Genomic DNA, 69,439 nt, shown 5'->3' on the forward strand with positions numbered 1-69,439 from the left:
GCGCTACCAGGGAAGTGCCTCAGACGCCCTCTTGAGGTCAGGGTTGGTATAACAACCACGCATTCCTACCAGCACCAAATCGCCACAACTAGACCTTCAAAATCCTCCCCGAGTCACGTCCACAACACATGGCTTCACTTAGTAGAACAGAAACTTGCCGAACATCGTGCACTCACATATCCATTCCCAAACACAAACACCACATTTGTAAAAGCCTGGGTGAATACACTCCAAACTGCTAATAGGAGTTTCAGAAGGTTAGCAGTCAGGGGATTTTTCAATGCTTTTTTTGGGGGGTGGGGGTGAGGAGGGCATTTCTGGATTGTTCAAATGTTTACAAGGTGCATGGATCATCTTTGCAATAAAAAGAAAGCTAGATCTTCACAAACTGAAGCTCGCTGGAGAAAAATACTATTTGTGGAGGAATGATGTGGGTGGTCTACAGGAGAGTTGCAGACAAGCATGGGAAAAATGAACCTGTTTCTGCACCCGTCGTAATAATCATGCTCATTGTGGTAGACTGAAGAATGGTTCCCAGTGATGTCTGCATCCTAATTCCTGGAACCCAGGGCGTGACTTTGTATAGGAAAAAGGACTTTGCAGATAAATTAAGGATCTTGAAATGGGAGATTATCCTGGATTATCTAGGGGGTCCTTAAATGTAATCGCAAGGGTCCTTAAATGAGGGAGGCAGAGGGAGATTTGAGACACACAGTAGGAGGGAAGGAGATGTGACCGTAGAGGCAGAGATTGGAGTGATGTGGCCACAAGCCAAGGAATGCTGGCGGAGACCAGAACTGGAAGAGGCAGGAACAGATTCTGCTCTGGAGCCTATAGAGGAAGTGTGGCCTTGGCGACATTTTGACTTCGGATTTCTGGCCTCTAGAACTGTGAAAGGATACATTTTTGTTGTTTTAAGCTACTCAGTTTATGGCGATTTGTTACAGCAGCAATAAGAAACTAAATCAGGTAGAATCCTTCCCTGCCCCAGACTCCAGCGTGTTTCCACAAGAACCCAGAATGGGGCTGGAAAGGATGGTGGTGGCTCTGGGTGTGTGTGTGCCAACTTCAAAACTCTAGGGAGGAAGACGGAACAGTCCCCAAGTGCTGGGCCACCTTCACAGACCTGCTTTGCCTCTCTGGGCCTCAATGGAACCTGGTTGGGAGGCTGGGTCTCACAATCCCTGTTTCCCAGGTTTAAGCCAGTTGGACCCCTGAGATTTTCCACTGCTACCTGGGGCCATAGAAGGAAAGGGAGATAACATCTCAAATGGGGCAAACCAAGGCCTGGAGAGGGGCTGAGCCTAGATGGGGTGGGGGGTCTCTTTCCTCTGGCTTCCTCCCTCCTGGGACCTGGAACTTCCTCAGGTTTCGGAGCCCCTGCCTCCTTCCTGTGGCTGGGAGGAGGTGATCAGGTCTCTCTGGGTGTGTGCCCCGCGGAAGGAGCCCTAGACCAATGAGAACTCCAGAGGGGAAAGATGGGTCATTTCCTCTCCGCCTCTCTGCAGACTCACTTGGGGCTTTAAAAACCACAGCCCTCAGGCGGGAGGGAACCTTTGATCAGCGGAGAACCTGGGAGAAACCTGAATATGGTGAGTCTTGGCGGGGGGAGTGGGGGGCAGACACCCTCTACCTGTGCGCTCTCCTTTCTGGGCTCCGTCTGCTCGCCCCACTCACCCCTTCTTGCTACCTCTCCCCCTTTCCTTCCCCCTCCTCCTGGTCCTGGATCTCCAGCCCCCAGCCCCCGCCTTCTCCCCTCTCCCTCATCTCAGACTCTCCCACTCCAGGTCTGGGAGGCAGCTAAAGAGTTAGATTGTCAAGGGATTATAGGGCCCACGATTAGCTTCGACTTTTTCTTTTTCTTTCTGTTAAATAGCTCCAAATCCCTAAAGGGTATTCCGTGAAACTCCCTTCCCTCCCCAGAGCTTCAGATTCATTGTAGCTTCCCCCAGAGGCAACGGTGGGCACCAGTTTGTGGTGGATCCTTCTGGAAACAGTCTACAGGTGCTCCAGGGCAGCGTAGGGAACAAAGTAAGGAGTAGTTTGACACGAGGGTCATACTGAAATGGGGTTCAAACCCTGCCTTTCCTGTGTAATAGCCGACGAGACCCGTCTTTCTGAACCTCCTTCTCTTTACCGCGAAGATGGGGATAGTAACCCTACAGAGAGGAATCTACATCATAGGGTCGTGGAGAGAATTAAATGAGATAATACACAGAAAGCTCTTACAGCAGTGCCTGGCATACAGTTGGCCCTCAATGCTTGTGACGTGTCTATCCTTTCTCCCCCACCCACCCTATAAAGGGAAGTCTCTCTCTTTTTTTTTTTTTTTTTAAAGGGCTTCAAATGCTTGGCTTTTTAAAATTAATTAACTTATTTATTTATTTTTGGCTGTGTTGGGTCTTCATTTCCGTGCGAGGGCTTTCTCTAGTTGTGGCAAGCGGGGGCCACTCTTCACGGCGGTGCGCGGGCCTCTCACCATCTCGGCCTCTCTTGTTGCGGAGCACAGGCTCCAGACACGCAGGCTCAGTAGTTGTGGCTCACGGGCCTAGTTGCTCCACGGCATGTAGGATCTTCCCAGACCAGGGCTCGAACCCGTGTCCCCTGCATTAGCAGGCAGATTCTCAACCACTGCGCCACCAGGGAAGCCCAAGGGAAGTCTCTTTTACACATTATCCTACGTCTTTTTTTTCCTTTCATGAATAACATATTATATTATTGCCCAGCATTTATTGAGCGCCTACTGCATGCCAGGCACTGTGCTAGGCACTTGACATTTATGAATTTTGACTTAAACCATCTGTGAGGAAGGTATCATCCCCATGTATTTCAGGGAAATTGCCTCTTTCCTTTTATCAGCTGTGTGATATGCCAGTGGGAGTTTCCATCTCTTATCAAAGGAGATTTAGGCTGTCCAATACTTTGTCTTTAAAACCAAAATTAGGGAATTCCCTGGTGGTCCAGTGGTTAAAACTCGGTGCTTTCACTGCCGAGGGCTGGTGTTAGATCCCTGGTCAGGGAGCTAAGATCCCACAAACCGCGTGGCAAAACCAAACCAAACCAAAACAAAACCCAAATTACATCTTTGGAGCCACATCTGGGTTTCCAGAACTGCAAATGCTGAATCCAAGGCATGGGCAATTTTTACTTTAACAGATATTGACAAAACTTGTACCAATTTACATTCCTCATCTACAGAGCATGAGAGTATCTACTTCTCTAGACTCCCATCTGCATAGTTATATGGAACTTTTTTATTTTTGCCAACCTGAAAGGCAGTTCATTGCATCCTCAAAGGATCTGAAGGCTTGTCTTTTTCTCGTGGTTTTTAAAATGCAAGTGCTTATGTTTCTTCGTGCTCAGGGATGTTGAGTCACAAAGATTGCAAACTCAACAAGGTAAATCTCAGTCGAGATGCTCACCTCCACCCTTGTATCCCATGTCTCAGAGGATGCTATAATGGTTTCAAGTGGTTCTGTGGGTGGATTGTTTAAAGACGTGTGTCCATGTAGGAACAGGGAGAGGGATATTCCGGAGAAAAAAGCAAACTGTGCCTTCTTCGTATTTACTAGCTCTGACAGCATTCCTAAGTGAGTCTGTTGTTTCCACTGTAATGGAGGGGACAGTTGGCAGGACTTTCCTGCTGTGAGGATGGCGAGACTGAAGCCCAGTGAGGGAGGGAAGGGGCTGGGGCAGAGTTTACCACCCACCAGCTGCTTGACTGTAGCCATGTCATGCCTCCTTTTTTAAAAAAAATATTTATTTATTTTTTATTTATTTAGCTGTGCTGGGTCTTAGTTGTGTCATGCATGCGGGATCTAGTTCCCTGGCCGGGGATCGAACCCAGGCACCCTGCATTGGGAGCGCGGAGTCTTAACCACGGAACCACCAGGGAAGTCCCCTGTCATGCCTCTTAAGTCTTTCCACTTTTCTTCCTCCCCTGGGCATCACCCCCATCCAAGCCACCATCTTCGCTGGCCTGGGTTCCTGCCCCTGCCTCCTCTCTGGTCCTCTTGCCTCTAGTCTTACCTCCTCACAGCAGCCAGAGGGATCTTTCTAAAGAGAAACTCTCATCTAGTCCCTCCTCAGCTCCAAGACCATCCATGGCTCCCCATTACCCCAGGATAAAATACATATCCTTTAACATGGCATCTGTGGCTCCTCCAACCTCGTCTTGGCTACCTGCCAGCCACACTGATGTTCATTCATTTTTCTGGTGTGTGGACACTCCTCCCTGTTACCTTGTGGCCTTTTGCCTTGAATGCATGCCCCTCACTCCCAATACACTTGAGATCTGGTAGCCTCTCAGAGAGGGTTCTGGAGTTGGACTCTCAGAAGTTCTCTCCTACCTCTGCCACTTGCTAACTGCGAGGGCTAGGAAAGGTCTCTTAAGCTCTCTGTAGCCTCAGTTTTCTCATCTGTAAAATGGGTGTTGCAATGGCAACAATGCTCATAGGGTTGTCCTGTGGATTAAATGAGATGATACATGGGACTTCCCTGGCGGTCCAGTGGTTAAGGCTCCACGCTTCCACTGCAAGGTGCGCAGGTTCGATTCCTAGTCGGGGAACTAAGAACCCGCATGCCACATGGCCTAAATAAATAAATAAATAAGCGAGCTGATATGTGAAAAGGACTTAGAACAGAGCTTGGCAATTCTGAGTTCTTTTCTCGTAAGCATCTTCTTCACCCTGTTCTCCTCCTATTCATTCATGACTCCTCACTGCCACCACCCTAGTGCAAGCCACCGTCATCCCTCACCGCAGCTAGACAATCCCAACCTCCTCTTCTTAGCTTCTGATCAGGAGCCATTTCTCCACACAACAGACAAGGGCTCTTGAAATGAGCCTGTGAACTTAGGAACAATAAGAGTACCCTGCCCTTGAGGTTGGTGTGGCATAAATACTGTGCTTAGGGAATTGACGAACTAACACCTGGGAAGCACGGAGAACAGCGCCCGGCACATAGGAATCACTTAGGAGCCCCAGACCTGTGCTGTCCAAGACGGTAGTCACCAGCCACATGTGGCTGGTCATTTAATTAAAATGACAGAAAAGTAAAAGTTCAGTTCCCAGACACATCTGCCACATTTCATGCACTCAACAGCCACAGGTGACTGGTGGCTACCATCTTGGAAGGTGCACATCTGGAATATTTCCATCAGTACGGAAAATTCTGTTGAACGGTGCTGTGGTTTTATTTCACCAAGACCCTTCTCCTGGTCCCACACCAGGCTGGATTCTCTATTGAACACACTCAGTTACCATCCCTGGGGATTAATTTCTCTCTCCCAGTAGACCATAACCTCTCCAAGGGCAGGTGCCAGGTATGTCAGGAACAAATCCCCTAGCCTGTTAATATTTGTGCAAGGAAGAAATATTATTAGAATCTTTCCTAGACTCCTAGAATGGTAGAACCATGAATTCTTTTGTATAGTCTATATAACATCCATTTTGGGGGGAAAGGACGGTGCATTCACTGGTATGGCTCTACATTTAAGAAGAACAAAAGCATATACGGTAAAATCTTCCTTCCAATGCTTGCCTCCAACCCACTACTTCCCCTCCCCAGGGGGAACCACTGTTACAGATTTCCTCTGTCTGCTTCTGGAACTAGTCTGTACATACACAAGCAAACACACACACACACACACACATACACACACGGAGAGATAGAACATAGAGAGAGAGGGGAAGGAGCAGGGGGGAAGGAAGGGAGAGAGAGAGAAAAACTGAGAGAGTGAGAGAGAGAGAGAGATTCCTCTTTTGTAGGTAGTGTGCTTCACACACTGTTCAGTTCTTACTTTTTCTATTTCACCATAGATCTTGGAGCTCTTTCCACACACATCCTTACGTAACTTCCTTATTCTTTCGGCGGTTGCATAGTACTATTTTGCCTGGATTTGCCGTCATTCATTTAGTCAGTCCCCTCTTGCTGGATGCTTCAGCTATTTCTAGTCTTTGTAATTATGCTGCAATGGCAAACCTTTGCAAGCCTTTTTTATCCGGAGCATCCTAGAAATCACAAAGGGTTAGAGTTAGCATCTTTTTTCTGCACTCGTGAAGTCAGTGAGAGGAAGGGGCCTCGTGAGTTCATTCCAGAAAAGGAACTTTGTCAGCTGATGAGAGGGGTAACGGTGAGCGTGAGAGCAGGGGGTGGGGAGGCTCCCCTTTATGAGGTCTGGCTTATTCTGCAGCTAAGCATGGCCGAGAGCTTGTGAAACGAGCAGGGACAAAAGTTAGCTTCATGTATCATGTCTGAGGTGGACATTTAAAATATTTAACATCGTGCTAAGGGGCAGAGCCCCCCCTGAGCAGGGTCTGGGGCCTCTTACCATGCCCGGCATTAACCCTTTAGTGATCCGAGCATGGGAACTGGGGGTGGGGGTCCCAAAATAGAAAAATGGGAGGCCAGGGTTCTGGGAGTGGGGATGGTACAGGTGGGTGGCTCAGGGCAGGGGCTCGTTATCAATGGAAACAATTCAACAATTTTAACTTTTTTGAAACATTTTCACACTTATAGAAAAATTACAAGAATAATACAAAGAACTTCCATATACTCTTTATCCAGATTCTCCAAGTTTGCTTTGTCTATCTATCATCTATCTATCATCTATCTATCTATCTATCTATCTATCTATCTATCTATCTATCATCTACTGTCTTTTTTTCCTGAACCAGTTGAGAGTAAGTTGCAGGCATCATGTCCTTTGCCCCCCCAATGTCTCGGTGTCTCCTTCTCAAGAACAAGGACATTCATTTACACGAGCACAGCACAATGATCAATGTCAGGAAATTTACTGTTTGGTGAGATACTATTATCTATATGCAAATGGTGCAATACTAGATCATATTCAAACTTGCTCAATTGTCCAAATAATGCCCTTTCGAGTGAATTTGTTTTTCCTGCTCCAGACTCTGGTCCAGGATGTCACATGACATTGGGTTGTCCTGGCTCTTTCTTCCCCATTCATTTCTTGTCTTTATGACACTGGTATTTTAATTTTAATTGAGTATAATTCACGTAACATACAATTCACCATTTTATTTATTTATTTATATTAATTTTTATTGGAGTATGGTTGCTTTGCAATGTTGTGTTAGCCTCTACTGCACAACGAAATGAATCAGCCATACACACTAATTCACCATTTTAAAGTGTACCATTCAGTGACATTTAGCACATTCAAGATGTTGTCCCATCACTGTCTTTATCTATTTCCAGAACCTTTTAACCACCCTCAAAAGAAACCCCGTACCCATTAAGCACTCCCTCCCTGATTCCCTTTCCCCAGTCCCTGGCAATGACTAGCACGTTCCCCATCTCTATGGATTTGCCCATTCCGGACACCTCATGTAAATGGAAGCATACGATATGTGACCTTTTGTGTCTGACTTCTTTCACTCAGCATAATGTTTACAAGCTTCATCCACGTTGTAGCTTGCATCAATACTTCATCCCTTTTTATGGCTAAATAATATTCCACGGCATGGGCATAGCATACCCTGTTCATCCACACATCAGCTGACACTGACATTTTCCCTCTGAATAATTTAATCACTGCTATGGCTCTACCAGCAAGTACCCTGGACCATCAGCCCGATCGACCCAGTTGACCTTAGGGTAACATAAAGGAACTAGAAATAAAAAACAGTTGTTCAGAGAAAGATCTGAGTTCTTCAGTAATTGTAAGGTCCATAAATAATAAGAGCATTGCCATTTCTCGTCTCCCTATAGTGTACCAGGCATTTTGCCAGGTGCTTAAACATTTTTCATCTTATTTAATCCACGAGCTGGGTGTTTAGTGGGTATCAACCTCAGCCTGCAAATTTAGGTGCCCTAAAAATCCAGCTCTTATTATTATTTTTTATTTATTTATCTTTTTTGCGGTACGCGGGCCTCTCACTGTTGTGGCCTCTCCCGTTGCGGAGCACAGGCTCCGGACGCGCAGGCTCAGCGGCCATGGCTCACAGGCCCAGCCGCTCCGCGGCATGTGGGATCTTCCCGGACCGGGGCACGAACCCGTGTCCCCTGCATCGGCAGGCGGACTCTCAACCACTGCGCCACCAGGGAAACCCTATCCGGTCCATCTTTAAATCTCCCAGGTTGTCTCTAAAGTATCTTCTTTCCCATATGATTATTCCAATTGGATCCAACCAAGGTCTCCATTTTGCCTTTGCTTGATATGCTTCTTAAACCTCTTTTAATCCATGACACTTCCCATTCCTTCCCCTGCCCCCTTCTTTTAATCTTTTGGCCGCGCTGCACGACATGTAGGATCTTAGTTCCCCAACCAGGGATTGAACCTGTGCTCCCTGCATTGGCAGCGCTGAGTCTTAGCCACTGGACCGCCGGGGAAGTCCCTCCCCTTCCGTTTTAAAAACGCCATTTATTTGTGAGAGTAACAAGACCATTTGTCCTGTAGCGTTTCCTGAATTCCGATGGGACTGATTTTGTCCCTGTGGTGTGAGTTATCGTGTTCCTCTTTCCTCTGCTTTTCCTGTAAACTGGTAGTTTTAGATCTAGAATCTTGATTAGATTGACCTTCTTTTTTTTTTTTTTTTTTTGCAAAAATTACTTCATAGGTGGTGCCGTATCCTTTCTACTGCATCACATCAGATAGAGCAAATGTCTACTTGTCTGTCTTCTCAAGGTGCTGAGGCTGAATGGAGGGTTTGCGGTGCCAGCTCAACCTATTTATTATAAAGTTCCTGTCTGTTTTTCACCTGGTGGTTTTATTAGGTGTTGTTGATTGTCATCCAGATCCATGTTTCCTTAAGTCTATCATTCCTTCTGCAAGTATTATTTTTAGATTCTTCTTTAAAGAAGGCCCTCCCACATTGACTCTTTATTTCCCTGAAATATACTCTGTACAGAAATGGCAGGATAAGTGCTTGATTCATTCCCTTTCCAGAATAAAAATATGACCAATGGGTTTATTTGCTTTTATTACCATTATGAACTCGTAGATCTTTATTATTAATGTATTTTATTGCATCACAGTTATTATTTATTATTATTGTTATTATTATATACTCAAATTGTGCCATCTTTTGACTAGTGGGAGCTTTTTCAGGCTGTCTCTTTGATATGTCCCTCTCATGGTTTAACATTTTTTCTTACTTTCTAGTGTGAGATGTTCTGGGCTCATCTTGTATATTTTCTGTCCCAGAACAGGAATCAGCCTTTCTCCAAGGAGCCCTGGTTCCTTTGAATGCCAGGTGGTAATTAAAGACCATAATCTGTGCACTAAGGTACCCTTTGTTCTTGAACTCATATCCTTCTCTATTCCTTTCATCCCTTCTGCCCTGCCTCTAGCAAGCTACATGTCTATTTCTTATTCTTATTTCTTCTTCTTCCTCTTGCTGCCCCTAAATATTTTCTCTCTGCTCTGAGACTGAGGTTTTGGAATAACGATAGCTAAAACTGAAGGACTGCTATAGGAGTTAACCAGGAATGAAATGGAGGCATGAAACAGTAATGGACCTTGCAGAGGGCCACGTAGGCTTCAAGTAGGACAGTCGGGGTTTGGATCCTAGTGTCGTGCTGAGCCACCCTGGTACCCAGGGCCATTGTCAACCTGCAAAACCCCGCCCAGCTGAGAATGAAAACTGTGGGCTGATCTGCAGGTTCCTCTTGCATAATAATGCAGGGCCATAAAACAAACAACTGCAGCAGGTTGCCTTCATTTAAAATTAGAATTTTTTTCCACTGTGGTTTTTTTCTGGGGGTGGGGGGGGTGCGTTCATCTTGATTCTTTAAAATATTTCGTTAAGATATTGTACATCTTCACTTTGCTGTACACCTGAAACTAACACAACATTGTTAAATCACCTATACTCCAATGAAAATTTGAAAAATAAGTAAATGAAAAATAAAATTTAGGGAATAGCTCAGGACTTGGGCTATTAGTTTTGGATTTATGTTCGTATGATTATTAGCTTATCCTCCTGTAAGTATTAAAGTGCAGAATTAACTTTAAAAAAAGATATTATGTATCTTGATGACTGATGCTCCCTGTCTACCCCTGATGCCTGAGTACATGAGGCCCTGTTGAAACACTGCTGACTCTGGGTAGCTGCTCCCAGGCAGAGCGCAGAGCTGCCTCAGTGGGTGGGAGGCAGCAAAAGGGGGTGATACTGCTGGTGGTGGTGTTGGTGGGGGAACTACCTGCTCAGTAATATCATCTCAGTGTGTTGGTGACATTAAAGATGTCTAACAAGCAGTGTGTCACGGGTACTGGCCAGAGTGGATAGTGACCACAGTATTGTAGCAGGCCTAGGCTTTAACCATTCGGTTGCTAGACTCTGGGGAAGTCCAGGGACTTCAGGGGGAGGTGGCAGGATGGCACGGAGACCCATTAACATGGAAGGGTTTTCAGCATTTTAATAAGTGGTATGACACCCCAGCTGGCTCTCAGCCCCCAGCATCCCCATTTCCCCGGGAGAAACCTAAGACTTAAAGAAGTGGAGTGATGGGCTTTGAGTAGCTCTGATGGGCCCCCCTGCCACCTGTCTGCAGACTTATACCATCCCTGCTTCTCTGATTCCACCCAGGACTCCATGACTAATAGCACCCCTGATTACTACGATTATAGCAACTGGACCAGTGACCCCAACATATTGGTGGATGACTCTTCCCAAAGTCGCAGGCTGCATATTCCAGATGTGATCGCCCTGGTAATCTTTGCAGTCGTCTTCCTGGTGGGAGTGCCAGGCAACGCCCTGGTGGTCTGTGTGACGGGGTCCGAGGTTAAGCGAACCATCAATGCCATCTGGTTTTTCAACCTGGCGGTGGCTGACCTCCTCTCCTGTCTGGCGCTGCCTGTCTTGTTTGCATCCATTGTCCTGCACAACCAGTGGCCCTTCGGTGATGCTGCCTGTGGAATTCTGCCTTGTCTTATCCTGCTCAACATGTATGCCAGCATCCTGCTTCTGGCCACCATCAGCGCCGACCGCTTCCTGCTGGTGTTTAATCCCATCTGGTGCCAGAACTATCGAGGGGCCCGCATGGCCTGGGCGGCCTGCGGTGTGGCCTGGGCCTTGGCTCTGCTGCTGACCATACCTTCCTTTTTGTATCGTAAGGTCCATGTGGAACACTTCCCACCCAAGATGACGTGTGTGCTTGACTATGGTAAGGACGGTTTAGGTATAGAGAGGGCCGTGGCCATCATCCGGCTGGTCATGGGCTTCCTGGGGCCGCTGGTCACACTTATAGTCTGTTACACCTTCCTTCTGATCCGGGCTTGGAGCCGCAGTGCCACCCGTTCCACCAAGACTCTCAAGGTGGTGGTGGCAGTGGTGACGAGCTTTTTTGTCTTTTGGCTGCCCTACCAGGTGACAGGGATGATGATGTCTTTTTCCCACAAGACAAACTTCAAATCCGTGTCCAGTTTGGATGCCCTGTGTGTCTCCGTAGCTTACATCAACTGCTGTATTAACCCCATCATCTACGTGGTCGCTGCCCGGGGCTTTCATACCCGGTTCCTCAAGTCCCTCCCCTCCAGGATCCGGGGTGTGTTGGCCGAAGAGTCCGTGGGCAGGGAGAGCAAGTCCAACACGTTCTCCACAGTGGACACCCCGGCCCTGAAGAGCCAGGAGGTGTAAGGGGAGGCCTCTCTGGCCACCATCTTTCTGGCGCTCCACCAAACTTCTGGTCCATTCACTTTGCTTATTGGATCTTGGCGAGGTGGGTGGTGGTTGAGTGAATTCGCCTCCATTCCTTCCATCGTTCCCAGACTTGTCCTTCCTCTTCCAGGCGAACCCTTCTCATCACTCCTCATTTCCAAGATTAGCACATCCTTCTAGGGACCCCCAACCTTTCTTTCCATCCAAGGACTTTGGAAAACAAACAGCAACCAATGTACCTGGAGCCCTTCCATAGAACAACACGTTCGCGTACAGAGAGTGTGAATACACTAGACACGTAGAACCCAGACAAACAGAAACATTCAAACCTTGAAAAAAAGAGTTCTATATTTATTTTATGGAGAGTTGGCAAAAAAAGAAAAATGTAACTGGCATCTCAGAAGTTATTCTTGTTTAGTACAAAGCAAAAGTCCATGGACCTATCTCAGCTTTTAGAATTGAGTTGATTTAAAGAAAAACAGTAAGTTAGTATGTTACTTCACTGGGTTAAAAAAAAAAGTACTAAATAAAAAGATGTTATATAGTTATGGCAAAAAGAAAGCAGTGAGGAAGACACCTAGGGTTGGGAAACATTGGTTGGGCCCCTCCAGGGAATGGGGTCCCAGGGGAATTTGCTGTCTTACATTGTCAACTGCTGTTTTGTTTGCGCTGAAAAAAAATTAAACATTTTATTTTGACCTCATTTAAATTCTCATGCCATTGGGTTGTAGGTAGTAAAACGGAGTGACCCTGGGTACCTTTGACCTGTTTCCTGCAATAGACACATCTTGCAAAATGACATTACGATATCACAACCAAGATGACGTGAATACGGTCGAGGCGCAGGTCGTTTTCATCACTGCCAGGATCCCTCGTGACACCCCTTTCTAGCCACTCTCACTGCCTTCTACCCTCCCCAGCCTTGTCCCGAACCCCTGGCAACCACGAATCCTCTCTCCATCTCTGTGATTTGGTCCTTTCAAGAATGTTATATCAATAGACTCATACATATATAACACACAAAGCATGTAACCTTTGGACTTTCAAAAAAGCTAGTACACACCGGTTGAAAAATGAGAATAAAAAATAATAAATGTTGAAATATTGTGTTGTTTATAACTGACTTGGAAATATTCCTGCTTAGTGTTTTTTGTGTGTGTCTGTGTGTGTGTCCACATTGGCTAGGAATATTGTACAGACCAACAGAGATATGATGTGAGCCACGTAAGTAGTTTAAAACTTTTTACTAGCCACGTTAAAAATTTAAATGAAAAGGGTGAAATGATAGTAATGTATTTAATAATGTAATGCAATTATGTGTTATAGTAACAACAGTGATAGGAATGCTGTATTAATTATATTATAATAATTTATTATATACTATATGATTATATGTTACATGAATATCTATGTAGTATATAATATTATATAATAATTTTGTTTATAATTATATAATATATAAATATGCAATATAACAAAATATATGACATATATCAATACTATATTAATGTATATATGTATGAATATGTTATAGTAACATTAGTGCTATCTATATATTTATATATTACTATATAGAGAGATATCTAATATAAATTGATAAAATAATAATATAATCAATAATATATTTTGCTTAACTCAATACGCTGAAAACATTTTAATTTTGACATGTAATCAGTGTGAAAAATTATTATGGGGTCTTTTACATTCTTTTTTTAATTGAAGTATAGTTAATTTACAATGTTGTGTTAGTTTCAAGGGAACAGCAAAGGGTTACAGTTATACATATATTTTTTTTCAGATTCTTTTCCATTACAGGTTATTACAAGATATTGAGTATAGTTCCCTCCTGTGCTCTACAGCAGGTCCTTGTTGTTTATCTATTTCATTCATAGTAGTGCGTGTAGGTTAATCCCAAACTCCTAATTTATCTATCCCCTCACCCCGCTATCTCCTCTGGTAACCATAAGTTTGCTTTCTACGTCTGTGAGTATTTCTGTTTTGTAAATAAGTTCATTTGTGTCATTTTTTTTTAGATTCCACATATAAGCGATATCATATGGTATATTCGTCTTTCTCTGACTTACTTCACTTAACATGATCATCTCTAGGTCCATCCATGTTGCTGCAAATGGCATCATTTCATTCTTTTTTATGGCTGAGTAATATTCCATTGTATATATGTACCACAACTTCTTCATCCATTCATCTGTCAATGGACATTTAGGTGGCTTCCATGTCTTGGCTATTGTCAATAGTGTTGTTATGAACATTGGGGTGCATGTGTCTTTTCTAATTAGAGTTCTCTGTGGATATATGCCCAGGAGTGGGATTGCCGGGTCATATGGTAACCCTATTTTGAGTTTTTTAAAGGAACCTTCATATTGTTCTCCATAGTGGCTGCTACATTTTACATTTTTTTTTTTTTTTTGGTACTGTCTTCAAAATCCTGGGTGTGTTACAGTCACAGCATATCTCTATTCAGACCGGCACATTACAAGTGCCCAGGGAGCCACACAGAGCTGGTGGTCCCTGAATCCGACGACCACATAGATATCGACTCCCTCCTATTTTCAAGAGCTGGCTGGGTCCAGGGAACGGCCTCCAGCATGGGGCGCTGGGCTGGGATTTTGCCTAATTCCGATGGGAAACATAGCTGAATCCTGCTACTACAGTGTTCTCATGTCTGCCTTGGGGACAACTTTTATTTAAAGATGCTGTCTGAGCATCTAGAGTGACAGGTGCTCTGCAGGACTTCCAGAAGAGGCTGTGTGTGGTTTTTGATAGTAAATGTTGGTACCTGTGCAGACCCTCTAGCAGCAAGATCGTTGGGGGAAGACCTGAGCCCCAGCTACCTTCAGATCTGATGCCCTCTGTAAAGATGCTGGCGATCCCTTCTACCTGGTCAGCCCACATCCTTCCTTCCACCCTCCTCCCAGCTGCTTGGGCCTCCTCCCTGGCTGGTTCCAGGCCGGCTGATTATCCTCTCTCTCAGTGTGATCCTTCCCTGCCTCCTCTGCAGACTTTCTTCCTCTGCCCTGAAATGTTGGCTTTCTAGAGTTCTCTTGAACAGGCTTCCTACTTTTGTGACTTCACCCAATACTTTCACAGTTCTCTCTCTCTCTTCAGGGTGTGGACTCTGTACCTACTTTGCCCAAAATGATCTCAGCATCTTCTCCCAAACCTCCCCCTCCCTTTGCATTCCCCAACCCAGGGGGTGCCCTACCGTCCATATAGTCACCCAAGCCTGCACTTGGGACCCATGCTGGACGCCACCGTCTTCCCACCCCATACCTTTCATGGTCCAAGCCCTCCATCCCCTCCCACTTGGATCCCTGCTCCTTCTCCTGCCTGGTCTCCCAGCTGCTTGGTCTGTTTTTAAAAGACCATCCCTATCGCTATTCTACCTTCCTTCAGGGTGCAGCCTCCTCCAGGAAGTCCTCCCTGACTTCCCACCCCTATGCTCCGTCTCTGTTCCTGGCCATCCTCTGGCTTTCCTGGCTTGGGCAGTGGGCTGCAGGCAGTGGGGTCTTTCCTTCATGCTGATTTGGAAAGAAGATGCTTCCCAGAAGCTGGGTCCCACAGTGGTCTTCTAGAAACTCTTGGAGGCCAACATGTGGGATCCAGGTGTCTTCTTCAAGGCATCCTCAGCCTGGTGTTGATCAGTGCTGCCCAGGAAGGAAGTGGGTTGAAGGGCCAGGCGATTGTGAAATCTGGAGCCTGGGAAATCTGCTAGGTCAACAAGTTCTAAAGAGGAAGTGGTGGGGAAAGGAAGGGAATGATGGGTTTGGCTGAGTTGGCGGTGTTCCTACCTCCGCACCCCGCCCCCCTCAAGTCCCCTGTCACGGCCCGACCTGTTGCTCAGATCTGGCTCCCCAAGGCCTGGTGGGTCAGAGACTCCCGCCCTGCATCTGTGCCATGTGACCTTCCCAAGCACCCCATCTCCAACCTCCAGGGTGGTATTACTCCAAATTCTTGTTGTCTGATAGGAATATAATGCAAACCACATGCATGATTTTACATTTTTCAGCAGACAAGCAAGAGACAAGCAAAGAGAAATAAAAAGAATCAGGTAAAATGAATTTTGGTGCTATATTTTATTGAACCAAATATATTTCAAGCACTGTCATTTCAATATGTGATTGGTATAAAAAGTTATTGAGAGATTTTGCATTCTTTTTTTTTTTCATGCCAAGTCTTCAAAATCTGGTGTGTGTATCACAGCATCTTTCATCTCAGATCCAGCTCATTTTTTCCTTCCGGTTCTTATGCAATATATTCTTTTAACTCTCTAATTATAATTTATTAATTATAATAAATCTTTTTTCTTTACCTCTTTGCACTATTTCTGTTTTCACACAGTTGTTTGGTTGTCTTGTTTATTTTCATCTCTGGTTTCAACTTAACATTTTTCTTCCTGTGTCCGCTTATCTTTTTTTTTTAATTTAATTTATTTTTTTATACATCAGGTTCTCATTAGTTATCCATTTTATACATATTAGTGTATACATGTCAATCCCAATCTCCCAATTCATCCCACCCCCACCCCTGTCACTTTCCCCGCTTGGTGTCCATACGTTTGTTCTCTACGTCTGTGTCTCAATTTCTGCCCTGCAAACCAGTTCATCTGTACCATTTTTCTAGGTTCCACATATACGCGTTAATATACAATATTTGTTTTTCTATTTCTGACTTACTTCACTCTGTATGATAGTCTCTAGATCCATCCACGTATCTACAAATGACCCAATTTCTTTCCTTTTTATGGCTGAGTAGTATTCCATTGTGTATATGTACCACATCTTCTTTATCCATTCGTCTGTCGATGGGCATTTAGGTTGCTTCCATGACCTGGCTATTGTAAATAGTGCTGCAATGAACATTGGGGTGCATGTGTCTTTTTGAATTATGGTTTTCTCTGGGTACATGCCCAGTAGTGGGATTGCTGGGTCATATGGTGATTCTATTTTTAGTTTTTTAAAGAACCTCCATACTGTTCTCCATAGTGGCTGTATCAATTTATATTCCCACCAACAGTGCAAGAGGGTTCCCGTTTCTCCACGCCTGCTCCAGCATTTGTTGTTCGTAGATTTTCAGATGATGCCCATTCTAACTGGTGTGAGGTGATACCTAATTGTAGTTTGATTTGCATTTCTCTAATAATTAGTGATGTTGAGCAGCTTTTCATGTGCTTCTTGGCCATCTGTATGTCTTCTTTGGAGAAATGTCTATTTAGGTCTTCTGCCCATTTTTTGATTGGGTTGTTTGTTTTTTTAATATTGAGCTGCATGAGCGATCCAGCTCATTCTAAATGCTCAGTAGCCTCATGTGGCCAGTGGCTACCACATTGGACAGCTCAGGGCTAGAATATCTTGATTAACGTTCAGATCATCTACAAAATTGTAACATCTAACAGCTGGAGTTTTATTATACTTCTAACACTCGAAGATTCTGGTGTGACATTCTAGAATCCTGTGATTCAAATAGTCTGTGGCTAATGTTGTAGGATCCCTTGGGTCAAATCACCTATGATTCCAACTTTCTGAAAGTCTGTGATGCCAACAATTCAGCCTTCAGAGTCTTTGAACTAGATCAGGCGTTAGCAAACTCCAGCCTGTGGGCCAAATCCAGCCCACTGCTTGTTTTTGTGAATAAAGTTTTATTGGAACACAGCCATGCCATTCAATCTGTGGCCGCTTTCATTCTAGCAGAGAGATGAATGACCTCTTGACCAGTAAAAACTAAAACATTTACTCCCAGTTCTCTCACCGAAAAAGTTTACTCTTGATCTAGATATTCAAAGATTCTAAGATGGATGGTGATTTTACAGATGCTAATTTGCTGTACTTTGTACTTTACACAAGTTACAGGCACTCTTTTTTATGCATCAGATATCACGTAATAGTATGCATTGTTCAAAAGAGACTGGTTTCCCCATCTTGGCCACTCACTCTCTGGGCTTCTAGAATTCCATTAGGCTGCACTCCATGAAATTACCAGGCTTCATCCTGTTTTAGGGTGAGGGGGTATAACAGTTTATTTATTACTTAAAAAAACTTGTAAGATACACATAACATAAAACTCACCATTAGTAGCATTTAGTATATCCACAGTGCTGTGCATCTGTCACCACTATGTAACTAGTTCCAGAATATTTTCATCACCCCAAAATAAAGACCCCATTCCCATTAAGCAGTTACTTTCCATTCACGTCCTCCCTTCCCCTCAGGCCCTGGCCATCATTAATCTGTTTTCTGTTGCCACGATTTGCCAGACTTCAACCTAGTTTGACTCACCAAACTGGCAATATCATATGGGTCAATTTAATAGCCTTCTAAGGATGTCCTCATTGTAATTTTCTCCATTGTTGAGGGGCTGGTACTCAGTATCTCTCAGGGTGTCTGTAAAACGAATCCCGCTCCCCAAAAAGCCCCTCACTTTTTATAACAGCTGTGTCCCTGTCCCCGTTCACAGCATTCCTCAGATCCCCAGGTAAGATCCCCCAGCTCCAGAGACACCAGAAAGCCTTAGCTTCCCAGAATCTGAGAAACATATGCCCGAGACTCAGTGACCGAGGAGTTTAAGATCAAGTGATCTGAGAAACACACCCCTGTAAACTCAAGATCAGAGAAGGTCTGGGACTTCCCTGGCAGTCCAGTGGTTAAGACTTTGCCTTCCAATGCAGGGGGTGCAGGTTCGATCCCCGGACGGGGAGCTAAGATCCCACATGGCTTGCAGCCAAAAAACCAAAACATAAAACAGAAGCAATATTGAAACAAATTCTATAAAGACTTTAAAAATGGTCCAGATCAAAAAGATCAGAGAAAGTTTGAGCTGATAAAAGACAGTGCTTCACTCAACACGGCCCCCCCACCCCCCGCCAATGCCTCCCCACCCAATGCTTCTCCCATGTTAGTTTCTCTTTCTGACCAGGGTGGGTTCCCACAGAGGCCTGGGGCTGGTGGGATGTGGGAATGAGGAGGCCCCCCCTCCCCGAGAACATGGTGGAAGGGGGTGGTCTGGGGCCAGTCTCAGCCAAGACTGGGTCACGCAGAGACACCCCAGCCCACGCTGCGAGTTCTAGTCTCTTGGCACAAAAATAACTTCCTTTACCAACATGAGTTTATTCTCCAAACAACAACAAAAGAAATGGTAAATAGGGCTTCCCTGGTGGCGCAGTGTTTAAGAATCCTCCTGCCAATGCGGGGGATGCGGGTTCGAGCCCTGGTCCGGGAAGATACCACATGCTGCGGAGCAGCTAAGCCTGTGTGCCACAACTACTGAGCCTGCGCTCTAGAGCCCGTGAGCCACAACTCCTGAAGCCCACGTGCCACAACTAGTGAAGCCCGCGTGCCTAGAGCCCGTGCTCTGCAGCAAGAGAAGCCACCACAATGAGAAGCCCACGCACCACAATGAAGAGTAGCTCCCGCTCGCCGCAACTAGAGAAAAGTCCACGCACAGCAACAAAGACCCAACAAAGGCAAAAATAAATAAATAAATAAATAAAGTTAAAAAAATAAAAGAAATGTATAAATGTGCCCCCTCAACCTCTAAAGCATATACACACAGTGGCGCAAACACCGAAAACCGCTGAATAAAGGGTTCCGAAGTTGGAATAAATAGGGCCACTTCCTCTTGCTAAGTCTGTCTTCCTAAAATGTAAGTTTAAAAAAATTGATAGCATATGCTTTTTATTACTGCTAATTTAACAAACATGTACACAGCATCTCCTGTGTGCCAGGCGCTGTTGTGTGTATTTTACTTTATTATTATTATTTTTAAAGGTGATTTTTCTTCTTTTTTTAAAATTTATTTTATTTTATTTATTTTTATTTTTGGCTGCGTTGGATCTTCGTTGCTGCATGCGGGCTTTCTCTAGTTGCAGTGAGTGCGGGCTACTCTTGGTTGCGGTGCGCGGGTTTCTCATTGCGGTGGCTTCTCTTGTTGTGGAGCACGGGCTCCAGGCGAGTGGGCTTCAGTAGTTGTGGCACGCAGGCTCAGTAGTTGTGGCGCATGGGCTTAGTTACTCTGCAGCATGTGGGATCTTCCAGACCAGGGCTCGAACCCGCATCCCCTGCATTGGCAGGCGGGTTCTTAACCACTGCACCACCAGGGAAGCCCTGTTGTGTGTAATTTAAATCTCTTTATCCATTTAATGCCCGTAGCTAAAACGTCCATTTCACAGATGAGGAAGTTGAGGCTCAGAAGGGTTGAGGCCCAGAAACTCATCAGTGGGAAACCTGGAATATGTATCTTATCTCTGTGGCTCTCAAGTCCATGTTCTCAGCCTCCGTGCTATGCTTGGAAGGAGGTTAGGAACCACTATGCTCAAAATCTTCACATTTTATTTATTATTATTATTTTAAAAATTTTTGGCCGCACCGCGCAGCTTGCAGGATCTTAGTTCCCTGAGCCGGGATCGAACCCACGCCCTCAGCAGTGAAAAGCGCAGAGTCCTAACCACTGGACCACCAGAGAATTCCCCAAATCTTCCCATTTTAAAGAGGGAAAACAGAGTCTCCACAGAACCGATAGGACTTGTTTGTGTTTTGTCTGCCTCTGAAGCCTTAGGCCCTATGCTGGGCACGCTTGGCCTTTTGGTGGAGGCTGTGACTCTGAGTTGTTTCTCTCAGAACATGTGAGGTGGGAGGAATATTGATCTGTCTTCAGGGCTCTGCAGAGGGCAGAAAGGAGGGGCTGGGTGCACAGTTGGAGTCTGGGGCGGGGATAGGGGTAGCAGACAGTGGGGACTTGGTAAGGAAGACCTCAGAGGGCCCTGCAGGGACAGTGAGTCTAGGCCAAGACCCCCAGGCCTTGAAGGTCACACCACATTGTAGATCTGGCTTCCAGGAAGCTGGTGACATTGAGATTGTTGTTGTTGACACTGGGTCAACCCTCCACCCACCCGAGCCCGCTCCAGTCTTGCCTGCTGCCCGGTAATTTTGGGATGTGTGAGTCATGGGAAGAATCCAGGACAAACATACCCTGGGAGTACGAAAAGGCCATTCCTGTTTTTTGTTGCTTAAGAGCATTGGCTGGGACCTGTGAGGTGACGGTGCCCAGTGGAGTCCCCTAGGAGCCCTGGCAAACGGGACCAGCTTGCAGGAATCCACTTACTTCCAGACTCGGGGGAGAGACTTCAGACTTCCCAGGTCCTGCTGTGGGCCTGGATCGTGCTCCCAAGTGGTGTTTGGCCAAACTGGGGACCATTCCTCAAGAGATGGTAAGGATGGAGGGAAGGAGGGAGGGAATGATGGCGTATGCGGGGGGCATTTCCCAATCCTGGCCTTTTATTTTTATTTAAAATTTTTTTCATTTATTCATTTTTTAATCCTGGCCTTTTAGACTCATTATTTTAGAATCTGGGAATCAAAACTAGAATTTCAGGAGTGGAATCTTGTTGCCATCACACTGGAATCCACATCAGAATCCCAGACTCTCGGAATTTACTTGGGCAGTACAACAGGAAAAGCCTTTGTCAAATGGTCCCGTCCATGGCCACACTCAGGTGTGTAGGAAAACAGCCCTTCCCAAACCTGCAGCTTCTGGGGAATCCACCAAACACGCCCTTTGACTCAGCGATTCCCCTTCTTAAGAAAGATCCTTTAACTTCATTTTCACATAGAACACACACACAGAAAAGTATGCACATGAGACTTGAGCAGTTCTGTGCATCTCCACAAGCTGAGGACACCCAGGGAACCAGCATCCCGGTTAAAAATAGCCTGAGCCCAGCCCCAGAGTTCCCTCCGCCTGCCCTCACTCCCCATCCCCATCGAATTCTTTTGCCCATTTTTGAACTTGAGGAGAAAGGGATCATTCAGTAAATTCTCCTGTGCGTTTGCCTTTCTGTCCTCAACATCATATTTGTGAAGTCCATCCGCATTCTCGCATGTGATTTGTTCATTCTCACTGTTATAGAATATTCCGCGATATGTTTATTCATTCTCCCGTGAGTGAATATTTGGATGGTGTCCCATCTTGGGCCACTGGGAACATTCTGGTACATGTTTTTTGGTGAGCATATGCATGCTTCTCTGGGAAGGGGAAAGTTTTCATATATTTGGCTTTAGTAGATGCTCCCCACGGTTTCCCAGGGCAGAAGTTCCAGCCAGACTGGCTGATACACAAACACACGTGTGCTAAGAGCATGCACAAGGGCCCTTGTGATCGCAAGGAACTGAAAGAAATCTAAGTGACCCCTTTGCTTCTCTGTGCCTCAGTTTCCCTCTTCATTCTTTTTTTTTTTTTTTTTTTTTTTTTTGCGGTACGCGGGCCTCTCACTGTTGTGGCCTCTCCCGTTGCGGAGCACAGGCTCCGGACGCGCAGGCTCAGCAGCCATGGCTCACGGGCCCAGCCGCTCCGCGGCATGTGGGATCTTCCCGGACCGGGGCACGAACCCGTGTCCCCTGCATCGGCAGGCGGACTCTCAACCACTGCGCCACCAGGGAAGCCCCTAATGACAATATCTTTATTGTTAATTTTCTGGCTGTAAAACGAATGCATTGTTTAAAAATATTAGAAGTTTAGTTACGAACTTTTCTCACAAAATAGTATTTCGTGAATGTATTTTCATGGTAATACATACATCATTACATACTGCGTTAAAAATAAAATGATGGTATTTTTTAGCTTCTTCCATTAAAGGCAAAGCTAACTCGTTTTTTCTTCCTTTCTTCCTTCCTTCCTCCCTCCCTCCTCCCTTTCCTTCTTTTTTCTGTTGAAGTGTAGTTAACTTGCAATGTCGTTTTAGTTTCAAGTGTACAGCAAAGTGAGTCAGTTATACATACATATATATATATTCTTTTCAGATTCTCCCTCTTCATTCTTTTACTCAACAAATAAATATCAACTAAGCACCTCCTGTGTGCCACATGCTACTCCAGGTGCCGGGGACACAGCAGAGCCTGAAGCAGGGAACAGGTGACGCTCTGGAAAATGAGCATAATAATTGTACTTACCTTATAGGGTTGTTCTAAGGGGAATGCCTGGTACATGATAGAAGCTTGATAAATGTCATCTATTATTTGAATGCTTATAAAATAATAATCATAGTAATTGTTTTATCTATAGACGTACATATAGAAATATAATTTATTTGGTGTATAAAATAATAAGAAGATAATAATGCTACCCATGATGATACTTAAATGTCCTTTAGTCTGAGGCTAGTTAATAAGCACAAAACGCCCAGCCCGTGGATTGATTTTGAAGTTACTGTGAAGAAAGGAGTCGGGGTGTCCGGATGGGGAAACAGATCTAAGACATTAAATTGAAAAGATTAAGAGACGGCACAGGGGGTGTTGAACTTTCCCCGACTGAGGTGCTTACACACAAAAAACTCAGATTTGAACCGGATAGAGCTGGAAAGGGCGGGGTCTCAGGGTGGAGGGAGAGGGTGTGTGTGTCTCTGTACCGGTGGCTAACACACGTCTAATGCTCACAATGGACTGGGCGCCGTGCTCAGCTCTTCACGCCTATTAACTTGAATTCTCGTAACACCCCCCAAGGTGAGTATATTATTCTCATTTTGCAAATGAGGAAGCTGAGGCACAGAGAGGTTCAGTGGCTTGCCCAAGGCCACACAGTTGATGAGGGTTTGAATTTTTAAAACCTGCACACGTTTTACTTTAGTGATGAAAATAATATGAAAGCGGAGTGCCAAATTCCAAACACACACACACACACACACACACACACACACGCAATGACTTGGCCCCTTAGCATCTGCTTGGCAGGGAGGAGCGCCCCAACTTCCTCTCTGCCCTTCCTGTTGTATCAACTCCAGCTGGCACTCCGGGCAGCGCCAGTCAGCCCCAAAGAATCAGCAGAGAGCTGCAGGGTCAGGTTACTATGACATCGTGGGGACATCACATGGACCGGTCTACCATCTACCAAGTCCTTACTCTGTGCTACGTGCTTTATACATATTAACTCTTCAAGGCCTCCCCAAACTGGTGAGGTAGGCTCACCTCCGTAACTCACTTCTCAGATGAGGAAACCTAGAGAGAGAAAGCCAACCGAAACTGCTCACCCAGAGTCACAGAGCCCAGTTCCGCTTAGGGTCACTGGCTGTCCTGCCTTCCGACTCTCCCAAACCTCAGATTTTTGGATGGTGATGTTCTAGGGCCCAGAGTTCCAGAGTGGGACTAACACAGCTTGAAACTCAGGTCTGTTACTTGCTTAGCTGAGTCATCCTCGGTAAGTTCCTCAATTTCTCTGTGCCTCAGTTTTCTCATCTGCAGAATGGGTATAACGATGGTAGGAAAATTAGAGGTTTGTAATAAGGACTAAACGATATAACATTTAAAGGGGCTTGGAGCAAGGCCTGGCACATAACACAAAGTCTCAATAGATGGTGGCTTATAGTAATAATAATAATAATAATAACACTAGTAATAGTTATGATTATCATTCCTATGATAGACAATGTCACTTCTCTGCTCAGCACCCTCCCATGGCTCCCATCTCACGCAGAATAAAAGATAAAGAACTTACAATACCTATGTGGCCGCTGATATGTCTCTGTTTTTACCTCCCATCTACTCCACACTGGTGCCCTTGCTCTTCCTTGAGCATGACCATCATGTGCCCACCTCAGGGCTTTTGCACTGGCTGTTCCCTCTGCCTGGAACTCTCTTCCCCCAGATCCCCACACAGCTCCCTCCCTCACCTCTTTTATGGCTTTGCTCAAATATCACCTTCTCAGAGAGGCCCTCCCTGACCCCTCATTTAAAATTCCAACATAGGAAATTAAAAATTCCCCGTGTGACTTTTTTTTTTTCTCTTTTTGCCGTAACACTGATCACCTTCTAAAATACTGTGTATTTTGCTTATTTATTCCTGGACTGTCTGACTCCTCCCACCAAGATGTCAGCTCCAAAGGGAGAGAGGTTTTTGTCTGTCTTGGCCCCCCGCTGTGCTTCTAGTGCCTGGACCAGCAACTGTGCTGGAAGGATGGCTGGATGAATGAATAAATGAATTATAGAAATTTCAAAATTTTATTCCTCTTGTTTTCCTAACACAGTCATTACTTTTAAAAATTGCTCTAGCAGGATTCTAGAAATGTTCTGTTCCCCCCTCTGGGTGCCAGTGACACAGATGTGTTGGGGTGCAACTCAGTGGGGGTACCTGCCGATGTGCACACTTTGCCATCTGCATGCTTTACTATGATCTAGTTTACATTAAAAAAAACAACGATGGGGCTTCCCTGGTGGCGCAGTGGTTGAGAGTCCGCCTGCCGATGCAGGGGACACGGGTTCGTGCCCCGGTCCGGGAAGATCCCACATGCCGCGGAGCGGCTGGGCCCGTGAGCCATGGCCGCTGAGCCTGCGCGTCCGGAGCCTGTGCTCCGCAATGGGAGAGGCCACAACAGTGAGAGGCCCGCGTACCAGAAAAAAAAAAAAAAAGATGACAACATTGCTTCAGAGATACATTTTTGTTGCACCAAGATTCGAAAATCCAGATGAAGAAGAACCAAGACAAACACTTTTGCTGTGAAGACATACTAACCTTTTCCCATCTTGATGGATATTCAGATTCCAATAGTTTAGATTCTAGAATTCCAGGTTACTAACGGGCTAGTGTTCTAACATTTTGATGCTCTAGAACTTCACTGTCCAATAAGGTAGCCATTAGCCACGTGTAGCTATTTAAATCGATTAAAATTAAATAAGATTGAAAATTCAGTTTCTCAGTCACACTGGCTGCCATTTTAAATACTCGGTAGCCACATGTGGCTGACAGTTACTGCACTGGTCAGTAGATACGGAACGTTGTAATATTCTAGAATTCCAAGATGCTAATAAGCTGGAGTTTTAACACTGTAATATTCTAGAATTCCAGGATGCTAAGAAGTTGGGCTTCTAACACTGGAATATTTTAGAATTCCAAGATTCTAATGCGCTGGAGTTCTAACGTTGTTCTATTCTGGTTTCCAAGGTGCTCATGGGCTGGGACCGCAGCCCAAGTCCCAGCCCATGAGCATCTTGGAATTCCAAGGATCTAGGATCCAGGATCGAGAGGCTAGGATCCTAGCATCTAGGATTCCAAAGGCCTGAGAGTTTTTATCTCTGAGGTTTCATGCCATTTCTCACCTGTCCAGGTGTCTGGGGTTTGGATGGAGAACTCTTCTCTCGGCTACGAGTATGGGGATTACGGCGAGATTCCAGATCTCCCTGTGGACTGTGTTGATGGCACCTGCGTCTCCATCGAACCCCTCCACGTGGCCCCACTCCTGCTGTATGCCGTCGTCTTCCTGGTGGGGTTGCCAGGCAATGCCATGGTGGCCTGGGCGACCTGGAAAGAGGCCCGCCGGAGGGTCGGTGCCACCTGGTTCCTCCACCTTGCCATGGCGGACCTACTCTGCTGCTTGTCTCTCCCCATCCTAGCGGTGTCCGTCGCCCACGGGGGCCGTTGGCTGTATGGGGCCGTGGGCTGCCGGGCCCTGCCCGCCGTCATCCTGCTGTCCATGTATGCCAGCGTCCTCCTCCTGGCCACTCTAAGCGCTGACCTTTGCCTGCTGGCCTTCGGTCCCAGCTGGTGGGGTGCAGCTGGGAGGGCATGCAGGGTGCAGGTAGCCTGTGGGGCATCCTGGACACTGGCCTTGCTGCTCACTGTGCCCTCAGCCATCTACCGCCGGCTGCGCCAGGAGTATTTCCCACACCGGCTGGAGTGCGTGGTGGACTATGGTGGCTCGACCGTGGCCAAGAACTCAGTGACTGCCACCCGGTTTATTTTCGGCTTCCTGGGGCCGCTGGTGGTCGTGGCCAGCTGCCATGGTGCCCTCCTGTGCTGTGCTACCCGACGCCGCTGGCCACTGGGCATGGCCGTTGTGGTAGGGTTTTTTGTCTGCTGGTCCCCCTACCACACGCTGGGGCTGGTACTCACTTTGGCTGCCCCACACTCCGTGCTCTTGGCCCGGGCCCTGCGGGCTGAACCCTTGGTCGTGGGCCTGGCCCTTGCTCACAGCTGTCTCAATCCCATGCTTTTCCTGTATTTCGGGCGGTCTCAACTCCGAAAGTCTCTGCCAGCTTCATGTCGCTGGGCCCTGAAGGAGTCACAGAGCAATGATGAAAGTGTGGTCAGCAAGAAATCCACTGGCCAAGACCTGGTCTCAGAGGTGGAAGTGTAAGCTAGAGGGAAATTGGTTTGTATCCTCCTCTCCCACTTTACAAGACTGGCTTCGGGCATAGCTGGATCCAGGGGCTTAATGATATTGTCATTTATTCCTTGATTCATTCAACAAATATTCATTATGCCCCCTGCCATGTGCAGTGCAGATATAGGACATTTCCATCATCGCAGGAAATCCTATGGGACAGGGCTGCTCTAGAATCTCACCTGCTCAGATCTTTTAAATCACATAGCAGTGACACCTTCATGTAGAGTCATTACTCCAGGATAGCACTTTACACGTAGTTTCTACTTTAAGGTAATTCTTACAACAACCCAGGCAGGCAGGGGGAGATGCTTCTTTTCATAAGCTGAGGCCCAGGGTGAAGAGGTCATTTGCCCAAGATCACACAGCAAGGAAGTTATAGAGTTGAGATTTGACCCCATGTTTACTTGATTCCAGTGCCCATGCTCTTGATCACCAAACTTTTCCTTCATTGCCTTGTTCAAATAATAGTTCCTCCAGGAAGCTCTCCCTGATTCACTCCCCTCCCAGGGAGGAAGTAGTGTTCTGTTCTCCAAGTTTCTGGAACAAAAATTCCCAGCTAAACTGTAAATTTCCTAAGGACAACATCTGGGCCAATTTAATTTCTGTCTCTCCTCCACCCATCCCAAGCCTTAAAAAGAGACAAACTATATTTGTCTACACCTTGTTTTTTTCCAACTAGATTGTGAGCTCTCCACTGGTGGGGATCTCTTTCTTTCTTTTTCTGCCCATTTTAATTTTTTAAGTTTTATTTTTTTGTGGGGGGGATCTCTTTCTTGCTATCTTTTTTTTTCTTTATCTGATACAGAGAGAGTTAGTAGGTCCTCAACAAGACATATTTTATTTTTTGATATTTTATTCAGAACTCTCACACGTGAATTATTAAGACCAAGACTGCCTTGTAGAATGAATTATGTCCTGTGACAATTTATATAACTTCATGAAAAGTTGGGAGAAATCCTGCTGTTAATCCATTAAGGCCAGGTGCCATTTAGGAGAGTTCTTCTTTGATACATTTACAAAGAGTCTTTTCTGTTTTTTGAAATTTATTTTCCTTTCTTATTGCATCAGCCTTATTTTTTGTTAAGAAGAGTCAATTTCATGAAAGCTTTCAGATGTATTTCTGTGGAATTTTCCATGGAACTCCCTTAATCATTCAAAATAATCCTGTGGGCTTCCCTGGTGGCACAGTGGTTAAGAATCCGCCTGCCAGTGCAGGAGACATGGATTTGAGCCCTGGTCCGGGAAGATCCCACATGCCGCGGAGCAACTAAGCCTGTGTGCCACAACTACTGACCCTGTGCTCTAGAGCCCACAGGCCACAACTACTGAGCCCGTGTGCCACAGCTACTGAAGCCCGTGTGCCTAGAGCCCATGCTCTGCAACAAGAGAAGCCACCGCAATGAGAAGCCTGTGCATCACAGTGAAGAGTAGCCCCCACTCGCCCCAACTAGAAAAAAGCGTGCGTGCAGCCACGAAGACCCAACAAGGCCAAAAATAAATAAGTAAATTTATTTAAAAAAAGAAAAATCCTGCTTTTTGTTTGTTGTAACTTCCCCCTTTTGTTCTCAAGTTTGTTCCTTTGTTTTTGTTTATTGTTAGCATGGATATATCGAGTTCCTTAGGTTTCCAAAGAACCAGGTCTTAATAGTTTTTCCAAGAACTAGTTTCAAGTTTGCTACTCAATCTTAGTGTCGGTAGTTTGTGATTTTCTTCCTGATTTCATATTTGTTTACTTCTTCCCATTTTCCTTTTTTCAAAAAAAATTGTAGTTCTCTTTTGTACATTTTAAGCAGATGTTAGTCAATTTCTTCCTCTTCTTCTTTTGATAATGACACAAGAATTGGCCTATGTTCAAACTGTTTCCCAAGGGTTTGATAGTTAGGTGCAACTTCCCACTTGACATCTCAACTCAATGTACAATAAATAACTCAATATGCTCAAAATGGAACTCTGGATTTTCTCTCTCGGCCATCCTCCTGCATCTTCCCCATCTCAGTTGATGGCAACTCCATATTTCCAGGAGCTCAGGCCAAGAACTTTGGGGTCATCCTTGCCGTCTCTCTCTCACATTCCATGGCCAATCTGGCAGCCAATCCTGCAGATTCTATCTTAAAATATCCATCTTCTCTGCTAACGTCCTGGTCCAGCCACCTATTGCTTCCTCTCTGGTCCCCTTTTCTCATCTTGATTCCCTATAGTCTGTTCCCCACATGGGAGCCAGAGGATTCTGTTAAAATCTAAGTCACATGGAACTCTGCCCATGGAGCCCATCTCACCCAGATTGGAAGCCAAAGTCCTCACTTTGGTGTGTACGATCTATCCTCTTCCTCTCTCCCTACTATTCCCCGATCCTTCATCCAGTCACACAAACCTGCTTGCTGGCCCTTGAACCCTCCAAGTTTGTGGTCATCTCAGTCTTGGCCTCTGGGGCTTCCTCTACCTAGAATGTCCCCGCCCAGGGATCCCCATGGCTTGCAGCCCCACTATTTTCAGCTCTCTGCTCAAATGCTACTTTCTGGGAGATGTCTTCTCTGACTGTCATTGGGCCAAAGAGCATCACTCCTTGCCCCTTCCCTGCTTTGTTTTTCTCCATAGAGTATGCAGTTCTTCTTGACAGTCTATTTTAATCTGTGTGTCTGTCTCGCCCACCAAACTATGAGCTCCTTTGTTTTGTTCATTTCTGTATCCTCAGTGCCTAGAACTGATTCCAGAAATGAAGGCTGTACCTCCTTAACTGCAAAGGTATCCAAAGGTACGAGGAGAATGACAGGAAGGATATAAAAATAAAAATGAAAGATCTAACATTTATGAAGCACCTATATGTACAGTAGTGAAAAAAGTTTATGTACCTTATGTATACTTTTGCATTTATTTTTCCCAACAACCTTGAAAAGTAGGTATTATCCTCGTGTTATAAATAGGGAAACAGGCTCAGGGCTGCAATGGCTGGCCCATGTAGGACTAAAGAGGACTGACTTTTCTCGTTCATTTAGTCATTCATTCAACAAACACTTAACGACTATCTAATCCCTGTGGTCGTCGCTGGAAAACATAGGACGTCTAAGACAGAAAGCTGGGAAGTTGAGTTGTATTATTCATTAGTGAGTTGATAGGGTGAATTATACATTGATAGAATTATGTATTAATAATTATGAATCATAATAAATAAATAACGGGGCTGTTTTAATAGTGTCTGGGCTCCGGCCAGCTTCCTAGTTCGGCTAAAACCCCAGCGTCCGGGCGATCCCCAGATGCAAGTTCTAGCGCAACGTAGAGCAAGTCTCCACCGTCACGCCCCCACCGAACCCCTAGAGGGCGCAGCGTCACCCGAGGCTCCGCCCTAAGTGAGGCGGGGCCTGAGCGTGCTGTACGCAGGCGCAGAGTGAGTCTTGGGCGCTCGCAGCTGCTCACTGGTTCGAGTCTGCAGTGGGGCGGGGCTGGGCTGTGAGGATGGCGTGCGCAGGCGCAGGACCGGTTTCGGGAGCGTGAGGGCCCCTGCGGACCGGAAGTTGAGGCGTTCGCGGCGGTGAACGAGGTGAGGGGGCGGGGCGGCTGCGCAGGGTGGTGGCGGCGGCGGCCGGAGTCCGATCGGGTCCGGGAACATCTTGGGAGCGAGCTGAGGGGGGAGGGAAACCCCGAGATGAGGCAGTGTGTTGGAGGAGGCCGAGCAGCCGGGAGACACAGACCGAGGTGGAGCCTGAGCGTTCCTGAGAGAACCTGAGGATCAGAGAGCCTGAAAGAAATGGAGGCACGGAAAGAAGCTTCGAGAAACTGAGGGACCGAGAGACAGGGAGGTTGAGAGAGGAGGGAAGACGAAAACTGGAGAGATCGAGGGCAAGAGGCTGATGGGTCCTACCGAGAGAGGCTTAGAGGGAGTACGAGAGAAATGCGATCGCACCGGGAACTTGGGAAATGGAGGGAAACGTAGAAAGATGAGAGTGGAAACTAAGGTTGCGAGAAAAGTGTGTATATGTGTGTATGATGTATATGTATGCATATAAATATATATGAGTGATTTAGAATAGTACCTGATACATGCGTCAGCCCTAAGTAAATGTTAGCTATTGTTAAAGCTTCAGACAACTGAGCGACAAAATTTTAGGGAGAAATGGAGAGAGATGAGAGAGTCACGATGGAGGAAGAGAGTGATGGAGAGAGACGAAAACGGAGAGTCGGAAAAAAAAAATTCAAACAGAAAATGAGACAGTCAGATGGAAAACTGAAGTAGAGTGGCGTCGAATGGAGAAAGACAGCTGGAGAGAAAATCAGACTAAAGAACAGAATCCGAATGGGAGAGCATTAGATAAATGAAAAGAGATGGGACCAGGCAAGGAAAGGGAAGAGAGATGAGGGTGGTGAGCAGGATGGACCAAAAAAGACAAGAGACCTGAAGATGGAGAGCCAGACAGGAGAGAAATAGGGAAGCGGAGAAACCCTCTAAAAGCCTTAAGCCTAGGAAATACAGGCCAAGAGACCAAGAGATGGTCCGAGACACAGTTACAGAGAAACTAGTAGATCCAGGAAGTCGAAAAGGTAGTCTTAAGAGAATGGATTCCTTGAGAGTCATGAGGATGCTCTCATTCCGGCCCACATGCAAGGACAGGCAGTTAGCAGTCTGGGAGGAATGCTCTCCTCCATCTAATTGTCCTTGTCTTCTTCTGAGAAACACTGGCTCAGCATCACAGCAGTCTTTCAAGGCCTTTTCCTTCCCTTCTAGAACAGGAATTCCCTCTGAAGGTGCCGTGGCATCACGCAGCCCAGGTGTTTACCAGGAAGTGATGTGCACTCCCCACACATGGCTACTGCTCCTGTGGGAAACAGCTCTGCCAGTTCGCAAGTTCTTCAGCTGAAACCCTCACCTGGCTCTAATAACTCCCAGGGTTGGTCTGGGTCCCTCTGAGGCTACAGAGATGGAAGCTCTGAACTCTTCTGTGGTGGCCCTCAGAGATTGGAGGCAGAGTAGGTGAAAGCATTGCTAATGAACCAAGGTGAATTGTGGCCATTTGAGTGTAATTTTTTTCCAGGCTATATGCCCGTGGTTTCTCTCACTGGACTTGAATACCAGTTACCCATTTAGCTTCTCTGTGCCAGGCTAGGTGATAAACGTTGCAATGTTTTGAGATGGGTATTGTCCCCATTTTATAGATGAAGAAAACCTCAAAGGGTTTAATTTGCCAGTGGTCACACATCTGATAAAGCTGCGATTCAAACCCAGATCTGTTTGACCATGAAGTCTTTACCGTGGAAGTCTCGGGACCCTTTTAAGATCATAAACTCTTTGAAGAATCTGAGTGATGGGCTTCCCTCCGGAAAATTGCACATACGCGGGGATGTGCTTTGTTAGTTAGGACTTACGCAGCTAAGAGTCAGAAACCAAACCTTAAGAAAAAGACATTTTCTTGTGTAGCCGTGAAGTGGAGGGTTGGCGGGAACTAAGCCTCAGGCATTGAATGATGTTGCCAAGCTTCTCCCCGTCCCTCTTCCACTTCTCTCCTTGTAGTTGCTCGGTGACCATCCTTGTGTGTGCCTCGCTGTGCCCACGTGCAGCCTTTTCTGTAGGATAGATTTCTAGGAAAGACTATTTAAGAGCTACTACAAACAACTCCCTGTTTATATTGTCCTTGCTTAGCCACAGTAAATAAGCTTTTGTCTCCTAATAACATAGTGTAAATTCCAGGGAAAGGCCCTGATTGGCCCTCCTCGGGCCAATGTGTCCGCTCTTCAGACCAGTCACTGGTTAAAGGGGGAGTAGGGTACTGTGATTGGCCAGGCCTTTGTCACTTGCCCAACCAGTAGGAAATCTCTTCACTTAAAGGCAGTGGGAACCATGTGGATTCCGGGAAGGGCTGCTCTCCAAAGGAAAGTGCATTCGTTTTTCTAAAAAAAAAAAAAAAAAAGAAAAAGTGCCAGGCAGGGAAAAACAAAACATACATAATGCAACACTTGCAAAACTGTGCACTTGATTTCAAAGGGTTCCCAGGAGCCCTGAAACTCAGTGGACCACAACTCTCTCATGTTATCACCTCTCAGGACCACGTTCTGCTGTTGACTGGCCACATGACCTACATTCCTTCAGGTCAAACATTCCCTCCTCCGGGGATCCTTCCCTGACTCCCAGGCACAGTCAAGGAAGGCTCCCGCAACCCCCTGGGCTTCCTTTATCACAGCCTCCATCTCGGGATTGTCAGAGTCTGGCGAAATGACCACCTGTGGGTACTCAGCGTGGTCCTATTCATTGCTGTCCCTCCCCCCAGTCCAGTGCTTGCAAAACAGCAGGCTCTCAGTAAATGTTTCTAAAAATGAATGAATGTCTTCTGTTCTCTCCCGCAAACATTCAGGGCCCGAAATCCTAGCATGAACTTGTGTCCATCCCAGAGATCACCACAGGAGTCATGAGGTGCCCTGTGTGTCACCAGCTTGACCCAGGCCACAGGCCATTTACTCTGCCAGCACCTGCCGTGATCCTATCCCACCCCTGAGGAGGAAATTAGCTTTTTGAAGACAAAGTGCTTCCTTACTGCAGGCACTGGCCTCTCACTGCAGGAGGTGGGGAATATCTGGTCTAGGTGATCACAACTGAGGCCAGTTTTGTGACAACACTGGGATTAGCCACAGCATGCCGCCTCCCAGAACAAGGGAGGGCAGGGGTCCCCGAGACCGACCCCCGGCTCCCAGTCAGGAAGAGGACCCGGAGAAATGGGACTGGAATTGTCCAGAGACACGTCGCCTCTTCGAGGACGCCTTCTTCGGTGATGAGGATTATATCCGGCAGGGTTCTGAGGAGTGCCAGAAGTTCTGGACCTTCTTTGAACGCTTGCAGAGATTCCAGAATCTCAAGACCACCAGGAAGGAGGAGAAAGACTCTAGGCGTCCCAAGCACAGCATCCCGGCACTGGCCGACCTACCTCGTGCTTACGACCCACGCTACCGCATCAACCTCTCCGTCCTTGGCCCCGACACTCGGCGCTCTCGGGGGCTAGGCAGGCGCCTGGCCCCGGAGAGAGTGTCTGAGTTCCGCCAAGCCCTGTTGCACTACCTGGACTTTGGCCAGAAGCAGGCGTTTGGGCGGCTGGCCAAACTGCAGCGTGAGCGCATGGCACTGCCCATCGCCCAGTATGGGGATCGCATCCTGCAGACGCTGAAGGAGCACCAGGTGGTGGTGGTGGCAGGTGACACGGGCTGCGGCAAGTCCACTCAGGTGCCCCAGTATCTGCTGGCCGCTGGCTTCAGTCACGTGGCATGCACCCAGCCCCGGCGAATCGCCTGCATCTCACTGGCAAAGCGGGTTGGCTTTGAGAGCCTCAGTCAGTATGGCTCACAGGTGAGTGGGACAGAACAGGTTTCCAGTTTTTCCCAGTGACCTTGCAGAATAAGTTGGTTGTCCTATGGCAGTATTGTTACGAAAACACTTACCCTTTGACCCAGCGATGATTCTTGTAGAAATTTATCTATCGATTGGCCTGGAGATGGTCCAAATGACAAAGGCACTAACATTACCCAATATAGCACCTTAACAGTCAAAAATCGGAAATGCCTCCGTGTTTATCAGTCTTTTTCTAGGCAGTCACAAAAAAAGAATGAGGATGCTTCCTACTAATGAGTTCTAGGGTTCTAATCCTGGCTCGACCACTTAAAAATTTTTGTTTTTGAAGTTATCATACTCTCAACACAGAAGAATGCACTTATCATACGTATATAACTCTGAATTTTCATAAGTTGACTGCATTTGTGTAACTAGCATTCAGGTAAAAATGTCAAACTTACCAGCACCCCAGAAACCTCCTCGTTTCGCCTCCCAGTTACTGCCTTGAGGCCTCAAGAGTCATCACTATTCTTAGGGATAGATCGTCATTTTAGTGCTAGATTATCAGACCTGCGTTAGTGATAGAATATCACAGATTATTTTCTCCTCTTTTTGTTACTATTTTGAAAATTTATTTATTTATTTATTTGTTTGTTTTGGCTGTGCCGGGTCTTAGTTGCAGCACGCGGGATCTTTTAGTTGCAGCATGCGGACTTCTTAGTCACAGCATGCATGCGGGATCTAGTTCCCCGACCAGGGATTGCACCGGGGCCCCCTGCATTGGGAGCGCAGAGTCTTACCCACTGGACCACCAGGGAAGTCCCTCTTTTTCTTACTTTTTATAAATGGAATCAAAAAGTATGTTCTCTTGCTCACTATTGCCGGTTATGGCCTCTGTTGCTCAATATTAGTTTTGTGAGACTCACCTATAGTATCATCATGTAGATGTACACCATTCCTTCACACTGTTGTATGGTATTCCATTGTGAAGGCACCACAATATTGGTTCCTTTTACTGTTGATGGGCATTGCGGAGAGTTCTAGTTTTAGGCTCTTGTGAATGGTACCACTATGAACATTCTATAACATGCCTTTTGGTGTGTTTTGGTACATATTTCTGTTGGGTATATATCTAATAAGGGTAGGATCACTGGGTCATACCAATACTTGTTATAGTTAATCATTTTCATTGTAGATTTTCCAGTGGGTCTGTAGTGATATCACATTTTAATTTGCATTGTGAGTTTTGTTTTGTTTTGGCTGTGTTGGGTAGTAGTTGTGGCATGCAGGATCTTTGTTGAGGCATGCAGGATCTTTCCTTGTGGCGCGTGGGCTTCTCTCTAGTTGTGGCATGCAGGTTTTTCTCTCTCTAGTTGTGGCGAGAGAGCTTAGTTGCCCTGCGGCATGTGGGATCTTAGTTACCCGACCAGGGATCAAACCCGTGTCCCCTGCATTGGAAGGCGGATTCTTTACCCCTGGACCACCAGGGAAGTCCCTGCATTGTGAGTTTTAATTTGTGTTTCCTTGATGACTAAGGACGTTGAGTGCCTTTTCATGTATGTATTAGCCATTTGGAGATCCTCTTTTGTGAAGTGTCTGTTCAAGTCTTTTTCCCATTTCGCTTTTGTGTTTTCTGTGCTTTTGTTCTTGATTTATATGTCTTTATAGCATCTGGATATGAGGCCTTTGTAGGATTTATGTATTGTAAATCTTGTCTTCTATTCTGTGAGTTTCCTTTCATTTTCTGAATGGTGTCTTTTGATGATGGTGTCTTTTCATTTAAATATAATACAGTCTGTCATTTTCTTTTTATGGTTGCCACCCTTTGGGTTCTGTGTAAGGAATTTTTGCATACTTTAAGGTCATGAAGATGTTCTGTTTTTTTCTAAAAACCTTTACATTTAGGACTGTAATTCATCTGAAATCTATGTGTGTATGATGTGAGGTAGGGGTTAAGATACATTTCCTCTCAATAACACTTTTTAGCGATTTTACTTTGGATGACTCGTGTCAGTTTCTCCATTTCTGAGGTGAGGGTAATACTAGTGCTTATATTGTGTGGTAGTTGTGAGGATGAAGTGAGTTGATATACATAAAGATTTAAAGTAGTTCCTGGCAAATAGAAAGGACTCAAAGAAGGGTTAAGCATTACTATTATAATTAATTAGTATCATACATCAGGCTCTGTGCCAAGTACTTTATGTGCATTAGCACATGTAATTCTCACAGCATCTAGGAGGAAAAAATACGCATCTGTGGGATGGAGTTGCCCAAGTCAACAGCACTAAGTGGCAGAGGTGGCATTTGAACCCAAGCCTGTTGGACTCCAGAGTCTGATGTGGGACATTTGCTCAGATTTTCAATTTGGGGAGGGCGAGGGGCTGTGGCCCAGGCCCAGGTCCTCTCCTGACCACACGTTCCCACTGCCCCCCACTCCCAGGTTGGCTACCAGATCCGTTTTGAGAGCACACGCTCGGCGGCCACCAAGATTGTGTTCCTGACAGTGGGGCTGCTCCTGAGGCAAATCCAGCGGGAGCCCCGCCTGCCGCAGTACCAGGTCCTGATCGTGGATGAAGTCCACGAGCGGCACCTCCACAATGACTTCCTCCTGGGTATCCTCCGGCGCCTGCTGCCCCAGCGACCTGACCTCAAGGTCATCCTCATGTCAGCCACCATCAACATCTCGCTCTTTTCCAGCTACTTCGGCAGTGCCCCCGTGGTACAGGTTCCCGGGAGGCTCTTCCCCATCACGGTCAGTGCCCCCCTTCACCCCTCCCCAGACTTCCCACCTGGTCTCTGGCCACCCTGGACATGCCCCTTCTCTTCTCTTTTTCTCTGTTTCCCATCTCTTTGATTAATGATGTTCTCTCTCTCTCTCTTTTTTAAAGTTGCTGTTTTTGGAGCATTTACAGTGTGCTGGATAGAGTGCTAAGTGCTTGTTAGAGGAGACCCCAAAATTTAAAGGCTCAAGTAACATAGAAATAAATTTTTCTTATATAACCCAAGCCAGCCACGTGTGGCTGGTCCAGGCTGATGGGCAGCTCTGTTCTACGTGGTCACTCAGGGACCCAGGCTCCCCTTTTCTCATTGCTCTACCATCTCACAGGGCAGGGTTTCTAGACTCAGCGCTTTTGACATTTGGGTCTGGGTAATTCTTGGCTGCCCTGTGCATCACAGGGTGTTTAGCAGTATCTCAGAAGTGGCAGAGCCAGGACTTGAATCCCACTCACAGCCAGACATGTCCCTGTGCTCGATAGCTTCTGTTTGCCCTTCCAGATCTCCTTGTCCCTTCCCCACCTTCCTGTCTTCCCTGGGAGGCACAAACGGACCCCTTTCCCCTCTGCCTTCTGGTTGGCCAGTGGGAAAAGGAGAGTCAGCCCCTCCCCTGAGGTCTCCAGTGAACTGTGACCCTCACCCGAAGTCACAGCTCCTTTTCGAGATGTCTCTCCACACAGCTCTCTCCTTTATGGGTTTTTTTAGTATTTTTTTGTGGTACACGGGCCTCTCACTGTTGCGGCCTCTCCCGTTGCAGAGCACAGGCTCTGGACGCGCAGGCTCAGCGGCCATGGCTCACGGGCCCAGCCGCTCCGCGGCATGTGGGATCCTCCCGGACCGGGGCACAAACCTGTGTCCCCTGCATCGGCAGGCGGACTCTCAACCACTGCGCCACCAGGGAAGCCCTGCTTTATGGTTTTGATAACCACTACTTCCTCTTGTTTTGGGGCCCAAGAATTGATAAGAGCTCTGAGGTTCCTAGCCCCAGGAGATGCACTGTCCCTTGTGGTTTCTGGGTCTAAACGCCCATCAGTCTGTCTTCTAAGTAGCCATTAGAAACAGTGAGGTTGCTTTCAGAGAAGTGATTTCTAGAGTTTTAATCCCAACTCCACCCCTTAAAATTTTGTTCCTGTTGGAGTTATACTCCAGATACAAAAGAGTACCCATATCACAAGTGTACAGCTCAATTAATTCTCACAAATTAAATACCTGTATAGAGCCAGCACCCAGATTAAAAAACATGAACGTTACCAGCACCCCAGAAACCTTCCAGTTACCTTGATACTTTGACCTTTTATTACATCCTCCTCAGATACCGTCTTTGAGTGTGCTGTCTGCTGCCTGACTGATCTGTGTCTTCTCTGTCAGCCTGTGGCCTCCTCGCCCCATTGCTTGGGAGCTGGAGTGACAAGGTATGCTCCTGCCTGGGGCTGTCTCCTCACAGGTCGTGTACCAGCCGCAGGAGGCCGAGCCAACAACATCCAAGTCGGAGAAGCTGGACCCGCGGCCCTTCCTCAGGGTGCTGGAGGCCATCGACAATAAGTACCCACCCGAGGAGCGGGGTGACCTCTTGGTCTTCCTCAGTGGCATGGCGGAGATCAGCGCCGTGCTCGAGGCCGCCCAGACCTACGCCAGCCACACCCAGCGTTGGGCGGTGCTGCCGCTGCACAGTGCCCTCTCTGTGGCCGACCAGGACAAGGTGGCGCATGCAGCCAGGCCACGTGGGGCAGATGGGGGTCTGGGGGGCGTTGAGGGCAGCTAATGCAGGACAGATGTGACCCCACAAGCCAGGGCTGTGGGCTGCAGAGGGGCTGCTCCCATCTTTGAGTTCCTGATGAGGTGGGAGGCATTGGAGCTGAGCTTTGGAGGACAAGGAGGGTTTTTTTCTTTTTTCTTTGCGGTACGCGGGCCTCTCACTGTTGTGGCCTCTCCCGTTGCGGAGCACAGGCTCCGGACGCGCAGGCTCAGCGGCCATGGCTCACGGGCCCAGCTGCTCCACGGCATGTGGGATCTTCCCGGACTGGGGCACGAACCCGTGTCCCCTGCATCGGCAGGTGGACTCTCAACCACTGTGCCACCAGGGAAGCCCCAGACAAGGAGGGTTTTGAGTAGGAGAAGAGGGAGGAAGGCAGTCCAGGTGGCGGGAACCAGCTTGAGCAAAGGCCTGGAGATGGGAACCTGTGAGTGGGGTGTGGGGAAAGGTGAAGAGACCGCCTGGTTGGAATGGAAGGGTGCTGGGAGAGAGGCCTTTGGGTCACTGTCTTAGTTATTGATTGCCGTATAACAAATTACCCACAAACCTAGCAGCATGTTTATTGTTACATGCATTATCTCACATAGTTTCTGTAGATCAGAAATCTGGGAGGAGCTTAGCTGGATGGTTCTGGCTCAGGGTCTCTCATGAGGTTGCAGTCAGATGTCAGCTGGGGATGCTCTCATCTGAAGGCTTGACTGGGGCTGGAAGATTATCTTCTCAGGTGGAGCTGGCTGTTGGCTGGGGGCCTCTCTAGGGGGCTGTTTGAGTGTCCTCACAATATGGTGGCTGGCTCTTCCCAAGAGACCAAAGTAGAAGCCACAGCATCTTTTATGACCTAGCTTTGGAAATCACAAACCATCATTTCTACAGTATCTCTTAGTTTTTTTGTTTTTTGTTTTGTTTTTAATTTCCAGATAGTAGATAGTTTTATTTTATTTATTTATTTTTAAATTTATTTATTTATTTATTTATGGCTGCATTGGGTCTTCATTGCTGCGCACGGGCTTTCTCTAGCTGTGGCGAGTGGGGGCTACTGTTCGTTGCAGTGTGTGGGCTTCTCATTGTGGTGGCTTCTCTTGTTGTGGAGCATGGGCTGTAGGCACGTGGGCTTCAGTAGTTGTGGCTCGCAGACTCTAGAGCACAGGCTCAGTAGTTGTGGCGCATGGGCTTAGTTGCTTCACGGCATGTGGGATCTTCCTGGACCAGGGCTCGAACCCGTGTCCCCTGCATTGACAGGTGGTTTCTTAACCACTGCGCCACCAGGGAAGCCCTATCCCTTAGTTTTTAACCCGGTCTGCCCTGTTCAGGGGGAAGGTACTGGGTGAGGGTGTGAATCCCAGGAGTTGAGACTCCCCCAGGCTGTGCTGGAGGCTGACTACCATAGTCACCTCCGGAAGAATCCCTTCAGGTCAGACTTGGTTGTTTAGTGATTAAAGAAACAAGCTTTGAGCACCTCCTTAGTGCTCCCCTTGCTCCAAGGGGCCTCTTTGGGATACAGTGGGAGCTGAGATATGGTTCTTCTCCTCAAGCTGCTGGTCCGCTGAGGGGGGATAGACAAGTAATTGACAATCCCACAAGTGGTAGAGGAGAACTCTGGATACTCTGAGAACAGAGTCTTGGTGGATTCAGGAAAGGCTTCCTGGAGGAAGGGACTCTGTACGTGGAGACCTGAGAAAGCCCCATTGTAGGAAGGGGGCGAGGAGAAGCGTGTCCCAGCTGAAGTGTGTGGAGCACTGGTTTTGTGCTGGGCAGAGTCCTGAGCTCTGTGCACTCCTTGTCTCTAAGCTTCACAGCCGCCCTGTGTGCCAGGTCCTGTTGTCCCCATTCAGTAGATACAGAAACTGAGGCGTAGGCACTTATGCAAAGTCACATAATTGGCAGAGCCAGGCTGTAGAACTTTGTAATTTGGTACCAGAGCCCATACTCTTAACCAGAGGTTGGCAGACTTTCTGTGAAGAGGGCAAATTTTTAGTTTTTATGGGCTCTATGGTCTCTGTCGTAACTACTCTACTATTACAGGTAGAAAGCAGCTGTAGACTGACCTGGTGAGGCTGTGCTCCATTGAAACTTGATTTACAAAAACAGGTGGCAGGGTGGATTTGGCCTGCAGGCTGCAGTTGCTGACAGCCACTCTTAACCACTGTGCTTGGCTGTCTCTTGGGTCCATGAGAAGGGCTTGTGCAAAGGGCCTGGGGTGAGAGAAAGATGGGACAGCTGGGAAACTGCACTCAAAGTGGCTGGGTCCAGATTGTGAAGGGGAAGTCAGGAGAAATGGGACTGGAGAGGTGGGCAGGGTTAGACCACCAGGGACCTTGAAGACCCATTGTGGTGGTGGGCTTTGTCCTGAGGGCACTGGAGGGGTCATGGGAAGGTTCTGAGCAAGGTGGCGGGCAGTGCCAGTTTGTGCTTTAGCAGATCCCTCTGCTGCATGTGAAGGCTGGATGGGAGGGGATGAGACTAGAGACCAGGGAGGAAGCTGGAGCGGGATTGGGGTGGGAAAGGAGGGGCGTGGAGCAGGGCAGGGGCTGTGGGTTTGGGGAGGAGGGAGTGAATTCATGAGATGTTCAAGATGATCTGGTGTGGCGGGGTGGGTGAGAAGGGAGGGAACACCCAGGACAGCCCAGGTTCTGGTCCCGGTGATGCAGTAGATGAGGAGCCATCTCTAAGATGGGGGCCCGAGTAGGGAAGGGTTCAGTAGAAGGTGCTGAGGCTGTTTTAGACATATGACTGTGAGGTGCCCATGGGACATCCAGGAGGCCACTGGACACATGGGTTAGTGAGTGCCGAGTTAGTTGTGCAAAGGGCCTGGGGTGAGAGAAAGACAAGGCACTGATGCCGCCTCTTCACTATACCCCAGGTGTTCGACGTGGCCCCACCTGGAGTCCGGAAGTGCATCCTCTCCACCAACATCGCTGAAACCTCAGTCACCATTGATGGGATCCGCTTTGTCGTAGATTCTGGTAAGCGCTGCCCCCCAGCTACCTCAAGGATCTGGCGAGAAGTGTGGGGTTTGGAGCTGTGCACATGTAGTGAGGGAACTCTGGACCACAGCAGGGAGGAGGTAGTGTTTAGGGCTGTGTAGCAGTGGCAGCATCTTAATCTTGCTCAGGCCCTCCTAGCTTGCTCCTGCCTCAGGGCCTTTGCATTTACCGTCGTCTCTGCAGAGAGCTGTCTCTCCCCAGATTTTTACACGGCTCACTCCCTCACCTTATTTCAGGACCTGCGCAAATGTCTCCCCATTAGAGAAGCCCACTTGTTCACTTTATCTAAGTGATCTCCTTTCACTGTCACTTCCCTTATGAGGCTTTGTTTTTCTTCATAGTATGGGCATTATATTTTATATATCTTGATCTATCTATTGTCTGTCTTCCCAACTAGACTGTTCTCTGGAAAGTCAGCATAGCCTAGTGGCGAGGAGACACTGGGGCCAGCCTGCAGGTACACTGCCGGCTGTGTGACTCTCAGTGCGTCAGTTTGCTCATTTGTAAAATGGCACTCATCACAGCACCTCCCTCAGGTGTTGAGAATTAAAGACGTTAATACATTTGGGGGCTGAGGCTGGAACCTGGCACAGGGTGAATGCTCAGTAAATGTCAGCAGTTATCTTATTGTATTGAATCTGATGCCACTGACGATAAAAGATTCCATAATTTTATGTTGGATGACTGAACCTCTGAGTAAGAAAAGGCTTGAGAAAATAAATGAAAAGATAAGTGAATGAGGAAACTAAAGAATACAGTAACAAAATGGTAGGGTGGGGCCAAGAGTAAGCTCTCAGTTAGTGTTACTGGAACAGAGGAGTAAGTGAGGGTGTCAGTGAGTGAACGGCTGGGTAGAGGGCCAGGTGCATGGAGGGCCCACGTGGCTCCTGCACACACATTCCCTTCCCTCCCTGCTACCCTCCTGCCCACCCAGGGAAGGTGAAGGAGATGAGCTATGACCCGCAGGCCAAACTGCAGCGGCTGCAGGAGTTCTGGATCAGTCAGGCCAGCGCTGAGCAGCGTAAGGGCCGGGCGGGCCGCACGGGCCCTGGCGTCTGCTTCCGCCTCTATGCCGAATCGGACTACGATGCCTTCGCCCCCTACCCTGTCCCGGAGATTCGGAGGGTCGCCCTGGATGCACTGGTGCTGCAGGTGAGGCAGGGGCTGGTAGGGGACTGCATCCTGAGTGCTGGTGCCAGAGAGGAACCCAGGAGGCATTTAGACATGGTTTCAGGGTCAGGAAGGGCAGGGCTGGCCAGGCCACTGAGTGGAACTCATTCCTTCCAAATGTCAGATCCCGTATTGAGGGGAGAACTGTTCCCCCAAATCCACAGGGTCATGGGAAGAACCTTGTGACTCAGTCACAATGCTTTCAGCTGTAACAGAAAACCCATCAAGAAGTGGCTTTTAAAACCGGGGTTTTGGGCTTCCCTGGTAGCGCAGTGGTTAAGAATCTGCCTGCCAACGCAGGAGCCATGGGCTCGAGCCATGGTCCGGGAAGATCCCATGTACCGTGGAGCAACTAAGCCCGTGAGCCACAACTACTGAGCCTGTATGCCACAACTACTGAAGCTTGTGCCCCTAGAGCCTGTGCTCCGCAACAAGAGAAGCCACTGCAGTGAGAAGCCCTCGCACCACAACGAAGAGTAGCCCCCGCTCGCTGCAACTAGAGAAGAGCCCGCACACAGCAATGAAGACCCACCACAGCCAAAAATAAATAAATTTATTAAAACGAAAACAAACAAAAAAAAAACGGGGTTTCTCAGTACATTTTATGTCATGGCTTAGATGTCATTTGCTTAGATTAGGCTGCTGTGACAAATAGACCCACTCACATAACAGCCAACACAGCAGGACGTTAGTCCTTGGGTTGGTGGGCAGTTTCCTTTATTCAGAGACCTGGGCCTTCTTCCTCTCATGGCTCCATCATCTCCCTGGGGCGTCTTCATCATGTGTGTCAGCCAGCGATGGGGAGAGAGCGTGGGACTTAACGTTTGGGAGGGTGTGAGGGCCAGGTCCACAAGCAGTGTACTTCCCTTCCACTCACCCTGGTGAGAGCTCGGTTCTGTGGCCACTCCTCACTGCAGGGCAGGCTGGGAAGTGTAGTCTCTGTGCTCAGGAAGAAGCAGGAATTGAAAATGGGGAACAGCAGGTGGCATCTGCCTCAGGCTCACACGTGCCCAGGTGAGAGAGAGGCATGAACCAGCCCCCTTTCCTATGGGCGATGCACACTCATTGTTTCTATTCATTTGATTTCCTTTTAAAAAAATGCCAGTTGTGACCCATGTCATGGAGTTCCTGACTCACATAACCTGCTGTTTGAAAAATGCTGACTTGAACAATACAGAAAACGTACCGTTTCACGTAACAGGAAACCCTGAGATAGGGAAATTCCAGGCTTGGTTATTTATTTATTTATCTATCTATATCTATCTATATCTATATCTGTATATTTTTTTCGTTGTGCCAGGTCTTAGTTGCAGCACTTGGGATGTTTTTTTAGTCGCGGCATGCGAGATCTAGTTCCCCGACCAGGGATTGAACCCGGGCCCCCTGCACTGGGAGCGTGGAGTCTTACCCACTGGACCACCAGGGAAGTCCCCAGGCTTGGTTATTTAAATAGAATGGTGATGTCATAAAGGAACAGGGTTTTTTTCTAGCTTTCCAGCCTCAGCTTATCAGCAGCTGTCCTAATAACGATGGTGATGATGATAAAAAGCACTTACCTCGCACTTCCTGTGTGCTAGCTCTGTTCTAGGTGCCTGAGTTATGTATATAAGTTTTGCTCCTCACACAATCTCTGTAGTAGGTAAACTTATTCCAATTTATGGATGAGAAGCAGGATGCAGAGAGGTTAAGTAGCTTGATCCATGTGGTATGGCTGGCAAGTGGCAGAGCCTGGATTCCATCTGAGGCTGTCAGGCTCCAGAGTGTGCCTCATGAATGCCACCTGGCTCTGATAGCCATGGGCAGCACCTCCTCCTCCTCTACTATCTGGCTGCAGAGGCGATGAACTGCCCCTCTTTGTGGGTCTCATTTTTTTTTTTTTTTTTTGGCCGTGCCGAGCAGCTTCCAGGATCTTAGTTCCCCAAGCAGGGATTGAAGCCAGGCCCACGGCAGTGAAAGTGCAGAGTCCCAACCACTGGACCGCCAGGGACTTCCCAGTTTGTGGGTCTCATTTTTAAGGCCGTGGGAACCTTTTCCAGAAGCCCCCTGGCTGGTCTCCCATCCTGTCTTGTCAGCAGAACTAGGTCACGTGTCCACTCTGTGACCTGTAACTGTCCGGGGTGGCGGGGTGGCATTGCCCGACTGGATCAGAGCAGTGATTCGCAGTCTCAGCTACACTTTGGAATCACGAGAGTGCTTAAAAAAACAAAAAACAGCTGTGCCCTACCCCTCACCCAGAGCTTCTCATTTAAAGGTCTTTTAATGAGTATTAGTGATCTCCCAGACAACACCATAGCTTAGTGAGCAGGGAGGAAGGTGGTACCACTGGCTGCTGGGTGGATGCCAGAACTTCTGGTGCCCTCCAGATCAGGCCCAGGAGAGCAGGTCACCTTACCCAGAGACTTTGGCAGATCCCCTAGTCTCTCTGAGCCTTGTTCTCACTCTCTCATGGTCATGGGAGCCACCATGCCAGCCCTTCCTTCATCCACTCACCAGAGAGGTGCCGCTTCCCTATGCCATGCCAGGCCTGGTGATGATACATGTTTCGCTGCTTTCTCCCCGTGACCTGCTACCCCTCTGAGCCTTTGAATCAGTCGGGATGCTTTGGTCAAAAGTGAGAGAAACCCAACTCAAACTGTTGTTAGCAGAAAAGGGGCTTTTATGGATTTGTGTGTCCATGTTGGGGGGAGGTCTAGCTTAGGAAAAATTAAGGATTTCTCCATCTGCTGTGAATGGGCTAATTTCCAGGCAGTGGAAAAACTAACCACAACAGCTCTGGGCTTCCATCCTGGCCCCTCACAACCAGAGAGGATGCTGGAGCTTCTCTCTCTCAGCTCCAGTCTGCAAAGTCCCAGGGAAGGATTCTGAATGGCCCAGCTCAGGTCATGTGCTCATTCCTTAGTCAGTCGCTCTGACCAGGGGCTGAGAAACCTCAATTGGTCCAGCTTAGATCGTCTGCTTGCTCCGTGGCCAGGGTGTGGAGAAGAGCTGCTAGGCAGACAGACAGATAATGGCCCTCCTTCCCTGCTTCTGTACAATGAACCTTGACATTGGGCATTTTAAAGTATCACAAGTTTGTGATCCCTGAGTCCCCCAGTGTTCCACAGTGGCTCATGTGTTCCCCATTCCTGACAGGGTTTGGTTCTCATTCCAGATGAAGGGCATGAGTGTGGGGGACCCCCGAACCTTTCCCTTCATCGAGCCCCCCCCACCAACCAGCTTGGAAACGGCCATCCTCTACCTCCGGGACCAGGGGGCCCTGGACAGCTCAGAGGCCCTCACCCCCATTGGGTCCCTGCTGGCCCAGCTGCCTGTGGACGTCGTGATTGGTGAGGACCCCCCCTTGGGGTGATCACATAGGGTCCTGGGAATGGGTGTGGGACACCGCTTGCTCTGAGTGCCCCGGGGTCAAGTCTGGTCCTTCTCTGGGCCCTGTCCATTCATTCTCAGGTCCTCTGTGTCAGGTCCTGTTCTAGCGCCAGGGATATAGCAGTAAACAAAACAGACATTTCCCTCCTCTGCACAGCCTGTCCCCAGCTCCACGTGGTACCCCCTCTATTGTGGTTGGATGTCAAAACCGCCTGCCTCTTCCTCTTGCCCATCCTGAGTCATCCCTGCCCCTGCCGAGGAACTTGCTGACCGAGGCATATTTATCTTGCCCAATTCTCCTGACTTGAGACATTCTGTGTCTACCAACAATCCACGGCCCAGAGAATATTGCTAGCTGAGCTCTACCACCTGGGGCACCACTTCCCAGGCATAATTCTCAGGGGAGCTTTCTGCCTGCGTCAATATCGTTAAAGTCCCCATCATTGCGACATGCTGGAGTGTCAGTATGGGCAGCAGCCTGGGTACCACTAACCCTGAGGGCCACCCACAGCTATGGAAATGGTTATTTTTGTTTATTTGAGAAGGAAACAGGGCTAGTGCAAGGAGAATCAGATCTGAGAAGAAAGAGAACAGTCTGTGAGCATTTGCTTTGCGTCAGTGGAAGACTTTGTGGCCCTTATTTCATCTTCACCTGGTGAGGGGAGGGCCTCTGGGCACTCCTGTTGTACAGTTGAGGAAAACGAGGCTCAGAGAAAGGTTGTCACTCGCTCGCCAGGGAGGCACGCCCCAGCCAGGCCCTGCGGAGCAGGCGACACAGATGATGCAGTGCTGGGCAGTTCTGGGCCCCGGTGGCTCAGTTACCGTTCTTCCTCTGTGCCAGTTGGAGCTCCCAGTGCTTCCCAGGTGAAACACAGTTCATCCTCACAGCAGGTAGATGCTGCAGTTAACCCATTTCACAGATGGGGAAACAGAGGCACAGAGAGGAGGAGGGACTTGCCTGAGGTGACGGAGCTAAGGGGTTCTGGGACAGCCTTGTTTTACTGCCCTACTTTATCTTATGAGGCTACACGTGTAACAGGAACTTTCTGGAAAGGTAGGCAAGGGGAACAGTGAGGGTGAGTCAGATGTGTGACATGCAGGCCACTGACTTTGGGGCAGGTGGAAACAGTCTTCCATCACATTGGGATCCGATTCTGGATTTGATTCTGTCCCTCTGGCTCCCGAGGCCCTTTGTGGGTGAGGTGGAGGGTGGGTCAGGGGCCCCAGAGGGCTGGGGACGCTGTCAGGCGCCCAGGAGGCTCAGCGCAGTGTCTGCCCCCAGGGAAGATGCTGATCCTGGGCTCCATGTTCCACCTGGCGGAGCCTGTGCTCACCATCGCCGCCGCCCTCAGCGTCCAGTCGCCCTTCACCCGCGGCGCCCAGAGCAACCCTGAGTGTGTGGCAGCGCGGCGACCCCTGGAGAGTGACCAGGGCGACCCCTTCACGCTCTTCAACGTCTTCAACACCTGGGTGCAGGTGAGGTTGACAGCAGGGTGCCCCCGTCTGGCTGTCGTTTTGCACGGGGCCAGAGCCTCCCTGAGGCTGTGGCTCCTCCTTGTGCCCCCACCGCCACCCCAGGGACGACCACTGAGCCCTCCACAGGCCGGGCCTGTCTGGGGAGAACCCTGACTCCACCATTCATGGGACCAGCACGTGCAGAGGCCCCCGCCTGAGGGGGAGCCTGAGGTTTCTAAAGCACTGACGAAAGCCAGTGCCATCTGGAGAAAGTTTAGATGCCTTAGGCTGGGGGCTATATCTTGAGCACACGTTCCCTGACTGGGCCGGGTCCTGTTCTGGGCAGTGCTGGGGACCCAGTGGTGACTAAAACTACCTGGCCCGGCCCTCCTGGGGCTCCCAGCTCAGTGCAGGAGAGAGACTGTCCCTGGACAGTGACCAGCCAGAATGGGCTGTGATGGGGAGTCCAAAGGGGCTGGGAGAGCCCAGGGAGGGTGTCTGACCCCTTGTGGTGTCTGGGAGGGCTTCCTGTAGGAGGGGGCAGTGGGGCTGAGACCTGGAAGAAGGAGGAGAGCAGGTGGTGCTGAGGGAGGGCCGGCAGGCCTGCCTGCCATCCTCCCAGAGGCTGGTGTTTGGGCTCACACTGGGTTCGTCTGGGCAGTGGGTCGGCACCCCCATCCCTCCTCCCAGCTGGCCAGGCCCTGACCCTCTGGTGGCCGGACCTCCACCCAGGTGAAATCTGAACGGAGCAGAAACTCTCGCAGGTGGTGCCGCCACCGGGGCATAGAGGAGCATCGGCTGTATGAGATGGCCAACCTGCGGCGCCAGTTCAAGGTGAGGCCCGGGAGGAGGGGTGAGGGCCGGCCTGCCCAGGCAGACAGGGCCAGGAACAGACCTGGCGAGTGGGGGTGGGGGGCGCTGGAGTGGGGTGTGCATGACACCTTCTGCGGCACGGCTTCCCATCCTCTGACAGTCATCAGAGTCCCACCCTACACCCGCCTCCCCTACCGTCGCATCACCAGGTGTGGAGTGCGGCCTGGGCAAAGGAGTAGAGATCCAGGAGAGTTTCCTGGAGGGGTGGACAGGGTCACAAGCCGCATCCTCACGAAAAGCCGCCTTCTCTGGAGTGGGGGAGCCGAGCTGGCCGAGTGCCAGCAGGCCGCACGGGGCACCAGATTTGCAGCCGGACATCCCAGCAGTGAATCTGAGCTCTGCCGCTTGCTAGCAGTGCAACCCTGGGCGAGTTACTGGGCCTCTCGGGGCCTCAGCTTCTCACTCTGAAAATGGGGAGGCCAAAAATAGCCCCTGCCTCCCAGGGTTCCCATGAAGATTAAATGAGTTAATACACCTAGAGCATTTAGAAGGGCCCGACACACAGGTGTTCCCATACAAGTGTTTGCAGTTTTCATCGTCATTATGAGGATGTGGTTCGGGCTTCCCTGGTGGCGCAGTGGTTGAGAGTCCGCCTGCCGATGCAGGGGACACAGGTTCGTGCCCCGGTCCGGGAAGATCCCACGTGCCGCGGAGCGGCTGGGCCCGTGAGCCATGGCCGCTGAGCCTGCACGTCCGGAGCCTGTGCTCCGCAGCGGGAGAGGCCACAACAGTGAGAGGCCCACGTACTGCAAAAAAAAAAAAAAAAAAAGAAAAAGAGGATGTGGTTCCACAGCTTGCTTGTGTTGTTAATATTCCACGGGCCTCTTTCCATTCGAGCACAAAAAGATCCAGTGCCGAGTACTTCTCTGAGGTCGTGTAGCGTGCCACGGAACGAAAATAAAAGAGCCCCTGGTGTAACCGTTCCTCTCGGCTGCAGGAGGGCAGATTGCGGCCCAGAGTGGACGGTCAGTGCCAAGGCCTCCCACACAATCACAGGGGGCTCCACGTTGGGGACCACCAACATCCCAGCTGTTCTCGGCATCTCTCAACATCTCTGACTTTCTAAAGAGCGACGGTTCAACCTTTGTTGAGCCCCAGATGCTGAGAAACTAATGAAAAGTGTGGGTCCTTTTCTCTCTCTCACTCTGAGTCACATATGATATCCTATCTCTCCTCGTTGGTCGGGGCTCGATGAGAAACAGAAGGTCCAATGCAGTAGGTCCCTGGGAGACTGTTTCCAAAGGCGTGGGCAGTAGGTCTCTAATGTGCATTGGAATCACAGGGAGGGTCCGTGCTATCCAGATTCCTGAGATTCTGATTCAGTCATTCTGGGATGGGGCCCAGGTCTTGGCATTTCTGAGCGTACCTGGAGCCTGGTGATGACTGTGTGCAGAGGAGGCCCCGGGGAGGACCCTGGGTGGTGATCGCCCGGCCTCCTCTCCTCCCTCCTGGCGGCTGACCCAGGTGTTCCATTGGCCGATGACAGAGACGGCTCTTTCCTGGAGCAGTCGTGTGCCCGGCACCGTGCCAAGAGTTGTTCTCATACAGCCCCTTTCAGCCCTAGCAGGGAGGCCCCAGGAAGGTCCCTGTTCTTCATTTGAGGAAAAGTGTGGCTCTAGGGTGAGGTCTTGTGCCACCAGCAGCAGGCCCCAGACCGGAGCACGCTTGGCCTGCCCCGTGTCCCTCACTCGGGCCCCACCCGCCCCCAGGAGCTGTTGGAAGACCACGGGCTGCTGGCCAGGGTCCAGGCCTCGAAGCCGGGGGACAGCTACAGTCGGCTACGGCAGCGTCGGGAGCGCCAGGCGCTCTACCAGCTGAAGCGCCAGCATGAGGAGGGCCAGGGACGCAGGCGCAAGGTGCTGCGGCTCCAGGAGGACCAGGACGGCTGCTCCAGCGATGAGGACCGGGGCGGCACAGCCTCCCAGGGGGCCAACGACAACGTGGACATCCAGGTGAGGCGCCGTGGGGCTGACTGGTGCCTGGGGTGGGTGGGGATGGAGTTGATCAGAGCGGGGATGTGGGCTACCCTGGGCGTCTTATGGGACATGGCCTTGCTCTGGGGTCTGAGAGGACACAGCCCTGCCCTCATTCAGTAGGCAGGTTTCCATGGACAGGAGTCTACAGAAACCCTTGGATCCACAGATTCCAGTACAAGCCCCTGGGGTAGTGGGGAGGGCCCTCAGGAACCCACCTTCCCCCGTGTTGCCACCAGGATGTGAAGTTTAAGCTCCGGCACAACCTGGAACAGCTGCAGGCGGCCGCCAGCTCAGCCCAGGCCCTGACTCGGGACCAGATGGCCCTGCTCAAGCTGGTGCTGGGCCGGGGCCTCTACCCCCAGCTTGCCATCCCGGACCCGTTCAACAGCGGCCGCAAGGACTCGGACCAGGTGGGTCTCCTTCCCTCTCCCCGTCCCTGTGTGTGTTTTGTCGTCTGTCACCCCTTCCCAGCACCTGCTCTGTGCTGGGGATACAGCAGTGACTGAAACAGCCCTGGCCATGCCCTTGTGGGGCTGCAGTCTAGTGGCGGGGGCGGGGGATAGACTCGTTCCCAGACAGATGACCAGAGTGGTTGGGGTCGGGATGGGGACCCAGGGGCTGAGGGGGACCTGATTAGCCTTGGAGGAGGTCAGGGAGGGCTTCCTGGAGGAGGAGCCTTCTGAGTTAAGATGAGGAGGAGGGAACCTGGCAGCGGGAAGAGCAAGTCTGAGGGCCTCTGTCACCCAGCGCCCACCTTCGGCTTCTCCAGATCTTCCACACCGAGACTAAGCAGGGCGCCGTGCTGCACCCCACCTGCATCTTCGCCAACAGCCCTGAGGTGCTGCACACACAGGAACAGGAGGCCAGGGGCGGCGATGGGAGCCGAGGTACCCTGAGCCCAGGTGGGGGTTGGGGGAAGCCCTCCATCAGGGACATGAGGGGCAGGACAGTGACCTCAGGGTGCCCCTCGCCGTCTGGGGTTACCCCCTCGCTCCTCCCCACATTCAGCTTCGCTGGGGCTTCTGATGTGGGACCTGCAGGTCCCAAGAACCAGACCTGGATGGGTGGCCTTGGCAAGTCCACCCCTTGCTGAGCCTCGCCCTCCCCATGTGGTGCTGGCTGCCCCGAGCCCCGAGCCCGTCCCAAGGCCTGAGGTTTTAGCAATTAGAGCAGCGCCTGCCAGGAGACCTGTCCTGGGAGCCCCGTGAACTTCAGGGCTTGGTCCTGCCTGGGGGGCTCCCCCAGCCCCAGCGTTCAGGCAGTTGGATTCGGTCTTCCTTCTAGTGGGATCCAGGCCACAAAAGTCGCTTCAGCTGAGGCTGCACTCAGGCCAGGCCAGTCCCACCAGGGTGCCCTTCCCCAGGTGCAGGCCCTGCCCTCAGGAGCGGGCTTCACGTCTGCAACGTGAAGGTCTAGTTGTGTGCTCTGCCTGAGCGCTGAAACACAGCTCATCCTTCTGTTTGTAAAGAAAGTAACATACTGCACTGAAACGGTAAACAGTAATCCCCAAAGGTAAGGTTTATGATTTTAAATACCAAAGATAGAATTTGAAGTTTTCTCTCTAATCTTTAAGTGCTGTAAGTTCCAAGTGAATTTGCCCTCTTCCTATTACATTGTTTTGCTCCTTTTTGGAAACATTTTGTAAGTTCCAGGCATTCTGCAAGTAGAGAGTGTGTGAGGAACCCTCCGTGTTCTTGCCTAGCTGTAGCTGTCACCATTTTTCCATCCTTGTTTATTCCGTCCCCTTGATTTTTTTTTTTCTTTTTGCTGGAGCATGTTAAAGCAGGTCCCAGACATCTTACCAGTTAGTAATAATAATAAAAATCATATTCATAAGGATTGTTTTTTTGCATCACCACAATGCTGTCATCACCCTTAACAAAATTAACAATAGTTCTTAGTGTCACTGCATAGCCAAAACCACATCCAGCCCGGCAGAGTATTTAAGGGTAAGCCACAGGCATTTTACCGTGACACACGCGAGCATATCCTTTGTGTGGACGTGTGAACGGCCCGGGTGGGACAGGCAGCCACTGGGGGATGACGGGTGTGGGGTGTGGCGGGGAGCTGAGCTGTCCCCTCGACCCTTCCAGATGACAAGGACAAGATGAGCAGCAAGCACCAGCTCCTCACCTTCGTCTCCCTGCTGGAGACCAACAAACCGTACCTGGTGAACTGTGTCCGCATCCCCGCTCTGCAGGTGGGTCCTCGCCGCAGCCTCCCTGCCTCCCAACTCCCCGTGCCATGGCTGTGTCCCAGGGCAGGGGGCCCCAGGTGGGCCTGGAGGAGCTGCCTTCCCCCAGGCTGGCTGCTGTCATTCATTACTCGCTGAGTGCCTGCCGGGTGCCAGGACCTGTGGAAGGTGCACAAGGCAAGACCCGGTTCCTACTCTCCAGGAGCTCACAACTAGCGGTGGGGAGGGCGGGCAGTAGCATTAAACGCAGTGCAGCACTAACTGATAGGGTAGAGGGCGATAAGCGTTTGGGGAAAATAGAAAGAACGGGTGAGGGGATTGGGGAGGGGTGGGTTGGGGGGCAGGGGAGGGGACAGTTTCTAGTATAGAATTAGGCGATCCGGGTGGGCCTTATTGAGAAGGTGCAGTCAAGTAAAGACCTGAGGGAGGGAGGAAGCCATAGGGATCTCTGCGGGAAGAGTGTCCTGGGCAGAGCGAAGAGCAAGTGCAAAGGCCCTGAGGCACCACGTGCCTGGTGTGGACAGGGAACAGCTGGAGCAGAGTCAGTGAGGGGGAGCATGGCTGGAGAAGAGGTCAGGGAGGCAGGTGAGACTGGATCCCCCTCCCCACCACCACCAGAGGGTTCTGAGCAGAGCCGGGACAGGATCTGACACGGGGCAGAGGCCAGGAGCCCAGCAAGGAGGCGGCTGAGGTCGTAGGGCAGAAGCGGATGGTGCTGGAGGCTGAGAATGTGCTCAGATTGCAGATATACGTGCGTCTACGTGTCTGCAGCCAGGAAGGGGGGTTCCTGACAGCAGTAGCTGCCACACCTGTGTGCCCACTGCGGCCACCCTGTGGTTCCAGGCCTGGCCACAATTCTCACTTTATAGGGGAGAAGATGGGGCTGGGTGCAGGGGGCAGTGAGGAGGAGGGCGTGTCCCTTGACTAAGCCACACAGTGAGCAAGTGGCTGAGCCTGAACTCAGGGTCACAGGCCACACCTAAGGCCTCCCCCCATCAGGTGGGTGTCCCCGTTACCCCGACCCCCTCGCTTCCATCCCAGGGAACATAGAGGGAAGAGAGAAACCCTTCCTAGAGCCCTGGGAGATGTTGTTGACGCTGATTTCCGCTGGCACCAAGAAAGCGAACTCTGATCTGCTCCGTTATGTCTTCGTTCAAACATGTACTGAGTGGCCACCTGGCACCAGTCGCTAAGTACTCTTCCGGGTGCTGGGAATGCAGTCGTGATCAGAATGGACAAGATTCCCTGTGTTCGCGAGGCTCATGTATAAGTGGAGGAGGCAGATGGTAAAGAGAAGCACAAATGTAAGAGACCACACCAGATGCTGTACCAGTGCCGGAGGAGGAATGAAGTGGGGTGAGGGCCGGAGTCCTGGTGGTCAGCAGGACCTCGGGACAGAAACACGGCTTTGCTGGCTGAGACGCTGCCTGATAGTCAATCCTCCCCGCCCTGCCCCTGCCCCGTAGTTTCTGACGATGGAGACTTTCAAACATGCACAAAAGTAGGACAGCACACTGGACTCTCATGTTCTATCACCAGCCCCACAGACCCCTGGCCCGCGGCGAGTCCTGCCCTGCCCACTCACCCCCGCCCCATCCCACAGAATTTTCCCCAGTGTGTTATCTTGACAGTTTTCGAAGAGAAAAGTTGAAAGAAGTGTAGAGTGAACACTCAGTATTCCCACTCCCCAGTCCTGCAGCTAACGTTCGGGCTTTGCTTTGTCACCTCTCCACTCGTCAGTCTATTTTAACAGGTGGGCTTCCTTTGAACTTCTTGATGCATTTTAAAGTAAGTTGCTGACATCAGTACCCTTCACCTGTAAGCACTTCAGCATGCTTCCTGTTAACTAACATTCAGTGTTTGTTTATATATTTTGAGGATAAAAGGTATAGAGAGTGACACATACACATGTTAAGCACGCCATTTGACAAGTGTTGACAAAGACACACACGTGTAGCCCCAACCCTAAGAAGATAGAGACGGCCACTGGCCTCCAGCACGGGTGATGACTCCCCTGCCCCTGACTTCTTGGAACCTGCTCTGTATTTTACTCTTTGGTCTTCATTAGTCTCTTTCTCCGAGTAGAATTTCAGCTCCGTGGGGCGAGGACTGAGTCCGTCTTGTTCACGTTGTGTCTCTGGCACCCGGAAGAGTGTCTGGCACAGAGTAGGCGTGTGATCAGTGTTTGTTGCAGGGCTGGGTGGACGTCTGGATGGGTGGGTGGGTGAGTGGGGGCTGGGCACCAGCCCAGCCAGGCGAGGGCCTCTCTACGATGGCATCCTGCCCCTCCCGCCACTGCCTGTCCCCTGCCCCTTCTCTTCCAGTCCCTCCTGCTGTTCAGCCGGTCCCTGGACACCAATGGTGACTGTTGCCGTCTGGTGGCCGATGGCTGGCTGGAGCTCCAGCTTGTGGACAGTGAGAGTGCTGTCCGGCTCCTGGCGGCTTCCCTGCGGCTCCGGGCCCACTGGGAAAGCGCCCTGGACCAGCAGCTGGCCCACCAGGCCCGGTGGCGGCTGGAGGACAAAGACGACGAGGAGACGGCCCCAGTCAACCGCAAGGAGGTGGCAGCCCTGAGCAGGGAGCTGCTGCAGTTCACGGCGTCCAAGGTACCCGCCTCCTGGGCACCTGCACCCCCTTGGCCAGAGGGGCCATCAGCCATAGGGATGAGATCTCTGGAAGGCCTGGCTTCCAGCTCATCAATATGCACACATTTGGGGGTTTTCAAACCAGAGAGGTTGATGACAAGCCCAGCGTCACACAGCTGGTAAGGGGGGAGCCAGGGTTTGACCCCAGGAGCCATGCCATTAACCCCTGCGGCCCTCATTCAACAGATGTTTATGAATACATGCTGCATGCGTGGTGCAGGTTACCCCTCGTTAGCAGTTAAGGGCGTGCAGGGTGTGAGAGGGAAGCTGTAAGGCATCTGTCTATTCGTGGAGGACAGACGGGAAGAATTCAGGCGGAGCAGATTTGAAACTGATCCCCCACCTCTTTAAGTGGCGGGGGGTTGAGAATTGCTCTTGAGTCTATTGCTATTACACGTGGATGGGGTGCGACCCAGTGGACCAGGGAAAGGGGAACAGGCTGACGTGCTGGAGGAGAAGGGGCAAGGTGGCCAGACTTGAAGGCCAGACTTAAGGTCTGGATGTGTTCCCAGCAGTCATAAGGAGAGAAGGGCTCTGGGGAAGGCAGGTGAGATGGGGGATGGGGCGTCAGGGAATGTTCTAGACAAGCCTGTGGTCATGAGTATCTGAAACCGTGTTGTGATTGGCTTAAGCAATTAGCCCCCATAACTGAGAAGCCCAGGGGTGGACTTTCGGCACGGCTGGATCCAGGTGCTCCGATCATGTCTGCCTGAGTCTCTCTCCCCTATTTCCTGTCTCTCTTTGTTCAGGTTTCCTACAGCCTCCGGCGGCTCACAGGGCTGGAAATCCAGAACCTCTATGTGGGACCCCAGACCATCACTGCTGCCCCCAGCCTCCCTGGCCTCTTTGGCTGCTCTACCCCATCCCCCCATCCCACCAAAGGGGGCTACGCAGTCACTGACTTCCTCACCTACAGCTGCCTCACGGTGAGCACGGACCCCACCTTGGCCCCTCATCCTCCTGCCCCTGAAAATGCGACGTCAGTGATTCCCCCCACCCTCTGCCCCCAACCACACTCCAGCTTAGTCCAGGGATGCAGTTTCAGAAAGGGGCCTGCCAGCCCCGAGGGGTTCTGGGAAGGTCCCAGGCTGGCGGCGGGGTGCGGGGGGGAGCCAGGCCTGACACAGCCTGCCTGTCGCAGAGCGACGCGGACCTGTACAGCGACTGTCTCCGCACCTTCTGGACCTGCCCCCACTGCGACCTGCACATGCCCTTCACGCCCTTGGAGCGCATCGCCCACGAGAGCACCTGCCCCGAGGCCCCACAGGACGGTCCCCCAGGTGAGGCTGGGGCAGTGGTGGCCAGGGCGCCTGTGTTTGCCCAGCTGTCCGTCCAGCTTGTGGTTGTTGACTGTGCGTCTGGGCACTTGCTCGACACTCTGGGGACTCACGACCTCCGCCGTTTGCCCTGGCTGGGGCCATGTGCGGACTCCGTCACAAGGACCCAGAGCCCGGGACCAGGAGGCCCTGCAGCCACCTCATTCTCAGGTCGTGGTGTCTGTCTCTCTTTGGTCTCTGTGTCTCCGCCTGTCCGGTCGGCCTCTGTGTTCCTGTCTGTTTCTCTGTCTCTCTCTTGCCGTGTCTCTTGTTCTTTCCTCTGTCCCACAGCTCTCTCTGCCTTGGCCACGTCCATCCTGTGGGCATCTGCAGTGGGCAGACCCGGGCACAGAGTCTTCTGCGGTGCCCCATGCGCCACCCGCTGGTGCTTGCTGGGGAGATGGCTGTAGGGCCACGTGGTCCCACCCCAGGGCTCTGTTTGTCTCTTTCAGTCTCTGTGTCTCTGCTTGTGTCTTTCTCTGTGTCCCTTTCACCCCCTGGGACACAGAGTAAAGACTCGCCTCTGTGTGTGTATTGATCAAGGAGGGCTTCCTGGAGGACACAGAGCTGGAGTCCCCAGAGGCCAGGAGAGAGCCTAACCCCGCCAGGTTTCTGGGATTTGGGTGGGGGTGAGAGCATGCAATGGAGCGTCCCCCTCACAGCCTCCCATCTCCTCTCCCTTAGGGGCTGAGGAGGCTGCCCCCGAGCCCCTCCAGAAGGCATCTGCCCTGCAGAGGCCCTACCACTGCGAGGCCTGCCAGAAGGACTTTCTGTTCACACCCACGGAGGTGCTGCGGCACAGGAGGCAGCATGTGTGAGCCCAGCCAGTCCTGGACCAGGGCCAGGGCCAGGGCCAGGGCTCCCGCCCAAGCCCCCAGCCTAGACGCGGAGCTGTGGTCTGGGCCCCCCCGCTGGGAGGGAGCATAACTATGTGAATAAAGTCTCACCGATGGAACTTCCCTGGTGGCGCAGTGGTTAAGAATCCAACTGCTGGGCTTCCCTGGTGGCGCAGTGGTTGAGAGTCCGCCTGCCAATGCAGGGGACACAGGTTCGTGCCCCGGTCCGGGAAGATCCCACATGCCGCGGAGCGGCTGGGCCCGTGAGCCATGGCCACTGAGCCTGTGTGTCCGGAGCCTGTGCTCCGCAACGGGAGGGGCCACAACAGTGAGAGGCCCGCGTACCGCAAAACAAAACAAAAAAAAGAATCCGCCTGCCAATGCAGGGAACATGGTTTCGAGCCCTGGTCCAGGAAGATCCCACATGCCGCAGAGCAGCTAAGCCCATGCAGCACAACTGCTGAGCCTACGCTCTAGAGCCTGCGAGCCACAACTACTGAGCCTGCGAGCCACAACTGCTGAGCCTGCGCTCTGGAGCCCGCGAGCCACAACTACTGAAGCTCGCACGCCTAGAGCCCGAGCTCTGCAACAAGAGAAGCCACCGCAATGAGAAACTCGCGCACCACAATGAAGAGTAGCCCCCACTCCCCGCAACTAGAGGAAGCCCATGTGCAGCAAGGAAGACCCAATGCGGCAAAAAAAAAAAAAAAAGTCTCACCGATGGGCTCAGATCTTTAAGCCTGCTCCTGCCCATCCAGAAAGTAGCAGCTGCCTCTTGTTGGTTCTCCTCATGGTCTGGCTCTCATCCCTCCTGCTGCAGCAGGCCATCTGAGATGTTTTGGGGTAGATCCGGGGAGCTAAGGCTGAGCAGGGACCTCAGATTCCAGGTACAGGATCTGATCGCCCCTGGCGACTGCTGATCTCCTGAGTCTGTACTCGCGGCCTCTGCTTTCCCTTGAACCTGAGAGACGCTGCATTGGCCTATGTACATGTGCCACTTTGAGAGTTGGACGGGGTGGGTTCAGTGTTCCTGTGGACCCACAGGCTGCCTGTTCACCAGGGTCGTTCTGCTGCGGGGTCCATGGGCAGTCCTCAGCCGTCCCCTCTGGACTCCCTGGCCACGTCTCCCCTACAGACATGAAAAAGATAGGGAACGCTGTGAACGATGATGATGCCAATGAATTCCGTGACTCAATTGAAATCTGGGTGACAACAGGATGGACGTGGCCAAGGCAGAGACAGCTGCGGGATAGAGGAAAGAACAAGAGACAAGAGACACAGCAAGAGAGAAACAGAGAAAGGCACAGACTACCAAAGCTCAGTCAAGAAGAAACTGCACAGTGCTATGAACTTATTAGGAAATGTAATTCTTAGTTACAAACACAGAGGACAGGATAGGGTGGGTTCACTGGTGACCTCCAGCAGACGGAGAAGGAACTCAACAACGGCTTATTCACAGTGTGAAAGGCGACACCTCTGGGCCAGCATTGCCCTAATGCAAAACTTGACTCAGACGACACACAGACACAAAACTCCTTCCTAAAAGTTTAGCAACTCATATTCAGCAACATATGAAAAGAACAGTAGTACGTCATGGCCAAAGGGCATTTATCCTAGGAATACAAAGTAGGTTTAACATTCGAACGTCAATCAGTGTGATTCACCGTATTAAAAACAGAAAATGCATTTGACAGATTTTAACAACACCTTGTGGCCTTGGGTAAACCCCCTTGACCTCTCTGCTCCAATATTTCTTTTCTCTGACAAATGAACACAGCTAAACTATTTTCCCCAGAGGTTTCATTTTGATATAGAAATCTTGGGTTTAACTTTATTTAATAATAAAATAAATATAAAAATAAGATAGAAATATAAAAATAAAATGTAAAATAAATTACTAAACAATTAAAATCAATAAAATAATAAAGATTATTTAAAAGTGCAAGTAATAAAATGGTAATTGAACTTCATCAAAATTAAAAATCTGTTCTGCAAAAGATACTAAGAAAAAGAACAACAAAAAAATGAAAATGAAAAGGCAAGTATAGACTTGGAGAAAATATTCACTATATATGTATATTTAACAAATACATATATAATAACTACATGTTACAAATATATAAACTATACAAAGAATTCTTTCAAATCAATGACAACTGCTTTATAAGAGGCAAAATACTGAATATAAACTACAAAAAGTAGATAAACGGTTAATAGGCCCATGAAAAAATACTGTCATGGAGATGCAATTAAAACTGCAATATCACAATAAATATCATTAGATATTTATAAATATTTATAAATGTCATTAGAATGGCTAACAAGAAAATACTGACAATACTAATTCAATATGTGGCACAGTCAGAGCTCACGTGTTGCTGGTGGGAGCACTCATTGGTAAAACGACTCTGGAAAAAAATTCAAAGAATCTGCTAAAATCGAACCTGGGCACGTTCTGTGACCTGGCAGTTCCGCTCGTGGACACACACTCCACAGAAATGCACGTGTGTCCACCAAAAGCCAGGGTGTGTTAGCAGCATTATTCGTAACTGGAACCCAGCCAAATGCCCATTGACAGAAGAATAGTTAAATAATTGTGATGAATTCATGGAATAGAAGGACTAAACTGCAGCTCGGGCAACGTAATGGGTGTGGGGGCAGCATCAGCTGTGCTGCAGGGGGCTGCTCAGAGTTTGTTTCTTGGTCTGGACGCTGGTGGCGCAGGTATGTTTCATTTTCTGGGAAAACTCACCAAACTAATGATTTGTGCACTTTTCTGTATATTAAGCTTCAAGAGAAAGTTTTAAAAGGTTGTTGAATGAGTGCCTACCCACTTTGTATTTAGAAAGATCCTGCTAAATTGAAGTTGTACAAATTCCCCTCAAGGAAGATGAAAGCGCCCGTTTCCCCGACAGCCTCGCCAGCAGTGAGCATCATCTTTTTAACCTGGGTCAATCTGATGGGTGAAAAATAATGTCATAACGAGGGTTATTTAAGGCAGTTCAGAACAGCAAAGGCACAGCCCCACCTGGAATTTTTGTGCATGTATTGGAACAGACATGTTTCCCCAGGTAATTAATGGATGGTAAGAGCTTCTGGAACTGTTAAGGGCCATAGAATTCACCCCTGAGGGGCTGTGACCTCTGGGCCCTCAATTATGACAGATGCCCTGATGGCTGTCTCTGGGCATTTAAAGTTTCCTCCCTTCTTCCACTTATTTCTCTGTTTTTAATACCTTTAGTTGGGAAGTCATTTTCAGGGGCCATAACAGAAAAGGGATAGAGATTTGACAACCAAAAAATGGAAATATTTTGAGAGGGTAGAGTCACCATAAAGCGAAAAGACAAGCAGCAAACTGGGAGAAGTGTTTGTAATATCTGTGATGAAGTTTAAGATCCAAAATATATAAAGAGCTGCTACAAACCAATAAGAAAATGATAAAGAGCCTAGGAAGGACACAGTCAAAAGATTTGAACCCACACAGAAGACGAAATAGAAATGACCTAGAATAATATGCAAAGATGCTCGGACTCACTGGCAATCAGGGGAAATTAATGTAAATCAGTACAGCCTGTTTGGAAAGACATTTGGGAGAATCTATCAAATGACCTGTGAAAAATGCCACTTCCCCTGGACCAGTGATTCCACCTTCAGGAATTTATCCTACAGATACACATATGTCTGGAAATGACGTGTGTAAGGATATTCACACCAGCTTTGTAGGAGCAAAATATGGGAAACAGCGTAAACATCTCTCCATATGGATCTGCTTAAATAAAACCCATCCATATAATGGACCACTTATGCAGCCATGCCAAACAACGAGCAGGCTCTGTATTGATACAAACAATATTTCCAAATTTTACTAAGTGAAAAAAAGCAAGTTGCAGAACCATGTGTGATATCCCAATTTAAAAAAAATTGACATATTTCCATATGCTCACGTAATTGAATAGAATTACACACCAGATACAATAGATACCCAGCAAACTTGAATGATGGTCATCTCTGTGGAGGGAAGGGCAGGGGATAGGAGGGGTGGGGACAGAAGACAGGAAAGGGTGATTTTTCTTTTTAAATCAAGATTATTGAGGTCTAGTTTACATACAATAAAATGTCAATACATTTTGGCAAACACACCTGTGTAACCACCATCTCAATCAAGACAACATTTTCTTTCTTTTTTTTTTCATTTTTTAAAAAAATTTATTTTATATTGGAGTATAGTTGATTTACACTGTTGTGTTAGTTTCAGGTGTACGGCAAAGTGATTTAATTATATATATATCTCCATTCTTTTTCAGATTCTTTTCCCATACAGGTTATTACAGAGTATTAAGTAGAGTTCCCTGTGCTATACAGTAGGTCCTTATTGGTTATCGTTTTATATGTAGTAGTGTGTATATGTTAATCCCAACCTCCTAATTTATCCCTACCCCCCTCCCCTTTCTCCTTTGGTAACCGTAAGTTTGTTCTAGGTCTGTGAGTCTGTTTTGACACAGAACATTTTCAACACTGCAGAAAGTTTCATGGTTCCCCCCTCTTCGGGTCAATGCCCTAGCCCAGCCTCAGCCCCAGGCAATCACTGATCTGCTCTCTGTCACCATTTATTAGATTTCTCTTTTCTAGAATTTCACATAAATGGAATCATACAGCATGTCCTTTTTGTGATAATCAAGTGTCTGAATATTCTACAGTCTCTTCATTCTCTAGATGTTTGGGTTGTTTCCAGTGGGGAGCTATTTGTGAAATAAAGTTCCTGTGAACATTCATGTATAAGGTTTTATGTGGATATGTTTTCAATTCTCTTGGGTAAATACCTAGGAGCAGAATTGCTGCCTTAGGTAGGTGTATGTTTATGTTTAAAAGAAACTGCTAAACAGTTTTCCAAATTGGTTCATCCACTTTACCTTCCCGCTGACAATTCGAAGGTTCCGGTAGATCCACTTTGTGGTTTTTAATTTGCATTTCCCTGATGACTAATGAACTCGGGCATCTTTTCATGTTCTTATTGGCTATTTGGATGGTCTCTTTTGTGAAGCGTCCATTTAAGTGTTTGATCTATTTTCTGTTGAGTTGTCTTTTTCTTCCTGGTTTGTAGGAGTTCTTTATATATTCTGCATACAAATGCTTGTTGAATGTCTGTACTACCAGTATCTTATTTGTGGCTTGCCTTCCTATTTTCATGATGTCTGCTGACGAACAGGAGTTATTCATCTTATACTTCAGTTTGTCCAGTTTTTCTGTACAATTAGTGTTTTTGTGCCCTGTTAAAGATATCTGACAACTATTTATTGAGCACATGCTATGTCCCGGGCACGACTGCTCTAGGCACTGGGGATGGAAAGTCCAAACTTCACTTCTAGGAAGCTTTCCTCCTAACACTTGCACACATGTGCAGACCGCATGTGGATATTCTGTGCTTCTGTTTGCTACAGCTAGTACCGTTTCTGCAGTACAGTTAGCAGAGGGGGATTTACTGTGATGATAGTGCCGCTGGGGTTCAGGACCCTCACTTGTTCAGGCCTTTTACAAGACCCTACACCTAATGTGTTGGCAGTTCTATAGTTTTTCCAAAAGAGGGCCCCTCGAATTGTATGAGCCTCAGGCCCCACAAAACCTGGATCCACCCAATTATATCAGAAAATTGGAAGCCACAAAGACACTCATCAATTGGGTGATGGCTGAATAAGTTATGCCTCGGAGCTCTCCTTGGCTGTAGAAAAAGCAGGCTCTCCACGCAGCATAGAATCATGGTTAAGGGCATGGATTCAGGAGCCAGACAGCCTGGATTCAAATCCCAGCTCTGCTACATACTCATTGTGCAGCCTTGGGCAGGTTACCCAATCTCTCTGGGTGTCAGTTGCTCCATCTGCAAAATGGAGGGTAATGAGAGTTATCTATCTTGCTGGGTTGTTTCAAAGATTAAGTGAATCCATATACGTAAAGTGCTTAGAACGGTGCCTGGCACATAGTAGGCATTATTTGAGTGTTTGCACTTACACCATGAGCTGTGGGGGTGAGCACAGTGACATCTTGAGATACCATGTAGAAATTTGATGGCACTCTCATCTCTAAAAAGTCTGGCCTTGAACTTCCCTGGTGGCGCAGTGGTTAAGAATCTGCCTGCCAATGCAGGGGACACGAGTTCGAGCCCTGGTGCGGGAAGATCCCACGTGCCGTGGAACAACTAAGCCCGTGCGCCACAACTACTGAGCCTGCGCGCCTAGAGCCCGTGCTCTGCAACAAGAGAAGCCACCGCAATGAGAAGGCGGCGCACCACAACGAAGAGTAGCCCCCGCTCGCAGGGACTAGAGAAAAGCCCGTGCGCAGCAACGAAGACCCAACGCAGCCAAAAATAAATAAATTTATTTTACAAAATAAAAAGTGTGGCCCTGTTTCCTAATATTCTTTCCCCATGTCCCTGCCTTGGCCTGTCACCCCTGAAACCCACAAGGGAAGCCTTCCTTGTCTCTCCCAGCTTTTGGTGCTTTGCTGGCGATCTTTGGCATTTCTTGGCTTGTAGATACATCACTGCAGTCCTCCGTCTTCACATGGCTGTCTTTTCCTTCTGGCATGTCTGGGCATGTCCAAATGTTCCCTTTTTATAAAGAACATTTTTATAAGGAACATGTTTACAGTCATATTGGATTAGGGCCCACCCGATGACCTCATCTGAACTTGACCATCTGCTAAGACCCAAATGAGGTCACATTCACAGGTCCTGGAGTTTGGACTTCAGTATATCTCTTTGGGGGACAGAATTCCACTCATAACACCCCTCCTTTATTCCACCCTCCATGTGGCAGCCCGAGGGGCAAAGCACAAACCGACTCTGTCCTTTCTCTGCTCAAAGTTCTTCCAAGATAATGGGATATTATCAGTCCTAAAAAGAAATGAAGCACTGCCATGACACGGATGAACCTCGAAAATATTATGCTGAGTGAAAGAAGGCAGACACAAAAGACCTCGTATTGTATAATTCCGTGTATAAGAAACGTCCAGAACAGGCAAATCCACAGAGCCAGAAAGTGGATTGGTGGTTGCCTGGGGTTTGGGGTTGGGGAGGGGGAATCGGGAGTGACTTTTGGGTGTGATGGAAATGTTCTAGAACCGATTGTGGTGATGGATGCACAACTCCGTGAAGATAAGAAAGTCATTGAACGACACACTTTAAATTGGTGAATTTTATGGTATTTGAATTATATCTCAATAAAACTATCAAACAACTTCCCTGGCTCCCCAGTGCCCTCTGGAGGGATCCCGGCCTCATTGCCTGGCCCCACGTTCTGATGCATCCGCGCGGGATGACCCCACACTGTTGTGGACACGTAACACAAGAGGCTGCAAAGCCACACACAGAAGACACTGCCATGGACACATATAAGGAGGCCCCCAGTTATAAAGACTCACTTTGCCACACGATCCCACCTAGACACACCCCCAGACCGTACCAGGTGGCCCAGTGGTCTCGCCCACCATCCCAGCCAGACACCAAGGTGGTGTCTATCAGGGATTCTGTCAGCTGTTGAGTATGTTTATCTCAATCGGGCATTCCAGAATTGGGGAAGTTATCACAGGATGGATTCGGGGATGCCCTGGGCCCACGGTGAGACGGACCTGAGTGGAAAAAAAACAGTCATCTGATCTCCATGAGCACCCCGTCTGACTGGTTGGCCACATTGAAGTTTGGGGTCTTTGGGAATCAGCATGAGTTCAGAGCCGGTGTCTGGCAGTCCCCGAAAGGTCTGATTATTTCCTTTTTCCCAGTGCGCAGTGACCCTGGTCAAAGGCTGTAAGTCCCTTTGGGGAAGACCCGTAGAAAGATTAACAGTGTGAATTTTGGGCAGTGTACTGGGGTCCTTCCTCGAGGGGATCCGGCCTCCCCTCATTCAAGGGGCCTTGGGTCTGTAACCTGGCTCAAGTCTGGGGATTGATGGAGGGCCCGTGACTCTCTGGTTTTAGGATTCAGGTTAGACTTTTGTTCACTAGACCCAGAACTCTTCCGCGTATGCAGACCAAGCCAGAACTTAGTGGAGAGGACATCTATTTCCCTCCTAGGAGCGCCATGATCAACTCCCAGCGCCATGGTCTCTTCTGATTGTTGTTTGCGGGGCTGTCCTTTGTGGTGGCCACGCCCACCGCGTGGTGGTGGCCACGCCCACCTGGCCTTTGGCGGCTCAGTGCCGCGTCTTAGCCCCTGCTGCCCCCGGATCGGATGATCCCACTGCACTTGTTTCCCAGTTCAGGGGCGGCCACCGTGAGGTCTGGTCTGCAGAGAAGAGCGGCCGTGGAGACACAACCGGGCTTTGGACATACGCAAGGTGGTCCCCAGTTATAAAGACCCACTGTCTTGTAGTCATGGACACGCACTCACACGGAGACATACAACCTATGAGGCACAGCGTGACAGCCACAGCCCTTCCTCAGTGACATACGTCCCATTCAGTAGTAGGCTCGGCGGCGAACACACTCCTGGAGGTGGCCGCTACACCGATGCCCCTCCCCACAATGGCACGTCGACCCCAGCATCCTAAGTCCACGGCCTCAGCAGTCATGCAATTGTCACACACACGCACATGCACCAACCCCGGTGACCACCCGGCCCTGCCATCCAGCCCCACACGGGCCACCCTGCAGACCCATCAGAGTCCCCGCCTCTCTGCCCCTTCCACTCAGCAACACCCAACCCCTGCACAGGCAGCCTCAGAACTCCAGGTTCAGCTGGTTCCTCACCCCAGGAAGTGGGGGAGGTATTTTTAGTTACATTTAACCTCCCGCCCAGTTTCCCTCCTCCCCCATGGCACAGCCAATTGATTTAATTAGAGAGGATTAAATGAGGTATTTTCAACCAGGTGGGGGAGGGGGAGAGGAGAGCTTCCCCTGCCCCACTTGCCAGTGTCCCTTTGCCAGCCAGGCCAGGTTGCAGGAATACAAAGCCCTCCCCTTGATGTAGACCTCAGGCCTTGGCCCAGCCCTGCCCCCTCCCCCATAACCCTCCCCCACTCGCCTTTAAAAGTGGGGAGAAGAGGTGTTGGAAGTCCTTCTTGCTGTATATCCCTCATCCATCCCACTTCAGTCCCCGGGAGTTTGGGGAGAGACAAACTGTAATCATAGTCAACAAAACAATTTGTAACTCAGAAAACAATCGGTGATATAGGCCCTTTAGAAACCATAGACTCTTAGAATTCTATTTTTAAAAATGAGGGGTCGTGAGGCAAGTGGTTAGCTCACAGCCTGCCTGGGTTCTAATGGGAACACCCACTCTCCAGCTCTGTGACCCCGGGCGAACGATTTCACTTCTCTGGACCTCAGTTTCCTGATCTGGGAAATGTGGCCAGTGATCATACCTCCTCCTGGGGCTTAGTGGTAAGCGTTTACCAGATTGATAGGTATAAACCTCCTGGAACAGAGCCTGGCACAGCACGAACTAGAGAAAGGGTAAATAAATGTGTAAAACAGGCACCTGTACTCCCATCCCTACCCTGCTCCGCTTTTTATGACACTGTCAGCTTCTAACAGACTAAATGATGTGCTCATTTATTTGGCCCATCGTGGGTCTTCCCCACTAGGACGTCAGCTCCCCCAGGGCAGGGTCTTGGGTTTGTTCACTCAAGTGCAGGGACGAGCAGAGGGTGCGTGTCCAGGGCATACCCGTGGCCAGGAGGAATGAATGACGAGGTGAAGGCGGCTGAGTCTCAGAACTATGGAATTTCTTCCTCCGTTCTCCACCTGTTTCCCAGGCACCTGCTGGGTATAGGGTGCTTGCTGTCTGAGGCCCCAGGTCACCACAGTGACAGACAGAGAGACAAACTCCTGCCTTCTGAAAGTGCTGAGGTTCCAGCCAATAATGAATAGGCAAATAAGTGATGGAAAGAATTCCAGGGAGGGGGTGATGGGGGACAGGGAATGAGGTGAGAGAGAGTGGTGGACAGAGCAGGGTGCTTTGGTTTGGCTGTTCCTGTGTCTTTGCAGAGGTGATCTCTGAGCCAGGAAGATGTCCCAGGCAAAGGGAACAGCCCCGAAGGGGGACTGAGCTGGTCATTTTCCACAAACAAGGTCAGCCTGCTGGGGTATGTTACCATGTAGCCCAGTCACTCCTGTTGTCCCCACTGCCTGCCAGCAGAGCCCCCTTGCTGACCTGTGGCTGGCCACAGATACACAAGAGAGCCCTTTTGAAGCCACAAGAACTGCCCAGCTCAGCCTACTACATCAACCTGTAGATTAATGTGCTAAAAATTAATTGGCCTTTTGAACCATGAAGCTTTGGTATGGTTTGTTACACAGCAATAGCTAACCGATACATACAGAGGGCCTGAGGAGAGAGCAGGATAAAAAGCATCAATTATTATTATAATTAGTGATTCATGAGCTTCAAACTGATGAGAATTTGAATCATGGAAGAGACCCACGAACTCAGATTGGTGGCCTTTTGTTTTTAAGACTTTATGCTTAAAAAAAAAAAGGTAGAAGACAACACAAGAGGGGAGTGGGGGAGGGGGAAAGAGGGTGGGCTGGGAGGATGAAGGGAACCTCTCTAAATGTCGGATCTGGGTGACCCTCCTTCCCTGATGGCCCCAGCCCACCGCCAATCCCTTCTCTGTCCTAGGGGTGGGGGGGTACCCAGCCGCCATCTTCTGAATACCCAGGCCCAGGATTTCAGCTCAGGTTCCAGGCAGAGGTGAGGGCAGAAGTGGGGCACAGGGCCTGGAGGCCTTGTCTTTGTCCTTGAGAGACCCTCGAGTGGGTGCTCAGGCCCCTCATGTCCCGGCAGGGCCCCAGGGAGGTAGGCATTGAGTTGGGGGGGCCATAGGAGGTGGGGTCCTGAAGCCAGAGGGCCAGGCGTCGACCAGAAGCAGGTATGAACCTGGCAGTCACAGTCCAGAGGTTGGGGTCTGTGGAAAGGAGAGGAGAGGCCAAGTCAGGAGATGGAGAGGGCGTTTGGACCTACATCAGGCCTTCTGCGCTGTCCCCACCAGCCCCACAGTGAGAGGGACACAGAGAGAGAGACAGAGACAGAGGCAGAGAATCAGAACAGAAATGAAGGGAAAGAGACAGACAGAGATGAAAAAAAGACAAGGAGACAGTCAAGACAAAGAAAGAGATAAAGATAAGGAGGGCTTCCCTGGTGGCGCAGTGGTTAAGAATCCACCTACCAATGCAGGAGACACGGGTTCGAGCCCTAGTCCGGGAAGATCCCACATACCGCGGAGCAACTAAGCCCGTGTGCCACAACTACTGAGCCTGTCCTCTAGAGCCCGTGAGCCACAACTGCTGAGCCCTCATGTCACAACTACTGAAGCCTGCGCACCTAGAGCCTGTGCTCTGCAACGAGAAGCCACCACAATGAGAAGCGCATGCACCGCAATGAAGAGTAGCCCCCACCCGCTGCAACTAGAGAAAGTCGGCGTGCAGCAACAAAGACCCAACGTAGCCAAAAATAAATAAATTTAAAAAAAAAAAGATAAGGCGAGAGGGACAGACAGAGCAGGATAGAGAAGAGACATGGAGATAATCAGAGATGGAGATGTGGAAAGAGAAAGAATGAGAGAGACAGAAATAAAGGGAGAGACAAAGAGGAAAAGGCAGGGATTGGGAGAGACAGAAAAGAGTGGGGAGAAAAGGCAGCTTGCTTGGGGAGCAGGATAAGAAGCTCCCTCCATCACTCTTGGTCCCAGAGGTCCCCTGACTCTGGACCAGGGCTCACCTGTCTGCAGTTGGTCAGGGCAGAGCTGAGACCCCCACGGACCTGCCGGGCGCTGAACGAACCTCTCCTCCTAGGCTCAGGCCTCCAGTGCTCTCCAAGCCTAAGCCCTTGCAGGTCTCCACTCTCATATCCCAGCCTTTCTGTGGGCCTTGATTTCATTACTCACCCATTTGACACACCAGCCTCAGCCCAGCCCAGTCCCTTTGTATGTACGTGTGTGTGTAGTGAGGGACTGTCTCATAGCTTTTGCATATACTGTTCCTTCCTCTCCTGTCTCACTCCTCTTATTCTCCTGGTCTCAG

The 69,439-nt window shown here is 49.4% G+C and overlaps 4 protein-coding genes across 10 annotated transcripts in view; 3 read left to right on the forward strand and 1 right to left on the reverse strand.

Annotated features, from left to right (window-relative positions):
• Window positions 1-1,526: 1,526 nt before the first annotated feature.
• Window positions 1,527-12,726, forward strand: C5AR1 (complement C5a receptor 1). 2 transcript variants are annotated; one of them, XM_029206661.1, is made up of 3 exons: window positions 7,960-8,102; window positions 9,170-9,251; window positions 10,554-12,726. In XM_029206661.1, exons 1-3 carry the CDS (start codon window positions 7,960-7,962, stop codon window positions 11,601-11,603), a joined length of 1,275 nt encoding a protein of 424 aa, XP_029062494.1. In that variant the 3' UTR covers window positions 11,604-12,726. The 2 variants fall into 2 exon arrangements, with proteins under 2 accessions (XP_029062502.1, XP_029062494.1); XM_029206669.1 differs by lacking the exons at window positions 7,960-8,102; window positions 9,170-9,251 and adding an exon at window positions 1,527-1,592.
• Window positions 12,727-20,826: 8,100 nt separating this feature from the next.
• C5AR2 (complement component 5a receptor 2) lies at window positions 20,827-27,083 on the forward strand. Its single transcript, XM_029213387.1, has 2 exons — window positions 20,827-20,844; window positions 25,726-27,083. The coding sequence occupies exons 1-2, from the start codon at window positions 20,842-20,844 to the stop codon at window positions 26,752-26,754; spliced, it is 1,032 nt and encodes a 343-aa protein (XP_029069220.1). The 5' UTR covers window positions 20,827-20,841; the 3' UTR covers window positions 26,755-27,083.
• Window positions 27,084-30,249: 3,166 nt separating this feature from the next.
• Window positions 30,250-57,608, forward strand: DHX34 (DExH-box helicase 34). 3 transcript variants are annotated; one of them, XM_029209317.1, is made up of 17 exons: window positions 30,250-30,319; window positions 33,123-34,105; window positions 36,528-36,839; window positions 38,307-38,561; window positions 41,476-41,578; window positions 42,534-42,751; window positions 45,921-46,095; window positions 47,418-47,611; window positions 48,323-48,424; window positions 50,173-50,415; window positions 50,676-50,849; window positions 51,209-51,341; window positions 52,533-52,639; window positions 54,958-55,239; window positions 56,028-56,204; window positions 56,420-56,558; window positions 57,279-57,608. In XM_029209317.1, exons 2-17 carry the CDS (start codon window positions 33,401-33,403, stop codon window positions 57,410-57,412), a joined length of 3,453 nt encoding a protein of 1,150 aa, XP_029065150.1. In that variant the 5' UTR covers window positions 30,250-30,319; window positions 33,123-33,400; the 3' UTR covers window positions 57,413-57,608. The 3 variants fall into 3 exon arrangements, with proteins under 3 accessions (XP_029065150.1, XP_029065165.1, XP_029065159.1); XM_029209332.1 differs by having other exon boundaries at window positions 51,209-51,326; window positions 57,279-57,607; XM_029209326.1 differs by lacking the exon at window positions 30,250-30,319 and adding an exon at window positions 30,637-30,659.
• A 10,156-nt stretch (window positions 57,609-67,764) lies between these two features.
• MEIS3 (Meis homeobox 3) overlaps window positions 67,765-69,439 on the reverse strand; it is a 12,739-nt gene continuing 11,064 nt past the window's right edge. Inside the window, exons 12-13 of one of the 4 annotated variants that reach the window (XR_003791221.1) lie at window positions 69,138-69,439; window positions 67,765-68,325 (exon numbers count right to left, since the gene is read on the reverse strand). The exon at window positions 69,138-69,439 is cut by the window's right edge and continues 611 nt beyond it. The gene's annotated coding sequence lies outside the window, so the exon portion shown is untranslated. Of the gene's footprint in view, window positions 68,326-68,694 lie in introns of those variants that run through there. The other 3 variants (XM_029206420.1, XM_029206407.1, XM_029206390.1) reach the window with 3 other exon arrangements.

The sequence above is a fragment of the Monodon monoceros genome, unplaced genomic scaffold, assembly GCF_005190385.1.
Source record: "Monodon monoceros isolate NGI ecotype Baffin Bay Population unplaced genomic scaffold, NGI_Narwhal_1 Super_Scaffold_10, whole genome shotgun sequence".
NCBI classification, from domain to species: domain Eukaryota; kingdom Metazoa; phylum Chordata; class Mammalia; order Artiodactyla; family Monodontidae; genus Monodon; species Monodon monoceros.

Coding starts and splice junctions, on each gene's coding strand:
- C5AR1 (XM_029206661.1), top strand. CDS start 7,960: ATGGCTCACAGGCCCAGCCGCTCCGCGGCATGTGGGATCTTCCCGGAC. Junction 8,103..9,169: donor TCCATCTTTAAATCTCCCAG/GTTGTCTCTAAA, acceptor TTTCTGTCCCAG/AACAGGAATCAGCCTTTCTC. Junction 9,252..10,553: donor ACCATAATCTGTGCACTAAG/GTACCCTTTGTT, acceptor GATTCCACCCAG/GACTCCATGACTAATAGCAC.
- DHX34 (XM_029209317.1), top strand. CDS start 33,401: ATGCCGCCTCCCAGAACAAGGGAGGGCAGGGGTCCCCGAGACCGACCC. Junction 38,562..41,475: donor CTGTGGCCGACCAGGACAAG/GTGGCGCATGCA, acceptor ACTATACCCCAG/GTGTTCGACGTGGCCCCACC. Junction 48,425..50,172: donor ACCTGCGGCGCCAGTTCAAG/GTGAGGCCCGGG, acceptor ACCCGCCCCCAG/GAGCTGTTGGAAGACCACGG.